A 72,089-nucleotide genomic window follows, 5' to 3' on the forward strand; every position below is an offset into this window, starting at 1 on the left:
ACAGAGGGCTCAATCCACTGCACGATATATTGAATCTCTAAGTTGTTAAAAAAAAAAATGGACCATTTGTCACGTACTAACAAGATCTAGCAGTTCTTTAATTTTTCACATGTGCCCAGTTATGTCTACAAGCTAACAGATGACAAATTATCATTGTGATTCTAAATTTTTAAAATTACACATGAGACAAATAGTATATTGGAGAAGTTAGTTAATTTATACTGTCAGTAGAGTCACTAATTTGAAGAAAAAAGTCAATCTGAACCCAGTAATTATGTTTTATACCTTAAGCCACAAACTCCAATTTACAGATAATCCTGAAAATATTTTAAAATTCTCTTTAAAATCTAAAATTTTGAATAAAGTAAAATAAAGAAACAAACATAAAATAGTTCCAATTATTTCAGAGTAGTTGAAACTTGGAAACAGATTTAACAAAACACTCACTAAAAACTAAGAACTGCTTCAGAAAGTGACGAGAATGGTGGAAGAAATATGTTTAAAGGAAAGGAGAGAGTTTAATGGGAATTAATGTTTATGTGTTTTTTACAGTGATAGTTTTACAAATTTAAATGTATACCTTATTTTTTATTATATTATATACACTAAAATTAATAAACAATTTGAGGGATCCACAGGGAATAATAAAATGAATTTTGTTTTTCAATTATATTCGTTGGATATTTATATTCAATTATATTCCTATGTAGAGATGTTAAATGCAGAGCCACAACACAATTTTCTAAATTTTTTTGTTGATTTTATGAATAAGACAAGTTATCTTCACTAAACACAAATATCAAAATCTTAATAATTCAAAGCAAAGCAAATGTTTTCAAATGCAAAGTTTTAAGTGATAAATCAAAAAAGGATCAAATTATACTTTTAATAAGATATTAACAAAACATTATTAAATTTTTTGCCAAAAGTGAAACTTTTCTTTGATCTTTGTCTGTAAATCTTACCATATATTTTAAATAGCTACTGAATATTTCATTATAATTAAATGTCATTCTAGAGAGCATGTTTTACTGATTAGCATAAAACACACTGTAGATTGAGAAAACTCCACATTCTTTTAAATGACCTTATAGCTTATAACCTTTTGATATTTTTGGTTACTAGCCTACTATACAGTTTTATAAACTTTAATTAAAAAGTTGAGCAATGCGTAGTCTTCCTTTGATGATGAAGATACATGATATACTATACTACTTTGATCACCTTTTATCTAAAATTCAAAATTATAACATGATTTTTGTAAGGAAATTTCTCTCTCCTTTATGCATTCTTTTAACTGCAGCCAACAGTACAACACACAGAAACACACACAAACCACACATTTGCCAAGTATGTCCTGCTATTTTATTTGTCTTCACATTGTTAGCATTTGTGTGTGTGTGTGTGTGTGTGTTTTACCAGGAGTCACTAGAGTAATTATATGGAGAATGTGTAATTTGCTTGCATTCACTTTTCTTCATCTATTCTATTATTGGAACAGTTCATAGATATGACTGTGTAGTAATTAATGTGGAATGACACAATAGATTTACTAATCTTCAGGATAATATTGTCAACTCACCTATAAGCAATGCGTTTATTATCATCCCCATGTTAAAGATTACTTTTATATTTCTGTTTTTCCCTTGATTTGAAGTAGAGCGTCAGCAATGTCTATTGCAGGGAAAAGTCTAACATAAAGCAGCTTATTTGGGAATACTAGTTATTGATCTTGAGCTACTTGAACTGCCTCTGAAATGTTATATCTCTTTTACTGTGTTGCTTTTGGTGACTGCGGGAAACTGAGACCCGGGACTCTGAGTAGCAGCCAGGACTGCACCGCTGCACCAGAGGACATGTACAAGGTTCTAGCATTTCAAATCTAAATGGTGCACAGATATCTGACCGTTCCGCGCTGTGCCGGGAGCGCACGCTGTACATGTGCCGGGAGTGCGGGAAAGGTGGGCAGCTTGGTGTGCAGTGGTCCCGGAATGAGACCCTGCGCCGGACTCTGGTGAGTACTGGGAACCCCACGGCTGCTGGGGTTGGCCAGAGAACAGCTGGCCCGCCACCACGGGGAAATCAATAACACAGAGTCTGGTGGCAGACATTTTAGTCTGGTGGCAGAAACTGCAGCTTGGTGACATCACCAGGTCCCCCTATAGGGAGGGCTGGTGGAAGACATCTTGAAATCTGGCAGAGCCTGATTACGTGCTGGCTTCAGCTCCACACAGAGAACTTAGTGGGAGACATCTTGGTTTGGGGCAGATCTGCTATTCTGGTGTTCCTGTCACAGAGAGGTTTGGAAGAGAACGGCTGGGATTTGGGCAGAACCCTGTGCCATAGTAACATTACTCAGCTGCTTCTGGTACAAAGAGAACTGGCAGGAGCTACTGGGGCTAAACCAAGCCTCTGCTTGGAGCCCAATAAGCGGATACAAAATAGTCACAACTCAGTGACAACCAGAAAGTACAGCCTAATTTATGAATTAACTGGCACAGAGGCTAGAGACTAGCCTGTACCGCCCCTGCATCCCAGCCTACCCCAGATAACAGTAAATTGGGGAGGACAGCAAAAACTCAAGCCAGCACGCTTCTGAAAGGCCCTAAGCAATTTGGAGAGGGCCAGAGAACTGCAGGACAGTCTGAAAGAAACCAGAAACATGACAAGAGATAAAAATAAAAAAAAAATCTCCAGCTGCCCAACAGGAGAAAATAAGCCCAGGAGAACTAAACACTGAAGAGAACAAGCACAGTAACCATCCATTACTCGACACAGCATCAGCCGAAATTAAAAAGTACCTACATGATCTCATAGAGGAATTTAAAGCTGTACTCCTGATCCAAGTGAGGCAAGATATAAAGAGATTAATTAAAGAAATGACAAGCCCTGCCCAAGAGAGCACAGATGGAAGAACTGAGGAAATCAGAAAAGAAAGAGAAGCATCTGAAGAAGAATTTAAACATAACTTAGAATACATGAAACAGATCCAAAGAGAATATCAGGAAACTAAAAACTCCATTGAACACTGGCAAAATGCCTTGACAGAAACTAAAGACAACCTTCTGAAACTTGAAGAGAGATTTAGGGCATATGAACGTGAAAGAAAAAGCCTCTTAAAAATAACAAGGAACCAGAAAGAAGCAATTCAAAAACTGGAGGATGACAAAAAGATACATAACCTAAGAATAAAGAATGTGAGTGAGGAAGCAGGAGCATCCAAAAATGAAATACAAAAAATATTCACAGATATATTAAAGCAAAATTTCCCATGTATAGCAAAAAGAAATGATATCCAGATAAAAGAAGCATACAGAACACCAGCTACCTACAACCAAAACAGATCTACGCTTAGACATATAATAATCAAGATCCCAGAAATCCACCAAAAGAACAGAATATTAAAAGCAGCCAGAGAAAAGATGCAGGTTACCGATAACGGGAAAACTATCAAAATAACAGCAGACTTATCAACACAAACTCTTAAGTCAAGAAGGCAGTGGGGAGAAATATTCCAAGTCCTGAAAGAAAAAAATATGCAACCAAAGTTCATATACCCATCAAAACTCTCTCTAAAAATTAATGAAGAAATAAGATACTTTCAAGACAAGGAGGAACTGTGGGAGTTCGTGGCCACCAATCCAACCTTACAGAGAGCGCTGAAGGACATTACAGAGAAAGAGAAGAAGAGATACCAGGATTCCAGCAACAGTGGCAGAGAGTCCTCAGTGAACGGGGCAGACAATGGAATGAGGGAATAAGGTGGACAAATTATAGCAGAAAAGTGGAGTAGCAGACATGAGGCAGAGACGGTAAGCTATAGTCTTTAGTATAGACAGCTCTGAAACTATATTTAAAAAAAAGCAGAGGTCAGTGCTAATGGTGTATAACAATTTAAAAGACACAGTAGTCCTAGTGCCATATTTAGATTGAATTTAATTTGTTCTGGTCTGTCCACTCATGTCAGATTTGAGAACACAGACCTCTAGAACCAAAAATAGCAGGTTATACCATGGTAACTATCCTTACTTTCCTATTAACTTAAACTGAAATCCTGTATTACTTACATTGTCTTACTATGACTGATCTTAATTGTATCTGAATCATAAGACTATTGGTTGGCCTTGGCTGATTCTATTTGAAATTGGTATGCTTGTTAGTATCAACCCTAAAAGTAGAGGCAACTACTCTGAGCATGACAAGACGTAAAGGATATCCATACTGGTATGAATTAGTAACAGCTCTCAAATCCTACAATGCTGTAAAGTTAAGTTATTTTTTTTTTTTTGTCTTTTTTTTTTTCGTTTTTATCGGTACCAGGGATCGAACTCACGACTGCCTGCTTGCAAGGCAGGCGCTTATGCCGCTGAGCTAAATCCCCAGCCCCTGTAAAGTTAAGTTTTTATAAAAATAGGTGATAGTATGTTTAACCTATAATAAGCCAGTGTTGTGGACAAATCTATTGAAAATAACAAGAGAAAACATAGTGGCTACGGAAGATCATTTATATTGTAGTCTTATATGTCTTATCCATTGCATGTTTTTCTAGGAAATTGTTTTGCTGTCTTGCTATGACTTGATTTTCCCTATAATACAGAGAAGATAGATATATAGGTAGAAATTCACACATGGGTTTTTTTTTTAAATTATTTACGGGAACAGATTATATAATGCAAGATGTAAGGAACAGATACTCTGAGGAAGAGACGCTGAGAAACCCGAGGCTTATTTTGTAGCATTATAATATAAATTCTAGCAATCTATTGTTCGCTGATTAGAATGACATTGGACTGGTTTCTTGAGTTCAACTTCAGCATATGTAGAGATGGGGACGGCTATCATAAAGAGAATGAGAGATGTGATGGTAGTTACTATTGTCTTCCCTAATTTGGAACTTGAGGACCTAAAAAGACTTCATCATCCTGTAATGATTTGATTAGTTCTATAATATGCAATAAGTATATAAAGTGGGTGAAGATGGGGACAACTATTTGTAAGAAGCTAGAGACAGTTAGATAATGAAGATCTCCAGTGGACTTGCTTTGAAATCTGTATTTCTTTAAATTGTTTTTTTTTAAATGTTCTGTTCTGTTTTGATATGTTTAATCTTACCCTATTTGAGTTGTAAAACAAATGTGTAGGACTGATAATCATATTACTGAGCTTTTGTTCGATCATAGAGCAGAATGGTTTGTAGGGTCACTTTTTGAATGTCATTCTAAATACTTTAATTCTATAACCTGAACAGCTATTTCGAAGATGACAATCTGTAACTTATCAACCGGCAATTTCTTACCTTTTGTTTGTCTGTAATTTTGTATTATTTCTACCCTTTTTTTTTATCTCCATGTATTTTTTTGTTTCCTTTTCTTTAAATAAAAAAAAGAAAGAAAACTGACCCAAGAATACATGATCATATTTAATAACCCAATAACAAGCAATGAAATTGACACCATAATAAATAATCTATGAACCAAAATGTCGAAGACCTACTGGCTTCATGGTTGAGATACTAAAAAATCTTTAATCACATTGTGTCACTAGTACTCTTCAAAATCTTCAATGATATGGAAAGACATTAATTGTTCCCAAATTCACTTATGGAAATTAATATCACACTGATCTCAAAGCTGCACAAAGACCAAATGAAAAAAGAAAACCATAGGTCAGCGTCCTTAATGAACATAGATGCAGTAAAACTCAGTAAGGTATTAACAAGTAGGATGCAGCACATTATCAAAAAGATTATAGATCGTGATCAAGCAGTTTTCATCCCAGAGATGCATGGATAGTTCAACATACATAACTTAGTAAATGTTAGTACATCACATAAAGAGAAGCAAAGTAAAAAACCATATGATCATATAAGTAGATGTAGAAGAGGCTTTCAGTAATATACAAAATGGCTTCACGATGAAAAAAAAAAGCTTGAAGAAAATAGGTACACGGCAACCATTCCTAAACATGATAAAAGCTATTTATGACACACTAACAGCCAGGATCTTGTTAAATGGGGAAAACCAAAACTATTCCTCCAAAAATCAAGAAGAAGACTGTTATGTTTATTACCACCACTTCTACTGAACATAGTACTTGACACTTTTTCAGGCATGAGAAACAAAGTGTATACATACAGGGAAAGAAAACCTCAAATTAGCATTATTTTCAGATGACATGATACTCTGCATACAAGTATTTATGATACTCTACATACAAAACCCAAAGAGCTCTTAGAACTAATAATTAACTTCAGCAATGTAGCAGGATGTTGATCAACATACAAAAATCATTAACATTTGTATGTACCAACAAAGAATTTGGTGAGAAGGAAGTTATGAAAGAATTCCATTCACTTTAGCTTCAAGGAAAATGATATACATAAGAATTAATGTAACCATGGATGAAAGACATCTACAAATAAAAATTCAGTACCCTGAAAAAGGAGACAGAATAGGACACCAGGATGCAAAGATGTCCCCTGCTGTTGGATAGGCAGCACCAGTATTGTTAAAATAGTCATACTTTCTAAATTGTCATACAAATTCAGTGCCAACAGCATACTTTACAGACCGACATAAAAGAGTCTGAAATTCATATGGAACCATGTTGGGAATATAGTTCACTGACACAACTCCTGCCTGGCAAATTTGATTCCTGGTATGATAAATAAATAAATAAGGAACCAGATGATATCAAGAAAATTCTGGGAAACAAGAGCAAGCAAGAGGCCTTGTGATGCCTGATTTAGGGCAATACCACAAAGCAGCAGTGGAAAATGTCACACAGTAATGGAACAAGAACAGCTTCATAGATCAATAGACCAGAAAACAGGATGCAGAAACATCCCCATGAAGACATGGATGTTTAAAAAGAATTTTCTAAACAGCTTCAGTGGCATATGAAATAAAAGCAAGAATCAAGAAGTGGGAATAAGTCACACTAAAAAGCTTCTGTGCAGCAAAAGAATCAATAAAGTGGGGGAGAGACAACTTACAGAATAGCATAAAACTTTTTGCCAGCTATTACCAGAACCAGGCCTGTAAAATGAATTTTAAAAAATTAAGCCACCTAAAATTAAAACTCCAGTCAAGAAATGGGCAAGACAAATCAACAAATGTCACAGAGAAACAAAGACAAATCCTCAACAAATATATGAAAAAATGTTCAACATCTCTATCCATTAGAGGTATGCATTTTAAAACAATGTTGATTCCATCTTATCTGGAAAGAATGACAGTCATTAAGAAATCTACAATAGCAAACTCTGGTGAGGCTGTGGGGAAAATAAAACTTTCTTCGTGGTTGGTAGGAATGTAAACTAGGACAGCCATTATGGAAATCAGTGTAGAGACATACCAATAAACTGAAACTAGAAATTCCATATGACCCAGCTGTATCACTGGTGGTGTCAACATATAAATATACCAGTATTTATTGGTATATATTGGTCTTTGGGTCATATATACCAATACTTATAGCAGGACAATTGGAAATGTGGTATCCATATATACTGGAATACTCTGCTTGGCTATAATTATTAACATTTGTAGAAAAACATTGGTATACCTGGAAAACATAATATTAAATAAAATACATGAGACACACAAGCTTAAATATCATATTGTACCTTACGGGGAAATGAGAATTATAACACATGCAGGGCTGAGCATGGCCTGCGCATGACTGCCCCAAGAACAAAGAGCAGTGGGGCAAGTCACGTAAGAAGATGCTTCAGCCCAAAATAACACCAAGCATCCAGAGAACTCAAGCCATGGGTTGCTAGTCAAAGAGGCGCCACGTGGCACTGTGTTGTTGAATGTATAAATAAATGCCCTGCAGTGAAGGATAAGTTCCTTTTCTCCCATCAGGAGAGAGAGGTCTCCCCTGACCCCAACTTTCAGCTCTGCTTTATTTCTCTCATCCTTGCCTGGTCCTTCACCCTGAGAACCTTAGGAGACATGTGGGGCATGCCAGGAGCTGTCATTGTTTGAGTAAGGGGACAACGTATAAAAAAAGAAAATAATAAACGATGGATAGAAGAGGACAAGAGGATGAATCTGTTACAGTAGGGAAGTGGTCCAAAGGAACAGGGGTGAGGGGTAAAAAGGAGCAGAAGAGGAAATAAAGAAGCTATTCCGTATATAGGAGCCTATAACCTCAATGAATATAACATTATATTCTATAACATGATCTAAGATTACTAATCTCAACAAGAATGAAAACTGAGACAGGGGAATTACCAGAGAAGGAGGGAAAGGGATGAGGGGATTGAAATGAAACAGAAACAAGCTCTAGTATGCACATTTACCCACTTCCCAAGATGAGCATAAGCTGCATATACTGCATGCATATGTTGATAATATTTTTAAAAATTTAAATACATAAAAGCTTTTAAAAAAGAAATGAAACTTTAGATAAACTTCATATTACCAATTTATTGGATATAATTGACATATTTAGACTACTTCAACCAACAGCAGTAGAATATGAAAATATCTGTATCTACATATTTGTATCTACAAATCTGAATCTATATCTACATGTTTTAAGCTCCTATGGAATTTTACACACCCACCTGCATTTTTGGTGATACGACATAAGTTAATAACCTTTGAAGGGTACACTCACACACACTGGGCTATCACAACACAATGGAATTAACACCCATAAAATGAATAGTTTAAAGAAGAATTGTTAAATATTTCAAGTATTTTGTTCTTAATGAAAATGAAATCTCATAGCTTTGCTGCAAATAGTACTCTTGAATGTGTTATTTTCTTTCTGAACTTGTAATATGTCAGTTCATTCTTTCCTAAGGTATACAGCCTTTGATACAAAGTGTAATTTAGTCTAAATGGAGATCCTTTAAATGTGACTTGATGTTTTTCTCTTCAGGTTTCAGAATTCTTTATCCTTTTGATACTTTGACTATAATATGCAGAGTGAAGGCTCTTCTCTGGTGAGGTCTGTGTGGGCCTGCTCTGCCTGAGTGTGCACGTCATCCGTAAGATTGACGTTATTCAGCTATTACTGAAAGTGTCTTGTGTACTTTTCTTTTTCTTCAAGGGCTCATAAAATGTGAATATCTGTTTATTATTTATCCAAAATGTCTCGAAGCTGTCTTTATCCTCTCTTACTATCTTTTTCCCTCTCCTCTTCTCTCCTTCCCTCCTTTCCCTTCTCCCATTCCTTCCATCTTTCTTTCTGTGTTTATTGGTATATTTGATATGCACAATGGTTACACTCATCTTGGGAGCTGGGACATGTAAGTAGCACATTTTTGTTATCTACACTTCTGCTTGCCCTTCTCTCCTGTAGCTCACCTCCATCTCCACTTTTTCCTTTTCGTATTTAAAAATCCTGTGTTCCTATTGCATATTGCTTATCTTTAATTTTGCTCTTTGAAATTTTATGTTTTGAATTTCTTATATGAAAGAAACCATGTGGTATAAATTTTTCTTTTTTCCTTCTGACTAGGATATTTTTAAAAACTGCCTTTGAGTTCAGAGTTAATTCTTGTCTGCTCTACTCTGTGGAAAGGTTTCGACTGCATTTTTTATTTTAATAATTTCCACCTTGATTCCAAACACTTGTTTGACTCTATCAAGATCTCTGTCTTGTGCTGAATTTCTCATTCATATCATACATAATTTTTCTAATTTCATTCAAATTTGTATGTTTTCAATGCTGTATATTTCAGTTTCTTTACAATTGTTCATTTTAAACATTTTTTGGTACTCGAAATTGAACTCAGGACCTTGTCAGTTTTTGACATTCTATGTTAGGAATTTTGTTGATATTCTTTTCTTTGATCTCTTTTTCTAAGTAGAGTTTTCTAAATAATTGTATTCTTTTTGGTATCATTGTACCTTGTTACTTTTTTTATACTTATTGTGCTCCAGTGTGGATATTTGTATATCTATTGGAACAGTTATCTTTACTTGTTTTATGATGGGGCTTAGTAAATCGTAAATTGTTTTTTTTTTTTTTTTTGAAGATATGTCTTGAGATGGAGAATTTGCATATAATGTTGACTTTGTATACAGTTGACCACCAATGTGTGGTCTCCTTGTACCTTTGGCTTTTGGTTTAGTTCAGGTTATAGTACAGTAGAAACTCCCTATCTCTGGGGACCAGGCAAGAAATATTGATGAGCAAAGTGGTATGATGCTCTTCCTGTGTCAACTTAACAAGGTAGGTAGGTAACGGCAATGGGAAAATAGACATTCTCTCAGGCACTGGCTTGTGTTGTGCATCTGGCATTCCTTACAGTGAGAAGGATTCAGAAGCACCCTATCTTAGTCCAGGTGGTGGCACACAAATGCAGTGGGGAGATGGATTAGTGGACAGGCTCAGAGCCCCGTTGGAGTGTTCTCAGTCCTGGTGGTGGCACAAGCCTCATGGAGGGAGGAGATATGGAAGCAGGCAAATGTCCTTCTACACTCTTCGCAGTCAGGGCCAGGGATTATTCACAGCTGTCCATTGTTGTAAGAAAATTTGTGGTACTGAGCAGCCACCTACTGTCACTCTGGGAGGCAGACGATGACTTACAAAGCTGCTCATAGCTTAGGGCGCAGAAAACAAGAACCGTGGGCTTTTAGTTCTCCACAGTGACTCCTTTTGTTACCTCTGTGATGAAACATTCGTCTTCTGTAAAGCAGCGATTGGCACTTTTGGATACTGGGATCACGGTTGCCATGCCGGGTCAAGATGGTTTTGTGAAAGTCAGGCCTGTTTGCTAGTGTGGGGGAATGCAGTGAGGTCTCAGGAATGATGGAATAGGTATGATTCCAAGCAGCAGTGTGATGTACGTTTGGAGAAAAGCTCAGGTTTCAATATGGCACCCACCATCAGTGGCCTAGGCTCTGAAAATCTGTTGAGATATAGTATGAGTTCCTTATTCACAGCACAGGTGCTATGCAATTCCAAGTTGCTCCCTTAAATTGATTGCAAACTTGTCCAATCTGTGAAATTTTTCTTTATGATGATCTAAGTTTGTTCTCATGGAGTTTGCAATGACTCGAATGTTTATACTTTACTTTGCAAAAGAGAGTCCTCATCCAGTTTGGGAGCCAATATCAAAGTTCCCAGAACATCTGTTGCTTCTGTGTTACTTAAATCTCCAAGGCTATAACTTGTTGAGTTCAAGCATTTGCCTATGAGCACACATCTCAAAATGTAACCATTTTCCTGGTGCTTTGCTTCCTTTTCATGGAGGAGGACATGAATTCTTGATGCCTTATTCAACCATCCCGAAACCCTAAAGCTCCTCACTTCTTTTCTATAGCCACACGTCTTCTACATAATATTTAGAGACTGAAGAAGTCAGTTTCTCCACAGCATCTGTCTACATATATGGTGCGTATTCATCCTACACACCTTCCCATCAAATGGTTCATATTGTAATTACTGGTTATCTTTCTTTCTGAAATACTAAGTTTTAAGTTTTAACAAGTTTTGTGTTTTTAATTATGTGATCCTCAAATTAACACTGTCTGGCATAAAAATGGTATTTATAAAAATATTATTCTGTAAAGAAAAAAGAAAGGAGGAAAAAAGAGGAGGAAGTGAGAAGAGGGTGGAACGAGATAACAGAGAAAAGGATATTTAAGTATAATTAATCAATTTCTGACTTTGTGATTTGTAAAGTTACACGACAGTGCTCTTAAAGTAGTAAACTTTAGAATAGTCTCAAGTGAAGATGGTTAGATCTCAGTGTAAGTACTACAAGGAAGCCTGATGTTGAGATAAACTTTCAATTTCAGAATGCAGCCCAGAATTGACAAGAAATACAAATTCTGTCTTTCATATTGGTTTTTGTTTTGTTTTGTTTTGTTTTGTTTTGTTTTTTTAGCCTGGCTAAAAGACATCTGTCATGTGTGAGCTGGCCAAATGATATCAACACATGCTCTTTTCAAAAAGGAATAGATAACCAGAGTGGGTCTTGTTGTATGACCAAGGCAACATTTTGTGAAATTCCTACTTTTTCTCTTTAGATTGGCCAGTCTCCATCACTCTGTGAGTCAGAGGAAGATATGTCGCTGGATTGCTACACTGCCTGGCTTCACATTGTATTCTGTCAGGTTTCTTTATCCTTCACTTTTAAACATCTCTGCTAAGAGAATAATGAAAAATAACACAAATAATGCCATATCAGATATTCTTCCATAAACTTGCTACTTTATACAACCACCTCAAATTTGGACAACAACTCCAATTTGACATAGATCTCAGGATGATAAAAACAATTGGGGGTGTTATTCAGACAAACAATTTTCAGGTTCTATTTTTTATAATCTTTGGTTGGAGAAAACTTTTTACAAAAAAGAGAATTAGTTAAATGGAAGAAGAATGTTTCATAAAGGAAACTTCTATTCTTTTTCTACAAAGATAACTGCAGTATTTGATACTTTGTGGTCACCACCTGTCAGAAGTTACCTTAAATATATTGTAAATTCTATAGAAAAAAGGAGAAAAAGATCCTTTTGGAAAGTATGAAACAAGAGAATCTGCTAGCTGAGAGTCTTTTACTTACTCTCTATGGAAAACAAAAGCATTTGTTCACAAAAAAAGAAATATCCAAAAAACGTGGCCTCAATTTCATTCTCATGTTACAGAAGTTGATATAACATTTAATCTACTTTGGTTTTATAACTTGTTGCCATATGTTTGTGTATTTTGTACAGGGTAGGTATAATTTTTGAGCAACTGTTGGATATACTCTTGTAAATTTAGGTCTTGGACTTTAAAAGTCTAATCAATTTTGAGATCATGTTTACTCAGATTTCCAATCTTTCATAACCTAAGATAAGATAATCTCCTCCTAGAATGAAACCATTTAAAAGCAAATGGAATTCAAATTGAATGCTTTGATTAAAGCTGGAAAACCTATGATTATTTCAATAAATCAAGAAAAGTAACACTTAGAATTCTACATTTATTTTTGTGAAATCTGAATAAAGCTGCATCTCATGCATTTATTTCAGAAAGTGTTAGTATCAATAAAATGTAATTATCTGAATATACATATATAGTATTCTGTAATTTCCAGTAAATTTAAATTATAAACTGAGAAACAGTATTTATTTTTGTGGATGTGTTCAGAGAAATTTCAAAATAATTAATTGAGCCAGGCATGGTGGCACATGCCTGTAATCCCAGCAATGGAGAGGCAGAAACAAAAGAATTACAATGAGTCCAAGGCTAGCATGGGGTATGTAATAAATTCAAAACTAACCTGAACTATATACAAAGTATGACCTTATCTCAAAAGGATTGAAAATATAATGAAATTTGGAAAAATCACAGCTCTTCACCTTAAAGTACAGAGATTGGTATTATGGTCAGATGTCATCAGTGAAGGAAGACACTTAGCTTGCTTGATAAATGTGTAAGTATATTTTTTCCAATCTTTGTGAGACAGGCCACAGGGCCCAATATTTGTGAGAAGGATCATATAGTACACTTAAAGAATGCAAATATCCACATATGTTAAGAGTTCAGAAATCCATAATACTCTACCTAAGACAATACTACTAACATGTTTACACTTTTGCTGTAGAGATATATGGAGATCAGGTGATGCACAACATTGTGGCCCACATTGTGTTAAGCTGGACAGAGCCTCCCTCAGACCTATGCTGAAGTTGTTTCTCTGAATTCTGACTCTTTAGTATATGACTATCATTCTAGGCAATAAACTAGTCTTATCGTGAGGAGTGGATTGTGTTGGACATTTTAAAAGGGAGAAAAGTATCTACAATTTTTATCTACTGGTACTGATATAAATTCTGCAGCTACACTAGACTTACTAATTCATTTTTCCTCATGGGTACCACCCTCTGAGAAGTTTTGGTCATAGAATGATACATATGCTGATCAATGTGAATACAAACCTGCCTCTGCATTGTGGGCTTCCCATGCAGACATGTCAGAATCCATCAATAAGTTTTCCTATCCTGAATGGATTAAGCTAGATAACACCCATTAGTGTGTGGGAACTGTGGAAACTAGACAACCCTAGCTTGAGAGAATGGATTAATTGAAAAGGAAAACAAAGACAGTTAGAAAGTGGTAAATATATCAAAGGGGTGTTCATGCCTGATATTTCAAAGTGTTAACACTAAGATGAAGAAATAAACCTAATTTCCAAAAAGATATAAAATGTTCAATACCAGAATGATTTCCTCCAAATTTTCCCTTTAGAAAGATACAAAATTTTATTAAGAAAAAGCTGAAATTTTTTGGTAGTCTTATAGAGTTTCTTGTGTACAGTTCATCGATCGATGCTTCCTTTCCATCTATGGATAGAATCTCAGACTTGTAGATGTTATATAAATCATATTATGAAGTAGGAATTATGGAATATGTTCCACTTATTCAGTAGTAAACATAGCTCAGAAAGCTACTTTATTCCTAAGAGCCAAATTGAGGAACAGGGAAGCTCAGAGCGATCAGCCCAATGGATGTTCACAACACAGATAATACCTCAATTGTCTTTGAAAATATAACTTGACTTGCTCAACAATCCACTTTCATTCAGCTGAAATACTGAAAATTGAAAGTTGCAACTTTTTATAAATCTATAAGAATTATTGCATACAGTATATATATTTTTTCAAAGGTTTGCTGTGAACAGTTGATACATTTTTGTACTTTAATATATTTATCATACAAATGGAACACTAAATAAAAATATAAATGAAAATAAAATCAAATATATCTAACCAAATGGTACCAGTTATTTTTGAGCAAGTGACAGCAAATGAGAGCAAAGTCTATAGACATTGTATATAACAAATATTGAGCATACACGCTTCAAATAAGCAAAAAGGTATATTTCTAGAAAATAAATTTACAATACTATTTTTACATTTAGATTACCATTACTACTTTAATTTTTCAATATTAGCTAATAAATTATTGTATCTCTAGGCAAAATATTGGGTAATTATTTACTTTTCATATTTGAAGAAATAGAAATTGAATGAGGTTAGAAGCATGCATGGTTCTTGATAATACTGTCAAATGCAACACTTAAATTCAGCTCTTTAAACTTAATCTCTTTTTGTTGTTCCAATAAAATACAGTACCTCCCCTTTTTGTTCTATTAGTGTGAGTAGTAAATAACTGGAACATTTGCACAATGTAGCATGATTCCTTATTAGATAAATTCAGACAAAGGATACTAAAAATAACTTTAATAAACAATACAAATTAATTGTATTTGTCCTGTGAGATGTAAATATTTGCTATTTGTATAACACTCCGTGTGAGTTGTTTTTTTTTAAATTAAAGGTATTGATGGTTTGAGTTATTATGACAGGTTACAAATTATGTAGGTACAGACATATGATTCCAGAGATACGGTTTAGTTAGATATGCACTATTGATGTAACAAAAGCAATCATCATTGTATCTTAATCATTTGTCTTCCCCTTCCGCTCCTCACCTCCTGTCTCCCCTCATTCCCTGAACCCCTTGTATGGAGTTTGTGTTAGCTAACTACTTTATGTCAAAAATCATGATGCATGAACTTCTCTGGTTGAAAGGTCTTGCTCATTGTTTCTGGACCTAGTTTATAGTAGGCTTGGCACTTGTCAGCCATCACGGCACTTGTCGGCCATCTGTTAGAGAAGGTGAAGATGGTGAGAATCTGAGATTTTTGTATTACTTTCACTTTGAGCTCTTTGGTTTGTATTCTATGTTGCCTTAATAGTTACTTAAAATTTTCTCATCTTTATTCAGATTGGATTAATGTTATATATAATGCATTAAAACCATCATACAGTGAGCAAGGAATATGGAAGATCACAACTTGTAATATATAAAAGCTGTAAAATGCACAGATGTAGTTTTTATTATGTAACTATATCTGAAACAATTCTGGCAGTGTAATTTGATTAAAAAGTGCGTGTGCTTCATCAGCTCATATTTAAAGTAATTTCCATCAGTAGCTCTTTAAAGTATTTCTCTTTAGATATTTATTTTGTCTGAAATGAATTTCTTACTTGGGAAAAAACTTGGATTTACAAATTAAGGGCAGTTATTTTAGATTATATTTCTAAGATATTTATTTATAGCTCACACTTTATGTGTAGATTTTCATACCTCTTCTTATTTAAGGCAAGAGTAGTCTTAATGTGTTTTTAATTGTCATATTAAGTGTATTTTAAGTAATTCCAGCAATTAGTCTTATACTCTTGTGATATAATCATCATAACACAGATTGATATAAATATCCTAATTATGACTTCATAAGTAAAGAAATGAATTGCATTGTTCTGCTTTGTCAAATCTTATGGCAAATAGCATTTAAATAGTAATATCATGTAGAAAATGATCTTGAAATTTTGTAATTGATCTTGTAACTTCATATGAGATGAAATTCATGTGATGTTGAATGTCTTATCCAAGGTGCCCTGAGCCAGTTAGTACACAGGGCTCTCAGAGATTACAGGCTAGTACAGGAAAGAAAAAAATCTCACATCTGTTCTCTTCTCCAAAGAATTGCCATTAACCAAATCTTCAGCAGTTTCACCTTCAGGAGCTACAGGCTAATCTCATTTTGTGCACAGACTTTGGTCTATTATATGATTAAAGGTAATTTGGTGGAATGTAGCATTGACTTTTGTGATTTACAGTTTTCACATTAGATCGCATTAAAACTAATTGACAGATGATAAGACCTTACCATTTATTGCTTCTCTCTTGAACTTTATTTATTCATCTTCCATTGTGCTGAGAGCTTTTGTTTCATATAATAATTCACTTGAAATTGTACCTGAGCATTTACTTCCAAGAAACCTTACTTCCTAAAACAGTGCATCTTAGGAGTCATCCTAGAAATGAGCAGCTGATTTCCAATTGGAAAGGAGAATCTCAACACTAAATACAAGCCAAGAATTGACAGCTATTTTGCAATGTAATTGCTAGGGCTTCATTCATAGAGGAAAGGAATGTGCTATATTAAATGATGAGTATTTTGACAATGTAATGCTGCACACATTTAAGATAAATGGGAGAGACAGCAGTTATAAGAACATTAGAATAGAACAGGATAGCTGTTTCTAAATGCCGATGATCAATTTACATGAGAATAATAGATCTTTTAATCAACCATGTACAACAACTTATGAAACTCAGAACAAGCCTGTAACATTTTTAAAGAGCCTCATCTCCTGCTTTGAGAGTGTAAACATAGTTTAATATTGGACATAAGGCATAAATAGTACAAATTCTTAAGTCAAAACAAAAGATGGAGCCTACGATAATAGAGATGTAAACAAAGTATGGAAGAGGAAGAGACAAAGTTTCAATAAAATTATTAGTGCATGTTTGCAGCATGTAACTATTACATATGTATTATCATACAAACACATTTTTCTTTTCAAAAATTATTTTTGTGAACTTTTTGTAAATATGAGAAAGTGAACATCCCAAATACATTGAATACAACAATTTTTGTTTACAAATCATTATTTTGCTTATCAATTTGCAATACATAAGTATATATTACATGTGACTAAACTTTAAATATTCTTTCTTAGAACAATATCAAATCTCAATAATAGTTCAGTATAAAGAGCAGTTAAATATCATATGGTTTCTCTTATATGAGAAAAGGCCTGGTCAGGATATCTCTACAGACTAACCCCCATGATGAATGTAATCATAATATATTGCAAACATATTCTAATGAAAATATTTTAAAACCTAAAGAGCACTTACATTCTGCAAATGGATATATAAGGGTGCTGAGTAGGACAGAATGCTATTGCAATCAAACATTAAAATCCAAACATCCTCACCCAAATTCCTATGATGTGGGTAGTGACTAAAGACGGAGTGATCACTTGCAGCAGAGCCAAGGCCAGCCTGAAGAACACAGAGCGCCTGAGGCAAGTCACTTCACTAAGCAGCTCTGCTCTCAAGAACACTGGGTGCCTGAGACATGGCACATGGAGAAACTATGAGGCAGAGGTTCACATGAGACTCCAGCTCCCAAGTGGATAAATAAACGTGCTGCAGCTGTTGGCACTCCCGCTCCTTACACCCTTCTTTTTTCTGACTGGCAGAGAGGGCTTCCTGTGGCCTCAGGTTCCTGTATTCTGACTTTGGTTCTCTTTTCTCCATTCTCTGGTTAGATGTGTGTCCCCATCAATCAAAATAGACGAGAATGAAGTAAAAGCAGTAGGATGAATTAATCAGTCCATACTTTATAATGAAAGCACTGTGCACTTTAAAAGAATTTTGTAAATGAATAATAAAGATCTGTATTAGTATATTTTGATAATTTCTACTTTTTTAGCTAAACAAATGGTAATAAATTTTCACCATACTGCTGAGAAATTTTCCTGACCGTGTGAATAACATTGTGCTGAACAAGTTGCTACCCTAGCTTGTGGTTTAACCTGTGTTCAAAAGCTCTCTACTTTTTCACAATCTTTTAGCACCCCATGTTTAAAGCTCAATTTCGGGAAAGTTTATGCTTGCTTTCAACATTTTCAGAGACTTCTGTCTTTTGTTGTGATTTGTATTCCAGCTCTCATCTCCTTTATATGGATTGTTCTTCCTTTTCCTTATTTTTGTGTTGTGTCATCAACATGGAATGAGAGTGTATCAGGAAGCTGTGGGACAGAATATTCATGTTCATAGCAAGTGTGCAGCCCTGCTCCTCCCTGAAACAGGCCTGCACCTGAGACATAAGCAGCAAGCCCCAGATGGGACTCGGCTTTGATCTTACTAGGGCTCCCTCCTCCCTACTGACCCAGCTGCGCACAGAACAGGCCCAGTTAATGACTGCACTTGGTGTTCCTGTAAGGAAAGGGGAAAAAAGAGGACAAAGGGTCAAATGGTTAGAAATTTAATCTCATTTGATGCACACTAGAAAGTTCTTGTATTACACAATTTGGGAGTTTTCAATTTTATTTCTTGCTTGCTTGCTTTTTTTTTCTTTTCTTTTTTTATAGTAGTAGTTTAACATTGATGCCAATTACCTTAAGCTAAATATCATGTAATTTTACAATATACTAGTGACTGTGGGAGGCTCTGTTGTATAAGAAATCATGTATTTCATAAAGATATCTAGCTTAATTGAGTTAAGTATTTTACTATTCCTAGGGGAAAAATAAAGACAAAATCAAACTCAGAAGCCATCTTTACTGTTACCTATATCATCCTTTGTTCTCTTAGAACCATCGTGGAATTTATGAATAAGAAAAGTGAGCACACACTGGCAATAATTTATCCTACATAGCAAATTTTCTCTTAGCACAACAGTTAATTCAGGGTGTGATATATGGATAAAAATGAATAAGTTAATAAATAAAATTGGAGAGTGAAATGTTACTCTGACTCTGCTTTAAAACTTACATTTTCAATAATGACTGTACTTTGAAGAGAAAGACTGAAATATGAAGAAGAAAGACAGTCATAGTTTTTAAATGTCATTTTCATGATTGGGTGACTATTTCTCTCACTGACTGAAGAAGCTTCTTGATAAAGCTATTATGTACTTATTTTTTAAAAAGCTGAGTGAAATACTATATTCACTCATATTCAGAAACAAGAGTTTCAAAAATTGATCATATTTTCTTCTTTAATCAAAGTTTGGAAAATAATGTCTAATATTCTCAATTCCTCTGTTTGAAGATTTTATTAAAATATAGACTATATCAAACTTTTTGAAGGACCCAAAACATTTTTATGTATATACATATATATATATATATATATATATATACACAAATATAGATCTATTTACCTAACTTTATGCACATTTTTTGGAAACTGAGTTATTGTAGCATAGAACATAATGTGTTAATGTATGCAATTAAACATTTTGATTGATTTTAATATGAAATAATAAAATGTTTAAATAAGGCATAATTTTGCTAGAAACAAGTCATTTTTTATTTTGAAATTTTGCTGTATTAAAACCATCAAAATAACTTAAACAATGACAGAATATTTTTATTTGTTTAACAATAAAGTCTATGGTTAAAGGACTTGTATAAATCATTAAGACAGGTAGTTTAATTTCATTTATGCAGGAAGTTATGAGCTATATTAGGATGTATCAAAAACAAGTACTTCCTAAAGGTGTAAGAAAAAGATGCCTTGAGAGCATCTCAAAAATCAATAAGAACCTAACCATCAAAGTTGAAAAGGGTGAACAAGCATAATACATTTATTTTAGAAGATAATGCATGATAGAATTGCTTGGGATAGCTCAAGAGAGGTTTACCACATTTTGGGGGTGTCTGAGTGGGTAGTGGAGAGGAAGCATGGCTGTGGGGACTGTGTGAGGTCTCTGGCCCCTTCCTCTATGAGTCTTTTCTCCTGCTCTGATTTCTGGTCATTATGGACTCAGGAACTTCATTGTGCAATATTCTTCTGCCATCATGCTTGTGTCTTTGAGTAAATTGGGCACAGATTGTAAACATGAATTAAATCAAAATTCTCCTTTCAGTCTTGGATATATAATATTGTGTACTAGAAGAAGAGAGCTGATAAATACAGAAAAATTGGAGCAAAAGAGGCAATCTTTTTGTGATTCTACCTAGTGAAGTTGTCTGAAAACTTTTGGAACTGGCTTATGGAAGGAAATTGGAAAGCATTGGAAACACAGATTGTAGATGTACTAAAATGCTATAAGCAAAACTTCAGGGGTGAGTCTAGTGGGAGCTCAGATCATACTGATGATGGGAATGCAGAGATGAAAAGCCAGGCTATTTAAGTTCCAAGTGTGAATGAACTATACTGGGAAATGGACTAGAGACCATGAGCTGATGTTCTGGATAAGATGCTGTTTCCAATTTGTCCAACCAATAAGACTTTTTTTAAAAACTGCGATAAAGGATAATACACTAATTATTCTAGCAAAGGAAATTGTAAAGCTGTCTAACTTCAGAGTACCCTTTAGTCTTTGTTGGCTGATTTACCAAATTTTCAAGAGAATCAGGGGCAAGAAAAACAAAACAAAACAAAATCTTATTAAGAGATTATCATCTTTAAAAAGAAAACAAGGGGCTGGGGGTTTAACTCAGCAGCATAAGCACCAGCCTTGCAAGCAGGCGGTCCTGAGTTCGATCCCTGGTACCGATAAAAAAATGAAAAGACAAAAAAAAAAAAAAAAAAAAAGAAAGAAAACAAGTACTTTCTAAAGGCATAAAAAAAGAAGACTTGAGAGCATCCCAAAAACCAGTAAAGCCCTAACCATCAAAGTAGAAAAGGTTGAACAAGAATAATACATTTATTTTAGAAGATAACGTATGGTAGAATTGCTTGGGAAAGTACACTATTAATAATGTTTCCCAAGATTTATTTTGATGTTGTCAGTTATCCAGATTCTGAGAGTTCATTGCAGTCAAGGTTTAAAGGTGTCCAGTTACTGCTCAATTTGAGAGCAGATCTTGGCATCATCCACCTGATGCTGTTTTTTTTTTTTTTTTACCAATATGCACAAATGAAGAGTTGTGGAATTAGGAAGATGTCTACCTAGATTTTAGAATAGGGCTGAGGAGGCCAAGCAAGGATCTCCTATGAGAGCAATCTGTAAAGCTGTGGGAATAAAGCAGAGAACAAGGCAGAAAGTCAGGGATGCCAGAAATATGAACCATCTAGTAAGGAAAACTAGAGGTCTGGAGTGGACACTGCTCAAGACAGAGACCAAGTGAACTGCAACTAACAAAGCCCTAGTATTAGGGCTACGTAGGCACTCTGGAACTCAAATTTCATCCTTGTTTGCCTTCAGTGCCAGCTATGATGCTATAGAACTGAATAGTTGCCCTGTTGGATATTGCTTATTGTCTTGGTTGTTTTATCATTGCTGGGATAAAATGCCCAATGCCCAAAATTTAAGGAAAGAAAAGTTTGCTGAACTCACAGTGTGTGGAAGTTTCAGTACATAATCAGCTGGCTCCAAGACAAAGTGATGTGACACAGGCAACACTTCAAGGCAGGAGAAGACAGAAAAGGCAACAATAGCAAAAGATGGATACAAGCCTCTTTTCTTCCTTATATTGTATGCAGGCTGTGCCCTGAGTTGAGTGTAGCACTCACATCATCTCTGCACCCTTCTCATGTGCAGGCTCACATGAGGACCTTGGGCCCATCCTGAATCACTTAGTTAAACTGCTAAACTTCTCAAATTGACACAATGAGCAATACCCTAGAGTCCTGAGAACATGCCCTCTGTACACTAGAGTAGAACAGCTAGTTATTTAGTTAAGCTTCTAGACTTCTCCAGTTGACACAGTATATTAACCATTCCAATCATGCTTTAACTTGATTTGATTCTAGTCACCTTTTCACTACATATGGAAGAAGAATGTTACCCCTGCACCAGTCTCCTTTAGGATTGCATTACTCCTTTTTGATTTTCACAGAAATATAAAACTAGCATTGACTAGATTTGGACTTGGACTTTTGAAAAATTCTGGAATTGTTGAGATTTGGGGGGAAAGTTGTTGCATTCCAGCTGTACACAGAATATTTGTTATTATGTAAGACAAAATTACGAACTTTCTATTGTTTTCATTTGGAAAATAAATGTGATTTAAGGAGATGTGTTTTGATGTGATTTTGACAAGGACTAGGATATGATAGCTATGGTAGAGTGTCAACCTCATTAACTTTGAGATCTGATAAGTTTTAGTTATGTACACTTCTTGTTGTGTCTGGGTGAGACGTTAACTTGGATCTATGTCCATTCCCTCATTCTTCCTCTCTGTCACTGTTCTCTTGCTCTGCATCCTGGCCACAAATATTGTCTGACTGCCTTTGCTGCATCATGCCATTCTACCATGATTAAAAAGCAGAAATGCCGCTTTGGAGTTGGCTAACCATGGACTGAGTCTCCTTAAAATATGAGCTGAATTAAACCTTCTGTTTTCCTTTAATTTGTGGGTGTCCACTATTGTTTCTAACAACTTGAATGCTCACTAATATATCCTCCTTTTGACAATTGGACAAACCAGATATAGAAGTTGGTTTGATGGGTCAAACAGATCAACAAATCAGTTCTCTGTTCTCATAGTTTAACTTTATTTCAGTTTTTAAATATATCTCTGGTGAACTGTAAATCAGGAAAAATATGGTAAAAGTAGGACACACTACAGAAAAAATATTAACATTGTATATTAACTAATATCTGACCAGATATTATACAGCTGAGCCATTAATTAGTCATACACTGGTCATGAATCCAAAGAAGATGTTTACAATGATTCACACCCTTAACATGATAAATTTTACTATTATCTAATAAATGAAACTTTTTTTAAATGAAACAATTAGAAAATAATGCCAACATTATTCTTTAATAATATGGAAACTAGCCTAAGTGAAACAGTTTTCTTTAGAAATAAGAATATAGTTAAATAAAGACAAAAACAATTAAAACATACTTTTAAAAATTCATCCATATTGGTCAGTTAGTAGGAATAATGTATTTGTCATTGTCCAGAAATTTGACTAGAGCATGAATGTTTTTTTGTGGCAGAGAAAATGGAAAAACAAACATTTTTGTAGTGTTTGAATTAGAAATTAGCATCTTTAGTGATTTACTGGTAATCAAAGCAATGTTGAGTCTGCAACATTAACAGATACCAGACAAAGGAGCTCTCTTGGTCACTTTCTTCTCACTTGAGAAAAATATCCAATGCAAAAACTTAAATGGACAGAAGTTATTTTGGCCCAGTTCCTACAGGCTTCACTCCATAGTTTCAATATTCCACAACATAAAGTGTGGTAGAGGAAGGCTGCCAAAAACAATATCCTTCCAAGTCGTGCCCTAACTCACCTCTAATTAACACCCATCTCCTAACAGAACTCATTAATGAATGAATCCACTGAGTATAGAACCTCCATGTTGCAACACCTTCCAAAAGTCACACCTCTGATACAATTGAACAAATAGTTGAGATCGGTTTGCCAATGGCTATGAAACATGATGCATAAAATGAATTTATCTGAGAGATTCAGAGAGAATCTGGATAATATTGTTTGAATCACTAAATCTATTTATTTCTGAAATTAATTGTTTCTTTTACTATTTTAGCTGTGCGAGAGAATAAATTTCAAATTTTGCCTAAATAGGGTGAAAATTCTTTTATCAGAATGGAAAGTAACATTGGTTCATAATTTACACAAGCAGAATAAACTAGAATACAAAGACATTGTATAAGAAAACAAAACTTTAATCACCCACAAGATATTGCAGGAAAATTTTTGAGGCTCCATATTTTTAGAAAACATTATAAAAACCTTACTTACAGTTAATGATTTGAGGGTTCCTTGTGTTATATTAATTGTTATTATTCAAAAACATCATATTATTTTGTGCTGATACATGTTTCCTTGTAATAGAATCAGAATTATTACTTCAATTACATGAATTTTTGACCAAAATTTCTCATATTTTATTATGTAGACCTTATATTTAGTGTCATTTTTGTGAATGTTTCCTGTTAAATTATATCTGGATGTCTTTCTCAAACCTGAAGTGCTTGCAGGTAGGGCTTGATGTTTAGCACAGTTATGGATATGAATGATCGACTTACTAAAGAGGAAAGACCCCCTCTGGGTCTGGGTGGCACCAACCTACAGGCTTGCAGCCTGGATGAACTACAAAGGGAAAGAAGAAGGAAGTCCTGCTGCTTGCTGCCTACTCTGCCAAGGACTGTTTCTCCTCTGCTATGACCATCTTTCACAGCACCCTGCATGGAGGTCAGCTGAGTATGTACTGAAACCTCAACACACTATAAGTTCAAATGAACCTTTCTTTGTTTAACTTGTAGGTATGAAATATTTCATATCAGCAACTAAGAAACATCCTGATTTCCACTTCTACATTTATTATAATATCATTTAAATGTACTTAGAATTATTCCTTTCTCAATCACAATAGCCTTTTTATTTTTCTTATCTGTCTTGTTATAGTATAGTTTTAATAACAATCAAACTTCAAGATTAAGACAAAAGAAATGTTCCCCATTACAAAAGAAACATGGACTGCATGTACAATTTATAGGACACCAAAGATTTTTCTATGGATTCGTAAAATTTAGATTTCAATAAGAAATTATTGTGTTAATACAACATGAAGGTAGCATTACTCATATGTGACACAATTATGAGGCAAAAGATATTCTCAAAGAATGTTTTTTATTAACAATTTTTTAACTTTGTTAATAATTTCCTTTCATCTTTCTTTCTTTCTTACTTTCCCGTTCTTTCTTTATTCTTTTTTCTTTCTTTCTTTCTCTCTCTCTCTTTCTCTTTCTCTCTCTCTTTCTTTCTTTCTTTCTCTCTCTCTCTCCCTCTCTCTTTCTTTCTTTCCTTCTTTCTTTTTTCCTTTCCAGAGATCAGACTCATGACCTTGCACTTCCCAGGCAGGTGCTTCCTCCACTGCCCTAAGTCCCCAGCCCATAATAATGACTCCATAAAAATGACTCTAAACAAGTTAAAAGTAAATAATATTTTTATTATTTTAAATTGTAATATATATTAATATTTTAAATTGTAATATATATAAATACTTTCACTTATTAATAGATACTTTTATTATAAAAAGAAGAAAGAAGAAGAAGAAGAAGAAGAAGAAGAAGAAGAAGAAGAAGAAAACAAGAAGAAGAAAAGAATGCTTACAAGAAATCATTTAAGAAACTTTACCTAAAAATTACACTTGTACTTTAATGTTCTAGAAATGAGAAATGAAGAGGCAATAAAAATGACCTACTTATTGAAAATAATTGAGAATCATAAAAAATATCCATAGCCATCCCTGAAAAATGCTTAGAAAGCCTAAATATCTGAAGCAAATATAAAGGGTAGAAACTTCTAACTAAGTTAATCAAATATCTCTATCAGTGTACTTCCATTTAGAGGACCTGAAAGACTTAGACAAATATGAGAGTGTACAGACTTTTAAATATACTAATCAAATATTTCTGCTATTTTATTTCCATTCTGTGATGTCATATAATTCCACTTGTTTTTACCTTTTGACAGTTACTAAGCTTATAGAAGAAATTTCACACATTATCCTTGTTACTGAATCTGTACAATGTAGTTTCATAAGAGAATTAATGGCTTAAGGGGTAATGGGTGGAAATAGAATGTTATTATTTTGTAAATGTTATGGTAAGTGAATATAATCCTGGATGTTGCCTTAAGTGCAGATTTAATATATTTTGAAAATTTTATTTATGAAAGACATGGGAAGCCATTACTCAAAATAATATATGTTAATGTATTTAATAAACTCAAAACCACTACCTAAGTATCTTCTAAGTAGGGAAATGATTTCAAGAATTAGAAAACAAGTTAAGCTAGTTATAATTGATTCAAAAACTGAAAAATATACATGATATTTGCCCATGAGAGTTATAACACTAGAGAGGAAATGATAACTGTCTCTAAACAAAATTGCTAAACGTTATATTTCCAAAGCAAAATAAAAATGTTTATGAGAGATTCAGTGAATATTCTTAGAGTACAAAATTTTGAGCTTGCCCTTAGAACATTCCTGTGGTAACAAAAGATGAGACAATACACTCAAAAAGACAGAAAAAATACAAACATTGAACATGTGAGGCATTTAAAAATAAGATGATGATTTCTATTAGAAATGGAAATATAGGTTTTGAAATTGAGTAATCATACAAAGAGCAGAAATTCCCTTTAAGTAAAGATTCATAGGGCTTGAATACCTTGCAGGAGGCAAACACGAAATTTTGCTTTATTTAGCATATCACACATACTGTATTAATACACATATGTAATATGTAGTAAGTGTTCAAATTTATTTTCCAAAACCTCAGTTAACACTTTTTCCTAACTGAGTAAGCACTTTTTTCAATTTATACTATCAAAAATGCTATATGATAACCTGAAAACTGAGCTGAAAATGTAAGTGGAAATTAAACACTGAAAAAACTTCAGGACACTATAATATACATTCTTGCATTATTTTTAATTCTGTAAAAGTTACAAAACACAAGAAATGTTTAAGCAGGAGATTTGCATAATAATTATAATCACAAGAAGTTATAGGAAAAAATATTAGGAAATGTAATGTATGAGCCAAGTAAGTTAATTCCATTTGTTATAAAGAGTGATAGGTTAGCAAATATGGTGAGTTTGTTTATAGTCATAGTTCTCAGGCCTACATGGAAATTGTTCAATAACCACATTTCATCCCAGAATCATTATATCAAAATTCTGAGAAAAGAAACAAACAGAAGATTAAAACTACTAACTTATGAAGTAATCTAACAAAATTGTCTACAAGTATTCTTTACTAACAGTGATTAGATTGTCTTTACTTTTAAGTGCAGCAGATAATGTTAATGTATTAATTGTCCAATGATCACACTTCATCCCAGAGAAGTTGTACAAAAATTCTGAGAAAAGAAACAAGCAAATGTTTAAAACTACTCTCGTGAACCAATCTAACAAATGAAATTATCTACAAGTATTCTTTACTAACACTGATTAGCACATCTTTTTTATTTTTAATGTTAATGTGCTAAACTTCAAACATAATTAGTAACCCCTTGTTTTATTAATGTCACTTCAAAATTTTCCTTAATCTATTATAATTTTTGTGTTCTTGTTCTCCTCACATTGCAGGCAGAGTGAATTCCTATGTATTCATTTGGAATATGCTTTCAAAGTGATAAGTCTAAATCTTTATTCTTCAAAAACACACAGACTAACAAGTATTTAGAGTGAGACACAAATCAGACAGTAAGTATGATATAAACATCATTTCTTGAATTTACTAAGTGCATTTCATATCAGTTAAAATGACTTAGATATCTATATTACATAACACAATGAAAATTTAATAATTATTCTCATTATGAATACAAAATTTTGTATAGATTCTAAAAATAAATTCTTTGTTTCTATATATGAAGTTGAATTAATTTTATGCAAGCTTATTATCAAATATTTTGATACTTATAAATTATACAATTTTTAAAATTTAAAAAGACTTCAAGAGACCATCATGATATACTTTCTTGCATTATATTTAATTCTATACAAGTTAATGTGACACTAGAAATGTTTAATCATGTATCACTTTGAACAAGCTTTTATTTTTTTAATAAAGAAATGGGGTAATACAGTGCTAACTCATATGGTTTTGTGAGGGAGAAGTGAGAGAATCCAATAAAGTTTTTGGCTCAGTGCTTGTCACATAATAATTGCTAAAAGTTGGGCACTATTATAACTATTTCTAACTGTTTAGAAATTAAAATTTCAGTTTTTCTTTAACTATTATAAGTAACAGAATTATCACATCTTTGTTCAAATGGTTTCTTTTTCTTGTCGTGTCAAATCCTTCCAAGAAAAAAAAGCGTTACTAGGTCAAAAGGTGTGATCCTCCTTTTGTTTTTGTGCCCTGTTGTCACATCACCCTTTAGCAAGGTGGTTCCCATTGAACAGGCTGCTGCCTGCTGTTTTGGAGATGCCCAAACTCCTGGACCCTAAGGTTGCCCTGAGGCCTCTCTAGGTGACTGGAGATGAGCAGAGCAGGGGACAGCCAGGTGGGGCCTGGTGGTGGCCAGCCTGGGCCTTTCCAAAACAGGACTTTATTAAAGTCACGTCTTCCAGGAGGCCTTTCCTGGCCGTCATTTCTGAAGGTCCAGCCTCACCTCTGACACTGCATTTCCTCTTGGTAGTCTCTTTTCATCTTCTCCTCAGGCCTGATCTAACAAGGTGGATTTGTCTTGCATATTGTCTGTGGTCTCCACAATATGATAAACACTCAAAGACAAAGATTTTATCCAGCACTGAATAGTGCCTGTCACACACTAGCACTCACTGAGCACATTTTCTAGCTGTTGAATAAATGAAAACGTTGTAAACATAAATGAGGTCAAAGTCTTAAAAGCATCCACCAGCTATGATCTCTGAGGGATTCACTCTTTTCTGGACAGCCGGGACCTGCCGCAATGTAGCCCTTGTTTCTATGAGGCCCTTTCCATTGCTAGGGACAAAATACTCCTAACTAAGTGCCATAAACCACTCACTTTATCACATTCAGAAATTGTGCAGTCAAATTTAGATTAGGACATGGTAAGGGGCTTGTGAAGATTGAAGGCTGGGGTGACTCAAATGGCTGGTGACCAGAAGCATACAGAAGTTTTTATCCAACCTCCTCCCCCAGTACCACCCTTCATACTGAGCTACATCCCTAATTTTTTCTTTTTAATTTTCAGACAGCATGTTACTAAGTTATGCAGGCTAGGCTTGAACTTAAAATTCTCCTGCCAGAGCCTCCCAGAATGCTGATGTTTCAGGCATGCACTGACATGCTCAGCTTGTATTTTTATTATTATCTGTGTCTTGGCTATTTTATTCTTCTAGGAATAAATGCTATAAAATGTGATACTGGTCATGTCTTCCCTATTTCACATTTGGTCATCTCACATTGGTAGTTTAGAAAGTCCATGATAAGAGGTTCTGTGTTTGTGTCTTTGTAGTGCTAGTGATGGAGCCCAGAGGCTCACATATGTGAGGCAAGTGCTGTACTGCTGAGCTACACTCCCAAGCCTGGTAGAAGTTTTATATCCTAGAAATGAAATGCCACATATCAGGGCCTGACTTGCAGTTTCACTAGCTGACTGCAGTCTTAAGAAAATGAGGAAGATTAATGTTAAAAATGTGCTTACTTTAAAAGTGTGTCATGTCTGCACCTGTCATGTCAGCTGCACACAAAATGAAAATGTTCTTTTCCTACCCCCAAACCATCATTATTCCATTCAGCAAAAAAGTCACTCATATCATTGAGGAACAAGTAACATACAGACATAAGTCCAGATATTTGAACTTTTCTCTTACTACTTAATCTAGAGAAAAGTATCATCCAGCACTTGTGTTGGAACTATACGAGTTTGTCAGGTGGGGGCATAGGTCAATTATGGATTCAAAAATATAAAAAGCATCCTGTGAATTGATTGGAAAGAGCACTATGTTTTTATACTTTATAAGTTGTGTGTTACATGCCTTTTACAACAGCACAATTTGTAATACACATGTGTACATGTAATACATATATATATATATATATATATATATATACATAAACAAATATGTTGGTTATTAAACATTTACTAACACACTGTTGTTAAAATCTCACACTCCATGGGTCTTGTGCTTTCAACTCAGATGTGTCGTTAACATTCAAGCTCATAGTCTCGCTGCACTTGTGTAACCTTTTGGGGCAATTCACCACTGCTCCACACTCCACACAGAGCGACTCCATGTTGGGAGGTGCTATTCCTCCTGCATGGTCTACTCATTTTGGGAGAGTGAAGGGCTGCTCTGTGTCTGTTCTCCCCCATCAGTGCAGTTGTACTGAGTGAATAAGCTCTCTAAAAACAAAAACAATACATCCTGAATGGCTATAGCTTCCTCACATCTAAAAAATGCAGACTATCCACTTGGGGCAGATAGTACATGGTCTGATTGGGGTAGGACAGGAAGTGATTCCAAGCGGCCAAAAGGAAAGTTTGAAATGCTCTGTGTACATGCTCATTATCACCCCTTGTGTGATTACAAAACTGTCTGCCATGTTATCACCATTTGCTATCCTGCCCCACTTTTATGATTTCCAGAAAATAAAAACAAATCAGAAAGTAACTGACCGCCTCAACAAACTGTCCTTGTTTACATGTCATTACAGAGTAGCTATGGAGCAAGAAACTACCAAGGTATAATCTTCTGCAAGATCCTGGTCATCACCATGATTATGATGAGCTGGGGTGATCCTAGTTAGGTCATTCTAGTTATATATTATTTTGGGAGAAATATAATATGTGATAATACTGAATACTACACTTTGTATTAAATTCATTAGCTAAAATCCAACAACTCATCACACGTGTGTTCCTTAAAACTAGAACCTATGGAGCCACTATCATCACACCCAGATGTTATACACTGAAACAAATATTTTTATCTCTAAAGGAAAATTAATGTGGAATTTTCCAGAAAGACTCAGTACTACCTAATGAAATAGAAATGATGATATGAAAGAAAAACATCCTAAAATTTCATAGCTCTCTAGGTTCAAATCCCCAGTACTTGGTTTCAGAAAAAAAGGCCTTTTTTACATGGAAAAGACCTCCCAACACTGTGAAAGGTATCAGTGTACACACGTGGCTTTAAAAGTGAAGATGTCACCAATGATTGAGAGTGCCAGGAGTTTGCCCAGATTTGATATATATATATATATATATATATATATATATATATAGCATGCTGAATGAGACAGATGGTGTATGACTATAATCCCAGCACTCTGGGCATCTGAGTTAAGGAGATCACAAGATAGACCAATTTTGTGACTTAGGAAGACACTTAGTGTGTATCTAAAAAGAATATCTGAGGATATATCTGTAGTTCACTGTGCAGGTGCAAAGTAAAAATAAGAAAAATGCAAATGTAAAAAACTAATAGATGATAAATCGATTCACAGATACTTAGATAAAATAATAAAATAACTAGCCACTGATTTACTTAGCATGATGAAAAAGTTGAGCCATAGGCTTTCTTATAGTTATTGGACCTCAAGTTATTGGACATAACTTCCTGGCAACATGACCAAGCAGAACTTGGAACCCTTGTAGAAGACATCACAATCCAGTACCGCCCACCTCCCCAGCTCATTTGCCTGGAGACACTCAGCGGAGAGGATGCTGAGTTGTTTCTCCACATCCAGAAGCCACAGCCCCAGGACCCCAGGCAGACAAAGTCTATGTCAAAAATTGAGAAAACGCCTCACACCATCCAGATGCCGCAGGCCAAAGTGCGAAAGGCGCGCAACTTTCACAGACAGCCCAGAGACGGTCTCCCCAAGACCAACCAACTGTGAACAGCCAACATCAAGGTACCCACCCCAAAAGTCTGTTGACTCAGGTACAAATGACACTCAAACCCCAAAGATTCATGGGCAAGTTTCAACAGGCCCCGAGATACTCAGCAGCTCTGGACAGGTCTCAGCAGAGCTGGCAGCAGTAAAGTCAGACAGACCCAGGTGTGAAAGGCACCCGACTTTCACAGTCAGCCCAGAGACGGTCTCCCCAAGACCAACCGACTGTGAACAGCCACCATCAAGGTACCCACCCCAAAAGTCTGTTGACTCAGGTACAAATGACACTCAAACCCCAAAGATTCATGGGCAAGTTTCAACAGGCCCCGAGATACTCAGCAGCTCTGGGCAGGTCTCAGCAGAGCTGGCAGCAGTAAAGTCAGACAGACCAAGGTGTGAAAGGCACCCAACTTTCACAGTCAGCCCAGAGACGGTCTCCCCAAGACCAACCGACTGTGAACAGCCACCATCAAGGTACCCACACCAAAAGTCTGTTGACTCAGGTAAAAATGACACTGAAACCAAAAGGATTCATGGGCAAGTTTCAACAGGCCCCAGGACACTCAGCAGCTCTGGGCAGGTCTCAGCAGAGCTGGCAGCAGTAAAGACAAACAGACCAAGGTGTCCAGAAGTAGAGACTAATGTCACAGTGTCCAATAACCACCAAACACTAAGAAACCTACAATACGACCAGCTGGGCCGAGCTATTATGGAGAGTTACTTGGCAGGGAGAGATGCCCAACTCCACACTGAACAGACAATAAAGGCAGTAAGGCCTCCCTCACCCATTAAGCCCTGTATGCCAGTTTTCCTGCATGACCAACCCTTCTCTGACCCATTCTTCCCAAGTACCTCCATGGCCTACACCACCTCCCAACAGGCCCAAGTTGTAGGTGGGGATAAGAAGACGACAAGCCTTGAGATTTTGTTTTCTTCTGAGGGCAATGAACTTCTAGACACCTGCTCATTTGGTAATAAACACCTCACGATTCATACATCATCTCCTGCACCAAAGTATACTGAGGTGTCTTGTGTATCTGAATGTACTGAAGTGCCTTGCTTACCACAAGATGGAAAGGTGATTTGCATACCAGAAGATCCTCAAGTGCCTTGGGTGCCAAAAACAACTCTGCCTCGTATGTGTTTAGATCAGAGTTCTTGGGACTGTCTGCAAAAGGATACGGAGGCTCTCCCACCATCATTTCCAGAGGCTCCTCAGGTGTTTGGGGTACAAGAACAGCCTAAGACACCTTCTCCAGAAGATAAATCCATCTGCTGTAGAGCTTCAGGACACTTGAGAAAGGTTCACCGCGCTAACGGCCACACATTTGGATCTAAAAGGTTCAGTAAGCGTGCTAATTGTGCTGTCTGCTCAGACCCCACGGGAGGATTTGGACGCAAGGCATACAAATGTATGCACTGTAAAATTTTAGTTCATAAGAAGTGCCATACACTCGTCAGAGTTCCATGCAAGCACCATACTGGTGAGGAAAATGGCAGGCCTTTGTGCTCTTCTGCTCTTAAAGACTTTGACTTTCTCCGTGTCCTCGGGAGAGGAAGCTATGGTAAAGTTTTACTAGCTCGGCATAAAACAACAGATCACCTCTATGCCATGAAAGTGGTGAGAAAGGATGATGAAAACCTTAGTCGTCTCCAGGTAGAGAAGCAAATATTGGAGAAGAGCTTGAACCACCCTTACCTGGTTGGCCTGCATTCCTGCATCGAGACACCAACCAGATTTTTCTTTATCCTGGATTACATCAGTGGAGGAGACCTAACATACCATCTGCAACAGTTCGGAATCTTTCCCGAAGCACATGTGAGATTCTACTCCGGGGAGATCTCCTTAGCTATCAAGTTTCTTCATGAACATGAGATATTACACAGGGATCTGAAGTTGGAGAACTTGTTACTAGATGCGGACGGACACATTAAAGTTACCGATTTCAACCTATGTAAGGCAGGACTGAAGGCAGGCGAGAAGACCAACAGTTTCTGTGGCACACTCAGTTATCTGGCTCCAGAAATCATCAGAGGCGAAAGCTATGGTTTCAGTGTGGACTGGTGGAATCTTGGAACAGTCATGTTCGAAATGATGGTGGGAGAGCCTCCGTATCCTTTTGCAGACAGTCCCAAGAACTCTGATCTAAACACATACAAGGTCTTGCAATCTATGTTAGAAAGAGAAGTCCACATTCCACATCACCTGTCTGTCGAAGCCAGAAGCATCCTCAAGGGTCTTCTGAAGAAGGAGCCAGAGGTAAGATTGGGCTGTCACCCTCAGAGAGGATTCATCGATATTAAAGAGCATCCATTCTTTAACAATCTGGACTGGAACATGATGGAAAAAAAGCAAGTGCCTCCTCCCTTTAAGCCAAGTATTGGTACAGAATTCAGGATAGAAAACTTTGACCCTGAATTTACCAACAAACCTGTCCAGCTCACACCTGATGACAGTTACTTTGTGAACAGCATAGATGAATTTGGGCTTTGAGTACATCAATCCCCTTTTCACATAAGAAGAATGAGTCTGAATGTCACCTTCCAGTTAAGCATCTGTTTGTATATCTAATGCATGACAAAACTTGTTACCAGCTTGCATTCAACTGACACTTTTATAATTGCCTGGAAGATCATTTTAATTTCCTTTTTCTATATGAAGATGCCCTGCTTGATTTTGGTTTTTGGTTAACAGAGTTACTTTTTATGATAAGGCTTAACGATGAGGCAATTTCTTTTTACCAAATTTGTAAACACATTCCGTTTGTTGCTTGGAGACATATTCCTGATTTTTTTATTTACTACACTGGAAAATAATATCTCATTATGCTTGTTTTGCTCCCAAACTATATGACCTATATATTTAGGCCCCTGATTTTGTAATATTCAGGGAAATCCAAAAACAATAGTAACAACTTTGAACAACTCTGCAGAAACCACATACATTGTAGTTCTGTCTCCTAGGTCAAGCTTTAACCATCTTAAAGTATTACACCATAAATATACTTTCTAATATTTAGTGGACATCAAAACAATAATGCAAAGAAAGTATTTCTCCAAATAAGGCTAAAATCCCAAAGGAGTTCTAATGTGGACTCAGTAGGAAACATTTTAAACAAATGCCCTGTGTGAGTATTTTACATTCTGAATGCCCAGTGGCAAAGAGCAGCTCTTAAAAGCAGGATCAGAAACATATTTCTGACATGTCAGAGTTCTCTGCAATTTCATGTTGTGTACACTGATTTTTGTTTTTAAGCAAGATCCGAGTACTACCAGAAACACAGATTCCTTGCAAAGGAACATGTCAATCCTTAGAAATATTTTCTTTTGATGTTTTCCTTACTTTCAAATTTAGCTATTTGATGGAATGATAAAATATGACTCCAAGCTTGGGAAAAGTTACATTTCTAATGAAATGGGGCATCCAAATAAAGAGAGAAAGATAACTTAGTAAATGCCTACACATTTTAAGTCATCCTAAATTTAAAACTGGATAGCTTGCCTAGAATTAAACATTATCAAGCTTGTGCCATTGTAACTTATTTAGACTATGACGGTTACTTTTCAAGTCCTTTGCACAGAGATGGCACTGAAACAGAGCAATGCTGTATCTGGCAACTCTTGAAATGACAAATTGCTAACTACAAATTGTAGTAAAAATAATTTGAAGAACTCTGCCCCTGAAATGAACTGTACTACTATTTTTATTAAAATTCGTAGTTAGCAATTCATTATTTACACAGCTGCCAGATACAGCACTCATCTGTTTCAGTGCCATTTCTGTGCAAAGGACTTGAAAAGTAACCACCATTGTCTAAGTAAGTTACAATGGCACAATCTTACTGAACTTTAATTCTAGCTAAGCTATCTAGTTCTAAATTTAGGATCACAACATGTGTAGGCATTTACTAACATATCTTTCTATCTTCATTTGGATGCCCCATTTCATTAGAAATATAACTTTTCCCGAGCTTGGAGTCATATTTTATCTTTCCATCAAATAGCTAAATTTGAAAAGTAAGGAAAACATCAAAAGAAAGTGTTTCTAAGGATTGACATGTTCATTTGCAAGGAATCTGTGTTTCTGGTAATACTCGGATCTTGCTTAAAAACAAAAATCAGTGTACACAACATGAATTTGCAGAGAACTCTGACATGTCAGAAATATGTTTCTGGTCCTGCTTTTAAGAGCTGCTCTTTGCCACTGTGCATTCAGAAAGTAAAATACTCACACAGGGCATTTGTTTAAAATGTTTCCTACTGAGTCCACATTAGAATTGCTTTGGGCCTTTGGCCTTATTTTGAGAAACATTTTCTTCCCATTATTCTTTGGTCCTCCACTTAAATAATAGAAATGTTATTAATGCTATAAGCAGCAATTTACAACCTTATGAATGCTTCTGAACAAATTTTAAACAGATAACTCTTATAGATCATCTTCTCTGTTGCCCCAGTAAAGCCTTATCATTTGCACCAATGATTTCTGCACAAAAGCAGAATTTTTCTTCAATGAAGTCAATCTTTATTCAGGGTGTTATGTGGATTTTAAAATTTTTACCTAGTAAGATTTACTCTGTGTATTTTATGGGGAATTTCATTTCAAAAATTTTAACTATTCAATTTTTTTTTGCAATCTTTTAGTGTAATGGCATTTATTATAAAAAGTCTTCTCAAAATATTTACCAGGAAAATAAGGCAGTTTACAATCAGAATAGTTGACCTTTTGATATTCTAAGACATAATTTACTTTGCATAAGCCTGCGATCAGTTCTCTTTATTCATATTCAGCCTGAATTCAATTTCAAGTACCTGGTTCAGTAATGCTACAGTTACTTTATACATTTGTTTTGTCATGCAGCATGCAGCCTTGGTGGTCATGATACAACCTGTATTTGTGTACCACTTTTTTTCTCATGTTAAAAACCTTTAGTTACAACATGTAATTCAAATCACAGCCATGAAAAGATTTTGCAGCCATATTGTAAAACCGCCATGGTGATCATACTGCATTTTCACTAGTTTCAATCTGGAGTAAACCTAAAGTGAAATCTGCCAGCTCCAAACCAAGACTCATGGTGACTTTCAATTGCTTTCTGCTTCACTCCTCACTCACTGAAGATCTGCTGTATTGGACTGCTTTAAGTAATGAACAACGTGTGGATGCAGTAACAACTGGACATGGTTGTATATAATATGAATCTTAAAAATTCAATACATCGTGTGTTGTAATAGACATACTTAATTCACTCATGTGAAGTAAACATTCTCTGAATTTTGGGGCCTGCAATCTTTTGTTGCTTCTGTGTGAACCATCATGGTTCCTAACTGCCATCATGTTTTGGCCACAACTGTCTCCTAAGTCTTCAATTAATACTTGATTTAATGGAAACTCTGTGAAGCCCAGCCTCCAAGGGATTTCACCCACCTTGGGTGAAAAAGTCATGGGATAAAGTCACTGACAGCTGTGTTTCCTATGCCCTGTGAGCAGGCTACGTGGATGAGATGTGCACATTTTAAGAGAGCTCTACAGCTGGACCTGAGAGGCTGGGGCCAATATTTCCATAGAAATGGAATTTCAATACATTCAGTCCATAATGTGGGTTTTGGAGAACTATAATAGTGTTCTAGAAAAAGGTGACAAGACTGTATTTGAACAAATACGGATTTTTGTATATGAAAAAAATAAGATCACCCTGAAAAATAAGTCCTGGTGCATCTTTTGGAGCAAAATTTAAGGTAAGAGCTGGTCTTATTTTCAGGGAATAATATTTTTGAACTCTAGTTCACCCAACAGGGTCATCATGGGCAGCTGAGTTACTGCACCTGAATGAATAATATTTTCATGGTATGAGATGACCCAAGATAGCTTGGGCAGGGCATATGAATGAGTACCCTCTACAGTGGTCAAGCAAATGGAAGACATGCAGGCCCTTTAGCATCTGCTTTCTGCCACCTTCTCTCTTCCAATAGTCATGACTGATGTCTGAGTGTTCACTGTGGGAGCAGCACTTTGGGTGCAGTAACTCAGCTGTCTATGGTGACCCTATTGGTGAGCTAGAGTGCGATTCTTTTGTCCCTCAAAGGCCACCAGCTTGGTGCTACTAGGAGGTGGTGGAGCCCTCAGGAGTTGGAATCTAGTGAAAGGTCTCCAGTCACTGGGCCGAATCCCCTGAAGGGGACAGCAGGATCTCATGCCCTTCTTCTACTTTTCCCAGCCATGAGGTGAGCAGCTTTGTTCTGCTATGTGTCACCCCACACCCTGGCCCATGATACGCTGCCAGCAGCCTATGCCAGTGGGCCAACCGGTCACAGAGTAGAACTTCCAGAATTGAACCACAATAAACCTTTTGTCTTTATAAGTTGATTACTTCAAGTATTTGTTACAGTAGTAGAAAACTGAATACCAGAGTGGAGCTGTGCTATACACTATATTTCAGAGGGGAATTAACTAGAGGAACAGAGATACCAGGAGACTGACATAAATCAAATGCCTTCACGTAGAAACACAACAGGTGCTCAATGCCGAGGCTATACCGTGACTTCCGACTTCAGTGTTCCTTTGCCCAGCCCTGGGTGTTTTATGTTTTGCTTATTATATGAAGGATTTTTAAATGATTTTCATGTATAAGTGGTCCATATTTATTGTGTTATATATTTCTCAGATTACTTCTATGAAGCACGGGCTCCCCAGCTTCCAAGCCTGCGAGTCACACCAACAGCACTCCTGAATCTCCACAGCAGATAGGAACTCTCAGTTGCCATAATTACATGATTCAATGTCTAATGATAAGTTTCTTCCTATATGCCAACAGGAAATATATATACACATACATGTATATGATTTATACACATTCAGAGGCATTCATAGAAACCTGTTCACACAGAGACAAAGCAGATATATATCTACTATACAGAAATTTATTAGAGAAATCCCTGATTAACATGGCTAGGATGGAGAACAGGGCACCCTCATTAGAAAAAAAAGAGAACTGACCATGAGTGCATGGTGATATCAAAGAAAAACAAGCTTCCCTGTGGTAAGCTCCTAGAATTTTGAAGTTATTACAGAAGTTAGTGCATTCTGATCAAACTGTCAAAGCAACTACAGAAATATACCTGTCGGGAAATACCACTCAGGAAAAATGCATATAAATTTTGTTAATATAAATTTATAATTATAAGATTTAATAATAATAATTACTTGATTCATAGTAAATGAAAGAAATTTGTTTCTCTTACTCTTAAAATTTCATGTGTTCATTGTAAAATTTCAAGTGTGAATTCAAGTGTGATAATGTGAATTTAAAGAAAGTTGAATATCCAAAATAAAAAGAGAAGTAATTTTGTTGTTAAATAAAAATGAACTACAGTTGATATGAGATTATTTTATGTTAAAAGGGCTTGTCTAGTTTACATGTGTTTCATGGAAGATCTTTTAAATTTTATAAAAACTTTGTTCAGGATTCGTATAAAGCAAATGCTATTATAAAATTGTTTTAACTTGGGGGAGTGTGGGGAGGAGAAGATAAATGTGTGTGTAGCTGCAGTAGAAAATGTGACCCCCACCACCCCCAAGCCAGTAACTTCAGTCTCTTAGTCACCCTGGTAATAGTTCCTGTTGCAGTTCCGATTGCTTCTATCCACTAGAAACAGCTGGCTACTGTGGGGCATACTGTAAGAACCAAAGACAGCCAAGTACTCTGTGTTTGGACTTCCCCTTTGCAATCCCATAATATCCTCTCTCCTTGAGCCTTCAGGGCCTGATACTCTCGGAATGATCCTGAACAGTGCTCGGCCATGTAGAATAAATCTGCCTCCAAATCCTAGGTGTCCTTTTGGTGTTTCTGCTTAATGTTGCACAACTCATCTCAGAAACAATTTGCAAATATATCTTTCAAATTATTAATATTAGTTTTTTAAATATTTTCCTGAAACATCATCTTAGATTATATAATCTAAATTAGTATTCATTTTATAAAAAGAAAGTAAAAATATGTTCAAATTCATATTGGCGGAGATTTAAGTTTTCTTTACAAGAAATTATTTTTTCTAAATTTCTAATGTTTAGCAAATTAATGTTAATTTTAGATATTATACTGAATATTATACATGATATAAGAAATATATAGATTATTATATATAATAGATTATTATGCAATCATCATAATATATAAATGTAGATTATTATATATAATCATAAGCTGAAAACTTGATTTTGCTAATCTGAGAACTTTACAGATAAATATTCCTGGAAATTTCTCTCATTTAAAGGGATTATTTTGAAATTTGATATATTTATATGAGCAATAGAACTGCACTGAAAACTTTGATGCACTAATTTTATCATATTATTGTCTGACCATACTCATATAAAATAATTATTATGGTGCAATAAAAAGTCATTTAGTCAGTAATATTACAACATTCCCTTATGAATATATTTTATGTATATTTGTGCTACATAAAATCATATAAATTTATTTTCCAGATCTATGTCATCCATCTCTTATCATTTTAAAAGTTCAGATCTATGCTCTCTCCATTCATCTTCTTTATACAACCTCAGAAGTGAGTCTACCTTCACCAAAAAAGGGAAAGGAAATTGAGTAAACAGTACTATACGTCATATTATCAGAGGTGTAGACATATAATTAAAGTATTGGAAATTACCTTGTAAAATAGTTCTAGCATTTTTTAAGTTTAGAATCTTTAAAATTGTGTTTTGGAAATATTACTTCACTTTTTTCTGTGTTCTACAAATATATATCATAAGATAGGCCCAATGTTTCCCATATTTATCTCAGGTGCTTTCATTTTTATTTCCATTGAACTGGAATATTTGTTTTAAAACACTACATTTCTTTTAGCTGCATTGTACACCCACTAAATAAGTGCATGTGATAGGACAGTGGTAAACACCAGGGTTTGGACTTCCATGCATTTCTCCAGGATGATATTCAATACATTTCAGTTGAAGGGAAAACTTCTGGAAAGTTCAGACCTACATGCCAGAAAGTAATAGTGTAAGAATTCTCACCAGTGAATCTTTGGCAGATAATGCAACCCAACATAACAAGGACAGAGACCTGCTAGAAATTTATGCCTTAAAAGAGCTCCAAAGTCAGTGAAGAAAAACATTTGTTTGCTTTTTACTTCACTGATACATGTTTCAAATTTGTATCCATATATGATGTATTTTAATTCTTCTCTACCCAATCCTCTGTTCTCACTTCAAGAGAGAACAGGCCCAGCTGCAGGCGTGCATGCCAGTGCAGGCGGCACCAGCAAGAACAGACTGGGAAACGGTGCGCACTCCTGCAGGCAGGACCTGTGGCGGGAGCAGTCTGAAGCAAGAGGGAGAATATGAAGCAGCCGCTGTAATCAGGTGAGCATTATGTCCTGCCACACAGACAGGAAGAACAGAAGTGGGTGGGAGCATTTTATATCAAAGAGCTCTAGGAGAAAGCAGGAAACAAAAGATCTGCCCCAGTTCCTAAACCCAGAAGCCAAGGTCATGCTCACAGGCTGCCGCACAAGCCCCACTTGACTGGAGTACGCATTGCTGGATTCTGACTTGGAAACTGCCAGAGAACTATGGACACGAGGGCAGTTTTCCTACTTTTATTTTCCTCTGTCTGGCTGTTTGTTGTCTGGTTGGTTTTGTCTGTTTTGTTTATGGCTATGTTACTTTGCCTTTATTTTGTCTTTTTCTTTTCTTTCCGCTTTCTTTTTTTTTTTTTTTTTCACCAGTTAGTTTTCTTTTTTTTTTTTTCTTTTTTCTATTCATCTTATTTCTCTTTTCCTCAACTATCTCCTGATTTGGTAGCTTCACACGAATGAATATTGTTTCTTGTCTTTCTGGTTTACTTCAATACCCCTTCACTTGCAGTTTCATTTTCTTGTCTCCTGTGTCCTCCAGTTTCCCAAAATTTCAATTATTATTCTTAAACCCCAGCCTTGCTTCTACTATATTTGAACTTTTTCATCTCTCTGTCTTGTCCTTTATCTCTGTAAATTCTTCTCTCTTCCCACACAGGGTAAAATCACTCCAATTAGGGGGAAATCACTCCATTTAGGAGGAAATCATTGCATACAAGTTCCTGATACATATTGCATTTTGTTATATAACTGTAAACTTTGCTCCCTGTTAAAGGTATCAGGTTGACAGTTACAGTTTGTCAGTAGATAGCCTGTACTTGATGCTACTATTATTGACAACTGTACTACGTTAGGCAGGATTTCATATATGTTATGTTTTTGTCCCTTGTATGATATTAAGGTGATTGTATGAGATCACAGTCACATTCATTGTTCAGGACCAAAGGATTGGGTGCCAAGCCAAATAGATAACAATTTTTCATCCTTAATCAATTGGGAAAATAGGTTTTTGGAAAAGACAAAAGACATTTCCTAGGGAGTCCTAAATATTACTGATAAAGATGCCTACCATAAGAAATCAGCAAGCAAAACACAGAAAACAAAATAAAGTAAAAGGAGAAGATGAAAATATGCAGAAGCAAAATGCAACCCCAGACCCCCAGCCCACCCATGACAAGCCCAGAGCACAGTGAGATAAAGGAAATCAAAAGCGAAGCATTGAAATTTTCCAAAATGATAGCAAAAGAAGTGAAAAAACAAATGGAAGAGATTATAGAAAAAAATCAAGTACACAGATAAATGGTGATCAAAATGAAAGACATTAAAGCAGAGACAGATTTTAAAAAAGGACAGGATTTTGGAAACTGTGAATGCCCAATGTAGGAAGAAACAGAATCCTTGAAACATAATCAAATAGCAATTCAGATTAAAATCACCGCTGAAAGTATATACAACAGATCAAAAATCTCTAAGGATGGAATATCAGATCTAGAGTACAGGATCAGGGCTAGGGACTATAAAAAGAAAGATTCCTTAAAAATTTTAAGAGATCATAAAAAATCCAATATTTGCTAGAGGAAGCAAAGAAGACCATCATAAGTTTGAATGGAATCAATGAAAAAGCTGGAGATGGCACAAAGGCCATAAAAGTTTTCTTCACAGAATTAATGGAAGAAAACTTCCCAAACAGGATAAAGAATTAACTCCATGTACATAAAATGGAGTTTATAGAACTCCACACATCCAGGACGAAAGGTATGTCTATAAACCTATCTTCCTCAGGATAGTATGTTTAAGCATCCATGTGTTTTGAGTAGATGACTACAGTGTCAAAGTAGGCATAGTAACTAGGACAAGTGAGATATTTTCACTGAAAAATCATGTCTAAATTTAGCTAATCTGGAGTTTTAATATCTTAACGCTGGACATATGTAAAAACACTAATAAGATTATCTATTGAGCTAAAAAAGACATATTTTCTTGTTCGCTATGAAGGCTTTCAAAAAACTTGCTATATTAGAATACAATTAGGGTTCAAATTTTAACATAGAGACATATGCTTATGTTTATACATATGAATACAGAAAGATATACACATATGTGTATATACACCCATATACATGTATATATAAAACTACTCACCTAAAACAGTAATCCAAGTAAGACCTTAGTACTAGTTTTAAAACCAAACTATTAAACACAGGAAAGAAATACAAGAGAATTATCAGTTCAGTGCCTGTACTTGTTATACTTATGAGTGTTGGGTACCTGAGAGTGAATTTATTTGCTGAAATCGTCCTTGATGCCTGCACATAATGGCAGATTATCATTTTTTTCTAGGTGACATGAACAACAATCTTTACACCTCTTCTGCTCTAAACTTTCTTTAGTATAATTGTAATATGAATAACTCATATTTATGGATTATGTTGAACAGGAAAGCTTTTAACCAGGCAATTATAAAGCTAAAAATATAAAATTTCCTTATTCATCAGTATTTCCTATATAATGCAACAGAAGCAACGTCAGGACCCAGGACTCCTTGGATTAAGTCTAATAGGATAGAAACCAGCATAGTTGTCAATGTTGAGTTAACACAGTTACTATATTATGCATTAAAATTGATTATAAATAAAATGAATAATTGCAAAAAATAGATGAGAGTCTAACAAATGAAACAGAAGACACATTGTTGGGAAAAAACAGATGTGCAATCAGAATGAAATGGTAATAAAAGAGAAACAGTCATCATACAATGTAAAATAGAGTATAGGAAGAAAGGCAGTAGCTTTTATGCATTTTTGGTAGGATATCCCAGTGAGAGGATACACTGGTACGTGTGTTACAAATAAAACAGAAATTTGCAAAAGTTTAATGCTGAGTTTTTTTTGTTTTTTTTTTTTGTTTTTTTTTTTTTTTTTTTTATCGGTACCAGGGATCGAACTCACGACCGCCTGCTTGCAAGGCAGGTGCTTATGCCGCTGAGCTAAATCCCCAGCCCCAATGCTGAGTTTTAAGATGAAATGATAAAGTAGGAAGAGTTATGTAGCACCTACATTTACTTTAGACACACATTTTAGGTTACTGTATTTGTAAAATTCTATAAAATATTTGTACATGTGTTTAGACCCTCATATTTATACAGATAGTAAAAATATAAAAATGAAACAATTATTAGAAGTTCAAAGTTTAAGAAATGTCTCTGTCTCAGTTGGAAAGAATATACTCTGGCAGTATTAAATATTTCTATATTCATTTAAACATTTTGCAATGCACACATGTATTGAAACATCACAAAGCACTGCATTACAATGCACAACTTTTATTTTTTTGTTCATCAGTTAAAATTAATTTACAATTTTACACTTTTTAAATAGTCATGTAAGTTATAGTAAAGTTTTTGCGAATTTAGTCACAGATGTAGGTACATACATTTCAGTATGGTTAGTAATTTTATTTGCACCTATTAAATAATTCATACTTTCCAATTAAATAAAACCATTCCAAAATTTACATATTAATAAAAGTATATTGAGTAACAAAAGTACAATTTCCTGCAGTCACTTAAATTTTCTCTTGTTATCAAATAAGCTGACATGAACAATACTATATTGTGACTTTCAAAATGACCTTCATTGATTATTTTCATATAACACAGCCAAAAGTTTATGAAAAATTTTCTCTAGGGAAGTTAACTTCTCAATTCATATTGCCAATGAATGTGCTTTGGCAGAAAATTTGCCAAAAATGAAATTTACTTTTCGGGAAATTATGATATCACTTAATAGAATCTTGGAGTATATAGCACTCAGACAACTGTCAAATTGGTCCTAGGCCTTGAGAGATCTGAATGTTCATTAGCAGAAGGGTTATATATTAACTGAAACTTACCTCTATTCATTTCAAGATGCTGAATTAAGTTTAGAGAGAATGATGAAACATTCTTATTAAAGGTGGCACAATGTTCAAGGTAATATGAATGCTACAAGCCTATAGCTACCTAAATCATTTTGCCAGATAACTGGATTTAAAAATGGTTTACAATTTTGTGAGATACCAATTTTTCTTTTGGAGTTCAGACCCTTTTTAAGAATTAGATCCCTCAATTCAAGTATATCTTAAAATTTAGGAAACTCTTAGAAAAGAAAGTTAGTTAAATTCATTCTAATATCTTTCCAAGTGAAAGGAAACAGCTAAACAGTAATTTAAAATATGTTGCAAAATATTTCAGCATAAGAATCAGGACATTAATAATCCTACTAAATTTGAGAAATAAAAAGGTTTTGCTTTTTATTATAATGTTAACTTTGGCAAGGTTTGGGAGGCCCAATTTTTCTGTATTCACATATATAACATACCAAATTGCTAAGCAGTCTATTTGAGATGAAAAAAAGGTAACATTCACAATCTCAAGCAGAGAAATTTAATTACTACATTTTTACTGCTTTCTTAATATTTTACTTGTATTTGGAACATCATTTACCTCAATTGGCAAATACGTAATTGTTACTTTTGGTTTGTTTTTCCCTTGCTTTTAGAAAGAATATATTTTTCAAAAGTAGCCATAGTCTTTGTTTTTATAATCAATCCATATTATATCAAAAATAATACATTTCAATAAATACCGGTGGCATAAGTGATTTAATGAATGAATAAAACAAGACACAGCTAGCTCCTATAATTAATGTTATTTTGTTATGCAAATATATTACAAGAAATGAGACACAATATGACAAATAGTTGAAAGGTGAAGAAAATAGACTTTAAATTCTGGGAGAGTGGGGTTATGAGTGTGAAAAATTCTTAGTAATTTCATGGCATTGGAATCCATAGAAAGCTTATGCACAGAGCTTTAAAATAAAATTAAAACAGAACCACCAATTGATATTGGAACTTGAACTTTGAAAATAATATCAACCGTTTTGTTAGATCTAAAATTTCCCAGAAAGTCTCATGTGTTCAAACTTTGTGTTTTGAAAGGTGCCTGGATCATCAGGGCACTACACTCATCAAGGGATTCACCAACTGTGAATTTAGCAGTTGAGTGTGATCTTTAGAGTCTGGCTAGAGGCAGGTACCTGGGCCTTGACCTGGAGGCATCTATGACTGTCTGGTCCTTATTCACTGTGTGAATTCTGACCACTATGACATGAGCTGATTTCTTCCTGTCAGGCCTTTCCATCATGCCATTTCTCTCTTGCAGACAGTGAAATATTAGCCTAAATAAATCTTTTGTCCTTAAAGTTCTGGATATTGAATATTCTGTCCCTGCAAGAAAGAATGTCACCGAAATAGATTTTAATACACAAAGTGGGATAATTTCTGTGAATGTATCGGACTTACTGGCTTCCACTTGTTTGGACGACATTCTTGGGAGTAGTTTGAAAATCTGACCAGAAAAATCTAGAATACTGTTTGCCAAGGTAGGTGGGAAATTCTGATCAGAGCTAGAAGAACAGAATACTGATAGGAATGCATACAGTAAAGCTAGTCTCCAGAAGTTCCAGTTAGGAATACAAACTCCATTGGCTGTTGGACTCCTGGTCATGGGTGTCATACTCTGGCAAAAAATCAAATGAAATCTTTATCTAAATCACGAGACTATGCAGAAGGTTAAGATTAAGTATGATGGATTTATGTGGCTGAGGAAAGTTCAAGGCGGCCCAATAGTTCATCTATAGTTAGGGATGCTTGCTGTTTCTAGCAAGATCTGTTATGAAAACGAGAAAAATAAATGACAGTTAAATTATTTTAAAAATTTGCAGTTTCATCAGAAATATAGCATGGGACAGTTGGCAGAAAGGAGAGTACAGTTGTTTAAAAGATTAGCATGAAAAAAGAGCCAAATTCTTTGAATCAGGAAAATAGGAAAATTATCTGAGGAACATTTCATAAATTAAGCATACTTGACCCATCAGAAGACTAAAAGTCCTAAAATGAAAGACTTTGGTTTGGAACTAGAGCCCTGAGGAGCCAAGTTCATTCAGTTCTATCCAGGAAAGCATTTCCTGTAGTTCAAGCATCAGAAGTCTTTGTAACCCTGATCCAAGAGAAACTGGAAACTGGCAGATCTGACCACAGACCTCCACATCTTCCACATGGTGCTGGTTTTATGGGAAAGAAGAATGTAAGAGCTGTGTGTCTTCTACCCAGATTTCAGAAGATGTGGTAGGTCCAGCAGTGTGGCCCTGAAAGTACATCATTAAGCTGTAAAGGGGAAGCCAAAAGTGTAATGGAGGCTTGAGAAAGCTGAAGATGCCAAGTCTGAGGAACACCTAGTCAGAAAAGCTGCAGGTAGTTAGCAGAACCACCCCAATAAAGGCCACGAGGGCTTCAATAGGCAAATTCACGTGGACCGGGTTTCACAAAAACTCTGGTTCTCATATGTGCTCACAACTTTCCCTGAGTGCTGGACACAGTGCTATAGAATTTAATGCTCACTATGCTGGGCTCCATTCTCACTTTGATCCAGTCTACATAACTCTCTGTATCTTATTTCAGTCTTTTGGAATAGAAGGTTTATGATGTGCCATTATATGTTGGTAGTACTTTAAATATTTTTAACAGTGGCTCATGGCTAAGAGTATGCCTTCAGTCTCAAAGGAAATTTTAGACTAGGACTTTTCCAAAAAGTAGTTCTTGGACTTTTAAAACCTTGGTGAGTCTTGGTGATTGGGTAAATATATTTTATACAAAGAGATGATAAATCTTTTCAGGACCAGAACAGAATTGTAAGATTTACTTAAAACGTCCCCCCTAAATCTCAGGTGGGGTAGTGAAGGTGAGTAGACCGTGGAGTGAGTATGTTCATCACTGAATTCATCCTCTAATGAGTTTAGCAACTGCATGTGCTGTTAGAAGTGTAACCTGGCTAGGAGCAGGATTATGTGGGCATGAACTGAAAAGTACCATAATTCTCTGGCTTTTCTTTGCATACTCTCCCTTTTGGTTACCATGACATGAGAAGCCTTTTCTTCCCCGGTCCTTCCCCAGCAGGCCTTTGTCTCGGAGCCAGTCAGCATGAACCAAAAGAGTAAGTATTCTGCTCTTCAAATTGCAAATGTCAGGTGTTTCACCCCTGTGAACAGAAAAGACACTAAAACACCAAAAATGTTTTCAAGGAGGAAAATCAAGATAACACTTTGCTTAATAATAATAAATAGCAAGAACTGCAATACTAGTTGTATAACTAATAATACTAGTTCTTGGAGTGTGTCAGTCTCTTCTTAACATGCATTTCAGTTTATTGATAATGTCACCTAGTTCTTCTATATGGAAAACTGTTTCATCTGATTCTTTGCTTTTGAGTCAGCGTAACTATCTCAGAACTCACATTTTGTTGTTTACAAACTATATTCAAATTTCTCTCTTTGAGAAACAGTGAAATTAGAGTCAATAGGACTGAAAGCTATAATTGATGAAATATGATATTGCACTCTAAAATTCAATTGCAGAAACCCTAAACCCAGAGCACCTCTGAGGGGTGCTCACTCTTTTTGTGTTGCAACATTGTTCAAGAATACAGAGCACACATGTAGGAAGCCAGAAATGGGAGTTAATTTGGCAAAACCTGCAGTCCTTGACTGCAGAAAAGGGTTTTTACAGATTTAAAAATGAAACCAAACTGCTCCCTAAGTCTCAAAGAAAAAAATAAAAGAAAGCAGAGGCAGGTTTCCCTGAGAAGTCCACCTTGACCCCTCCTCAGCTGCCACAGTCCCTGCCAGCACCTACAGGGTCACTCCCCCTCCCAACTCACCTCCTTCCAGCCTCTGCACCAGGTCCAGTCATCCGCTGACCACACTCAGCCACAGAGGTCCTCTCTCCAGAGCCTTCTGTTTCCTACACTGACCAGATAGCATCATTTAATGCTTACCCACAACAGCTGTCAGCAATTCCTTCTGAGTTCTACATTTTGACCTAGAAATGAGGACTCTCAGCCCTGATGAATGAGTTACCTGACATTTCCCAAAGGCCACTTTTCCGTAGAAATAGCCCAATCAAGAACACCTCAGACATCAAAAAGGGACACAAAAGCTAATCACCAGCCATCACCCAAAAACCTGATTAAAGCATATGATGTCCATAAGAAAATTCAGCCTGATAGACAGTCATACCCTCTGGCTTCAGGCTATTGACACCAGAAAAATGTTCGTTCCATATGTAAGGCATAAAGAAACCTGACTATCCAGGCCCCCTCAGCCTGAACCTCTTTTCTCCATGTTGGGGCTGGATAAAGAGGACAAACTGAGCTCTATCAAATTGGGCCCCCTAGAACCTGCAGTCACTGTAGAAGTTGGGGCAAACCTGTGCCTCCTGATAGACAATGGAACAGAACCCTCTTACCCTCCGAAGTTCCCTCTGTCAAAAGTTACCATTTGGGGCAGCTGGGACTCTTATCTCTCACTCTTTATTTCAGGCACTAACTTACAGCCTGGAAGGACACCTCACCAACATCAGTTCCTGTCTGAGAAGAGGCTTGCTCTTCAAATTAGAAGGGACCATCACTTTTACACCAAGTCAGTCAGCCTCCCCGTCACTTGATCCCTGAGAGGAACACAATGCGTGCATGAGAAAAATAACTGCTGTGCCATCAATAGTATAGCCATCACTTTGCACTCTGTGCTTCCCAACCCATACACTTTTCTTGCACTGCTCTAGCTCACTTGGTCTCAGTTGTGCTAAGGAATTAAGGACTCTCCCATTACCTGGGGGGGGGGGACCCGAGGACATAGTTGGGCAAGCCACCAACACCTTTTCTCTGAGACAGCCTATTTCTCTGTTTCTTTCAGCTCTGTTATGGTCTCCTGAGCAAACACTGTAGACTGTCAAACTGCTAAAATAGGCCTCTCCTGTGTGTAAGGCCAGGTCGGAATCGCTGAGCTAACAATTGCTACAGCAGTTGGCCTCCATATGCAGTGCCTCAGACTTCTACCACCTGCTGTCTGCTGGTATAGCTCTCAGGACCTAAAGAATATCTCCTGCCTTTGATTTGCTCCTGTCAGGCAGTTCATGTTTGTTTTAAGATGGAAAGACCCACCCAGGCATCAAAAAATTATGTGTCCTCTTTTTGAGAAACCCTCACAGATGACCTTGTTGATTTCCCGTCACAACATATTGCAGCACTTCTGACTGATGACATCCAAGCTGCCTGCTGGAAAGACTGAAAAGCTCTGCACAATGTCTTGCACAAACTGACTACAAGAAAAAATCCACAAATTTCTTAGAGCTTCTGCATCCTATAAAATGTGGGCCCTTCAGTTCACATAAACAATGATGCTTACTCAGCGCTGCCTAGTCCCTTTTTTATCTTCATGCTCTAATTGCTGCTGTCCTTGCAATTAAGAAACCTGACAAGCTCATCTTAGTCCAAGCCCTCATTGTCCAGGTGCCTCATGCTGTACTGGACATCCTGAGTAAGTGTCGACCACCCAGTCCTCACATGTGTCTACCCACCACGCTTGGCCCACCAGATGGTGCCTAAAATCTGACTCCCTCTGATGGATGCTGAGTAGACCCTGCTTATGAATGCAAGTGACTCGTTCAGGACAAGTTAGAGATGCTGTTGTCACCTTGGATGAAGTTATTTTGGCCAAAACTACTACTGCTTCCTGCTGCTGTTTGGAAACCTGCTACCAAAATATTACATGAAACTCCATTAGAATGTACAATCTTATGTCTTATTGTATCATCTAAAATAAATTTCACAAAGTGAATGAAACATGATGAAGAAATGTTCAGATAAAACAAAATAAAATAGAGTTTAAGCTGTTTCCTTCCAGTTACACGCAGCTGGGCCTCTGCTTTGTACACAAGACACACCAGACCACTTTGCTTTTCCTCTTCTCACAGGCATTTTCACATCTTGAAAACATGGTTCTGTTTGCATGCCCGCCTCCCAATCCTTCTTACCGTTCTGGACCACAGAAATCTAATGGAAATAATCTCATCCCTCATTTCAGTGTTTTATTTTTGCACACTGTGTACTGAATTGTCTGACTGCAAATCCATTCTTTGCTGTGGCCTGTGTCACACCCTCTTATTCTTGCTGATAAGTATTCAATTAATGCATAGGAATGAATAATACTGAACTGTTCTTATTGATATTTTTAGTTATCAAAATCATTTAAATACATGAAAATACATATAAAAATGTTCATTCTTTGAAAACTAGTTTTATAACACCTTTGTTGTGCTTTTCATGTGCTTTTAGCTTTATGAGCAAATTCATAAGCAATAATGTTTGTGTTACAGTGTCTGCAGTGGTGGGAAACCTGACAGCAAATCGTGAAAGACTCCTTCCGTCACACACTTGCATTTCACAATGAGCAACTGCAACGGCTACTATTCGGAACTGTAATTACAGGATTATTAGCCAGATGTAAAGTAAACTTTAATTAAAAGAAGCTTGGACTATGTATTCCTCTAATGATTCTCCCACCTATAATACACAGGGGCTACAACTGTGTCAGTTCTTGCCAACATATCACAGGGACATAATTACATTGGGTTGTAGCTGTTATAGTGCATGTGAATGGATCTGTTTGGAGTCTAATTTGCAGTTCCTTTATGCTTAATAATATTGAGCATATTTTTATGTCTGTATTTCCTTTATGACTGATAATACTGAGCATATTTTATGCACATTTTCTGTAAATGGTCCTAATTATGCTGATTTATATTAGTTTTTTTCTGTAGTTTTGAAGGAGTATGTTATATTTGAAGAAAAAAATCTTCAATGGTTATAAAACTTGCAAATATATTTAGTCTATTATTTTCATAGTTTATTAGGTATGTATTTTAAATGACAAATACATTTTATATGGATGATTTGAATTTATATTTAAAATGATTATTGCTTATTAGATACCACAAAACTAAAATCATGGTTTTTTATTATAAAATATTTGTATTACTTTTACATTTATTTATATTTTAAATTATTTGTAATGTGCAGAATTAGAAAGGTATCCTTTCATTTTTCTGCAAAAAAAACATTTCTTAATTTCAGTTATTTAAAAGATTACCTTAAGTGACTTAAATTGGGAAGATGGCATCAATTAAATACATACATAAAAATGCAAAGAAACATTTTGGTATAGAACTAATTTTGCATTACTTTAAAATTTTCTGTTGATATATTAGCTTTATACCAGTACCAATATTCTATTGATCATATTACCTTTACAGAAAAATTAGGTAAGTTTTTAAAAATGTCTTTCAATTTTGTCTTATCTTGCCGTCTCTTAGACACTGACATTAAAATCCATATTTAGAAACTATCTGTGTAGTATATCCAAAATTTCCTTTTATTTAGAATGAAACTATGATTTAATTCATGTCTAGATGAAATAATCAAGGTTCTGTATATGGTAGTTTTGAATACAGAAAATACCCGTATTAAACATTAGATATACATTGTATTGTATACTAGTGCCTTTATCCGTAGAAATACATTGCAAGGTCCCTTATGTATGTTTGAAACTATGGAAAATCCTAGAACCTTTATACAGTGCTTTATTCTGTGTGCATATCTGTAGTAAGTTTAAGTTTAAACTATAAGCACATTGAGAAATTAACAATTTCTCATTTACGGATTTTAGCAATCTCAATGCAACGTTATTTTGCTTTCTCTAAGGAAACTTATTCAGTCAAAAACTTTCACCTTTTTCCTTAAAGAAAACACTACGTCTTCTTTCAGGCTCATCCAAATTGCCAACATAACTAATACTGTGCTTTGCACTTTTGCTGAGTTAACAAAAAAGTCACTTGACCACAAGAATGCAATGCCATGATAATCTGAAAACCAAAATTTCTACTGTTACTGTTTTAGCATGTACAATGTGGAAATGATTGAGAAAGCAACAATTAATGTTTGAAGCAGAATAGAGAGGAATGGAATTAGATTTCATTGTAGTACTGTGAAGGGTGTAAAATTTAACCCTTACAAATGATTTATTTTTATATAATTCCACAGATTACAGACACAAAGCCTGTAGCTAACTGAAAGTGTGGAAAGCAAAAACAAAAACAAGAGGTGCTACAGTTTTGATCTGCAGTGCTTAAGGGGTGAAGGCTTGGTCTCAAGTTTGAGACCATACTGACAAGCGAAATGAATCAAACTGACATGTACAAATACCGCAGTTTTCTTAGAGTAAGAAATGGTAAGAATACATCAAAGTGTATGGTAATCATGATTCCCCATTATATTGCTTTGAAGCCTTATAAGGTTTTCATTCATTATTGGAATGGTTTTATTCTCATTGTTTGATTTTATTTTCTGTGATGCTATGAACAGGTATTTTGATGAAAACAAGACATTATCGTAGCTAGTGCTGATTTAATATCATCCCACCATGCTTTTGTTCTTCTGTCTCCATTGGTTTTATCATGTTGTATCTTATTGGATTTTATTATGTGTGATAGTATAAACAAATTTTTTATGGACAAGTAGATAATATAGTAATCATTGTTCATTTTCTATTAGTTGGTTCTGAATACCCTGTAATACTTTCATTCTTTTTAATGATTTTATACTATTTTGTTAGGTTTGATATTATAGTGTATAAAGGTATATTCAAATATTTCAAGAAAAGAGACACTATGGTAGCTAGTGTTATGTCGGGTTGTCTTGTGGTGAAACACTATGTTGCTTAAATTGTTCTGTTCTGACCTGTTTTGTTATATTCTCTTTTATCTTAATCTTCTTAAAATTAAAAAAAAAAGTGGGTTGAAGGCTTGGTAGAAGAGAGTGAAACCTCTGATAGGTGGAACTTGCTTGGAGGTACTTAGGTCATTAAAACCAAATCTCTGCAGAGGATCATGAAATTCAGTGTATTCCCTTCCCTCTATTGTTTCCTAGCCATGAAGTTACAAGTTTTGCTTCACTGAGCGTACTGTGTCACTGCAAGTCAACACCCCCAGAGACTGGAATCTCTCAAATTGAACCAGCACAAAACTTTTCTTTTGTAATTATGCTTTTTTTTTTAATAATGGAAGGGTAAGTCACCCAAGGAGAACTACAGCACATTCTAAAGGACTTGTAGTACTTTAATTCTTTTATTAAACTCACTTCAAACTGCATTTCTGCTATATTAAGTGATACTTAGATTAACTATAATTTTCCAATTTATTTTCTAAACATTTGCAGAACTATACTTGAAAATTGCGGAATTCACTTAATTTCATTACTGTAGTCAATATTCAGAAGTTTCTGCATAAAAATCAAATAAGTAGGAAATTGATGTGTAATTACTAAAATCTTTGTGTTCTTTTTGCCTTATTGTATAACCAAAGTAATACTGATAATGAGTGTAATCACAAACAGCAAACACAAAAATAATCATTTAATCATTCTTCATTAAAATTCTTCTATTACTATTGAATTAGTTTTTAACTGTAGAAACCTTCAAAAATTTGACTGCAAGTTTAGAGTATAAGTTGAGAATGGAGAAAAGTGGTACTATCAAATAAAAAGTGGCACCAGATTTGACATAGTGGTTATCTTAAAGTTAACTTTGAAGATTATATAAACTGTGTGCAACTCTTGCCAGGAAATGCATTTTTGTTACATACCAGGGTGCAAATGTCTGAAAATTCTTTCTGTGAGCTTATAACACAAACTTTTAGCAAATGCATCTTTTCCTTTCTTCTCAACAAGATTTTCATGCAGGAAAAGATGGAGTTTGTTTTTTGGTTTATATTTAGCTTACAATTATTCTTGATGATATATCCTTTATTATGGCTCATTAATGGTTATGTATTTGCTGTTTTACTGTCTTGAAACACCAAGTCCATTTATTGTAAGATAAATAATTGCAAACTACATTCAGATATGAAATGTAACTAAGTTAATGCATATGTGTAATATATAAAGGATATTGTAGCATATAATTTATTTATTAGAATTGATTTTATAATTAGGTAATTTTCACATTTTACTAGAGAATGCACTTCTTTTATAACTACATTTTAAGTGATTTTACTGCACAAAAGATAATTTTTACAGTGACTGAAATTCAATAAAATTTCATTTGTTCACTTGTTTTTTATGAAAAATAATATATAACATCTTTCAATTATTTAGATAATTATAAACTGTGGAAACCCTGTAATATAACCTTAAGTTATCAACAAATAGCTGTATAAAATATTCTTATACTGTGTTACTTCCAGCCTAAAGGAACGTGACATTCTGTAGAGAAGATTAAAGACTAATCCTAGGAGATACAATTCAGGTAATAATGACATATCTTACAATGAACTCACACTACAGGAGAATTATAAATGCCAAAATTGTATGTTCACACAGAGACATATCTACATGCATGCCCACACAAAAATATTTAATGTCATTGTAGAAACCAAAGAGCAGGCAAAATTTGGAGATGGTTTAACCCTTTAAAAAGTGAAATGCATACTTGTATGCTTTACTCCTGAGGTTGTTGAATTTCAAGAGAAAGATATACATATATATATATATTTTTTTTTTTTTTAAGCTAGAGATACTATAAAATGTTGCTCAAGTCTATCTGCCCAGCTGGAAGTTGATGCGTGAGATCGTTGTGAGGGGAATTCTGAAATAGGAATTCCTGTAAGCTTTTGATGACACCAAGCACTCAGTGCTCAGATTTAAAAAATCAGAAATAATAAAATGATGCTTCATTTGAAGATTCCTTTTAATAGTCAAGACAATAAACATTATAAAAGTGTCAGATGAAAGACAGTAAAGTTATCAGAGTATCGGGCTGCCAACTGGTCTAATATGAATGATCATCAGCAGTTTATCAGTGACAGGGAAACAGACACCACAGAGTTCTGTCAGGTAATTGTAAGTATCTTCAGTGCATTAACCTGGTGAGAGGAAAAAGAATATCCACTGTTCAGTCAAATATAAACTCCACCCACATGTGATCACATGATGTGATCAAACTTTAAAATTTGCTTTTTATGAAAATAATTTATAGAATTTGGAAAAGATTTTATAAATTTGAGCATATTAAATATTCTAATCCAAACTTAATATAAAGAGTAAGACCTTTCCTGTGAATATACTAGCTCTTATTTTTCTAAGATTCATGAATATGTACATATATGTGTCCTCAAAATGCTCTATAAGACAAAAGTATTCAGATTACTCCTATTGTCAGAAAAATTAAAATGAAGCATTTTCTTTAATTAAATTTATAAAATGTTAAATAATATAACACATATCAGGTACAAATGCATTAAAAAGAATTATACATTGTTAAAGTCTTTTAACCTTAAATAGCTACATGTATGAATTTTAAAGAGGCTTTGTATTGTTTATGCCTAAATTATTTTCTTGCTACACCACCAACTAAATAGAAAACTAGTGCTAACAACTAATTAACATTTTATATTCATAGAAAAGTGTGCATGACAATATATTTGTATCTTTTTTTTTTTCTTGAGACAAGATCTTGCTATGCAGTTCAGGCTGCCCTTGAACTCCCAGAGATACACCCACAAAAAATACTGAGACTCAAATTGTTTTCCAGTCTCTTTCCTTGCTTATTTCTACAGTATCAAACCTCTTATTTCTATAGTATCAAAGCAAATGATCATAGTAAGTGGACTGTAAACTGAAATATTGAATCCAAATAAGCCCTCCTTTTGTTAAGTTGGTTTTCTTAAGAATTTTGTCACAGTGACAATATGCTAACACAATGATACATCACAAAATTACCCCAAAGAAACAAATTATGTAATGATTTCAGTTGATGCAGAAAGGCATTTGACAAAATTGAACATTCATTAATGATTAAATCTCTAAATATACTAGTTATTGAAGTAGCTTGCATGATTGGAATAAAGATCATATATTAAAGGCTTACAGTCAATATAATCAATAGGGACAATCTAAGAACTTTTCTTAAAGATCTTTTATAAGGAAAGAAAGACAAGTTCACTGAAAATCTTTACCAAGACAATTACTTTTTCTTGAGGGCAAGGATTGTTTGAGACAGGGTCTTGCTATTTAGTGCAGTCTGGCCTTGAACTCATGGTGATCCCCCTGCCTCAGCCCCCCACATGCTGGGATTCCAGACATTTATCACCATGCCTGGCTGCCAAGACAGTTAGACAGTAAAAAGTGACAAAAATAACCTATATTAAAATCAAAGATGATCAATTGTTGTTACAGATAAAATGGTTATATATGTAGTGAACACTGAAGACTCAATAAAAAACAGTTATTTTTGATAAATTCCTGAAAACTCCAGAATCATGAAATATCAACCATAGAGACTGAGGAGTAGCTACATTTTGTATTATGTTCCTAGCATGGCGATGCCTAAGAATTGTGGATTCAGTGTCCAGCATCACTGAACAAATATAGAACCAATAATAATAATAATAATCAGTAGTGGTTCTACATGCAAATAATTAACCAGTAAAAAGAGATAAGAGGCCAGGCACGGCCACACAGCCTTACTCCCAGAACTCTGCAAGACTGGACAGAAGATGTACAAATTGGAGCCCCACGAGGCTCACTTAGTGCTTAGAAACTTCCTTCTCAAGAAAAGGTATTTTAAAAGACCTGGGGATGGAGTTTAGTGGTTAGCTCTGGTTTCAATACTCAGAATGACAGAAAGTTTAAAAGAAGTGATTGAGAAAAAAATCATAATGATATTTGGCAACAAAAAGAATAAAATGCCTGGGAATGAATTAAAAAAATAAAAGAATCACTAAAATTATAAAACAATAGTGGAGGAAAATAAAGGCAAAAAATAAAGTACTCCTAATATTCACTGGTTTAAAGATTTGTAATTGTGAATAAGTCCAGAGTATGGAAAATAACCTGCAGATTTAATGGAAGTCCTAGGTGCATTCTTCACATAAATAGAAAAATATATTAAACTTGATATAAAAATCACTAAAAACCTAAAGTGGTAAAAGCAACCTTTGAAAAAAGAACAAATCTGTAAGTGTCAAAAGTTCTGATATTAATTATAGTTTAAAAATACAGTAGTCAAAATGCACAAGATAGAAAATAAAATTCACTGTAAATATAGAACATTAGAACAATAGAGAAGTCAGAAATACATATATATTCACATATGCATACATATAGATACTGAAAATGTGTGATAATTAAAAAATATTTGTATGTTTTTATTCTTATTTTGATCAGAAAAATTAAGCTTCATATTTTCTTATTTTAAATTTGCATTTGCCTTTACATAGGCAATAATTGGGACATTAACTTTTTAGTTATGTTTTGGTTAAAGTATGTTAACGACAATAGATCTTTCTAAAACATAAATAGTTTCACAAAATCTTGATACAATTCTTGTTTATATAAATGTAATCTCATCAAAAGCAAGATTGTTTATCCATATATTTTTTAGAATTTTGAGGGAATCTTGCATTGAATATGAGGCACTTAAACAATCTGAGCGAGAGAAAGGGATCTCCCAAAGGGATGAAAGGGAAGGGTGCAATCTGGTTCATGTAGTCTACATTGCGGATCTCAAAAAAGCACAGGTGGTTTTATGGCATTAACTATTATTTTAGCAACACAAAAAATTATGTTTTGTAAAATGAGCCGGACACTAAAGAATCCTCACCTTATTTTTGTAATTTTTTTAAGTCCAAGAGCTAGAAAAAGTGTTCTGGGCTAACAGAAATAAGCATGGTTGTCTGTTACGATTTGAAGGAGGAGAAACAGCTATCTAACATGAGGGAAATAATTTATATGTCATTTTGTATGATGAATATGCAGATTGTATAATAGTAATATCTCATAGTCACGCATGATCTTCAAATTTGTAGTACATATGCATGATACATTCATTTTAAACCATTTTCATTTTTAAATGTTGATTCTCATTTTTAAAATGTTTCTATTATTAGGTTTATATCTGAGTTTGCATGTTTTAAAAGAAACAACCATATGCTTTTTTAAGGAAACAAAGAATACAAAGATTAGCATTGTCTTTTTTTTCTACACTTGATTTGACAGTCTACATTTATCAAGTATGCAGTAAATATTTGTAGTATTTAATATAAAGATAGACACTTCCTCTTCAAAATATGCACTAAAATATAAGTTCTCCTGAAAAATATGTGAACATTTTCATGAATTTATTCATTCACTAATTTTCAGTTTATTTTCTTTAAATATTTTTTGCATATCTATTAATTAAAAATCTGTTAGGTTCCAGTTACATGGTAATATACAAAAAATTATCTAGGTTGCCCTCACACATGAGTTTGTTTTTTTTTTAATGATTTACGGGAACAGATTATATAATGCAAGATGTAATGAACAGATACTCTGAAGAACAGATGCTAAGAAACCCGAGGCTAATTTTGTAGCATTATGATATTAATTCTAGCAATACTATTGTTCGCTGATTAGAATGACATTGGTCTGGTCTCTTGAGTTCAATTTCAGCATATGTACAGGTGGGGACAACTACCACAAAGAGAATGAGAGATGCGATGGTAGTTATTATTGTCTTCCCTAATGTTAGATCTTGAAGACCTAAAAAGCCTTCATCATCCTATAATGATTTGATTAGTTCTATAATATGCAATAAGTATATAAAGTGGGTGAAGATGGGGACAACTATTTGTAAGAAACTAGAGACAGTTAGATAGACAGTGAAGATCTCCAGTGGACTTGGTTTGAAATCTGTATTTCTTCAAATTGTTTTTTTTTTAACTGTTTTGTTCTGTTTTGAGATGTTTAATCTTACCCTCTTTGAGATGTAAAACAAATGTGTAGGACTGATAACCATATTACTGAGTTTTTGTTCGATCATTGAGCAGAACTTTTTTTAGTGTCACTTTTTGAATGTCATTCTAAATACTTTAATTCCATAACCTGAACAGCTATTTCTAAGATGACAATATGTAACTTATCAACCAGCAATTTCTTACCGTTTGTTTTTCTGTAATTTTGTATTATTTCTACCCTTTTTTATCTCCATGTATTTTTTGTTTCCTTTTCTTTAAATAAAATTAAAAAAAATACTCCTACAACAATCTGAATACAATGATTCCAATGGTCATTTTACTGGTTACTTTGTTTTGACATTTGTACTTTAACCAGTGTGCAAATATTCAAAATATCAAAATCAAAATTTATGTGTTTTACTTATGCTACAATTTCTTTAATTTTTTCTTCCCATTCTATTAACAAATTTAAAATTTGTTTGAATAGGTACATTATATAGATAAACCTAAACTTCCTTGCTATAAGCAAGGAAGATTTTATGAACTGTTTAATTGAAATAGCCTAAATTACTTACATTAATACAGGTTACAATTTATAGTGTATGTAGATATATCTCAAACTGTGCTTAAATGTGAAAAATTACAAATTACATTAAAATTACATAAATTTATACAATGTGACGTATTTATGTCTATTTGATTAACTGTGGAATATAAAATTATTTCCCAGCAATTTGTATTTCTGAAATTTTAAAAAATAGCCCGCTACTTTAGAAGCAATATACGCCTATATACAGTATATGTAACATCTGAAAATCAAATTTCACTCAGATTTGTTATTTAACTTAGAAAGATGAGCCAACAATATTAAACAGCTGATGAAATATACCATGTATTTGAATTCCATTCATGCAGGATCATGGACTGGAGATTTAGCTTAGCAGCATAAGCATGTGCCTGGCAAGCCGGACATCATGAGTTTGATCCCTGGTACAAAAAAAAAAAGAGAATCTTATGGCCAAAGCAAGTTTATATTAATAATTTTTACTAAACGCCTGCACCTCAGGCACTGCAATGAATTCTAAGTAGTGTATTTCTTGAAGATGGTACTAATAAAGATCAAAAATAATATCTCATTTAATCCTCCTACTAAACTTAGAAAAAGTGATAGGCAATCTATATATTTTATAGATGATAGAATGCTATTTTCTGAAATTACTTCATATTTGTAGTAACTTAGAAAAAGTCATAGGGAACCTATATATTTTATAGACGATAGAATATTAGTTTTCTAAACTGAGACAATAGAACACAAATATAAATATATCTTAACTGCAAGAAATATTCTTGTGATCTGATTTATGCTTTTAAATTATTAATAGTAACTCACAGTAGTATTGCAAAAATTTGGACTTCAGAAAATAGTTGAAATTCTATTTCCACAGGTGTATATAAATCTCTAACACAAAGTAGAAAAACAAAAACCAAATAAAACCAAGCAAAAAGTCCATTTAAAGTGAGTTTAAAACAAGCAACTGACCCAACAGACATACATTAATTATACTCAGAGTACTGTTTAAATTAAATGTTCCTTGTGATTTAATTCCTGTTTGGGGAATATCAAATGCATTAATGAAGATTAGTTCATGCAGATTACAGAGAATCACTTTCCCCCATGAAAATAATCAGTGAATTCCAAGTAGACTTCAGCTTTGTAAAAGACAGCCACACATTCTTGTTGAGCATTCAGTGTTGCACTATGAGGAGAAAGGAGAGCAGGTCATGACTGAATTTCACGCTCCTGTGACCCGCAAAATAATTCACACAGTTATCAGGGCATTCATTCAATTTCCGTATTACCTGCCATCTGTGATACACAGATATGCTAGATTAAAGATCAACCTTCTAACTTTAAGCCCAAATAAACTCACATATTTAATGGCAAAAATATTTGTCATTATGTATATTCTGAAGTATCACTCTTGATCTATGTACAGTATGTCCGAGAAAACTAATTTTTTGAAGCAAAAGTTCTTACAGATTCACAATTTAATTCACAAATTACATTTAAACTACATTAGACTATATTTTCTTATACTATATTTTATATACTTATACTTTTCTTATATTTTGTTATACTGTGTGGCCTAGCATTATAGTTATTTTGTGTGCTCAAATTAACAGAAACATTTGTGCACCCATAATGGGCCATAATGAGAAACAGTTACTGAAGAAGTTAAAATTTTGCCAGCACAAACACATTGCATAATAATCTACTTCTTTCTGACTCTGCTTTAAGACACACAGAGAAAAAAAGCAAGTGGACACTCAATCAATATATTCTTTATAATTATTCTATTCCAACAGATGAAAAACTCAGAAAAAAGGACACGGGACATGAAGTTACCAGTGAAGGAAAGAATGTAATGAAAATTTATCTAACAGACCAATTTGGAGAGAAGTTGAGAGCATATCTCAGGGAGCTTTCACACTCATGAACTGAAAAGCAAATAGCAACAAACCTCCATGATTTGCTTTGAGGAATTAACCTAATAGAAAAATTGAATTAAAGAGAGGTCTACAAAACAAACAGCTGAATGGATGTTGTTAATGCACTTTCGAAATTTAAACTCCTGTATGGTAAGTATTTAAAAATAGCACTTCTCTAAAATATTTAGCTATATCTATGCCTAACTACATATACACAATTCTAATAATACATATTCTCATAAGAAAGATTTGATCTTTAACTGTTACTGTAAACCCATGCATAAAGAGTACCTAGGTATTCAAGGGACAACATGATTTCCATTCAAACTATGCTATATAGTTTCTTTAACAAGATATTTACCTTAATTTTAATGCATCCAAATGCTAATTTTATCCATAAAACTCAGCTAATTAATGCTGTACTTGGCCCTGAAGCTCTAACCGTTGCAATCCCTCCTGACCCCCTTCATCCTGGGGATTGGACTCTACTACTTTTAGAACATGGCTCATTAATTATTTTTACCCCACATAATCCTCCATGAAGCATATTTGTCAATACCTCAAGTGCTTCTACATACACATTTTATAACTTCCCAGTCAATAGATATAACCGTAGATTCCACCGCCTGCCTGGGGGTGTTGAGGGCTGCCGGTCTCTCTGGACAGACTTCCTGGCTGCAGGATCTGATTTGTCTGTGCTTGACTGCAGGTATGTTTCTGTTCCAAGATCCAAATATGTCAACTAATTTGGGAAGAGTAGGTGAAATACTGTGAAATACTACTCTAACATGGCCAGTTAGAGTAGGAGATGTGCTGGAGATACTTGGAGGAGAGTCACTGAAAATAAAATAGTGTTCTGAGATGTGAAGGGAAACTGCACTCAGGAAAGAAAACCAGTCAGAAGAATAATCACACAGATCTTGCCAATATCTGGATTGTTGAAAAAGTGAAGCGGCACGGCCACTGGTCCTTGGTTCCACCTTCTCCCTTTACCCAGAGGCCACATCATCTAAAGAGGAGTCTGAATCACCAGTGAGGGAGACAGCACTGCAATGGCCAAAGCCTTGCACAGGTCCCTTCATTCTCACCCTCCCACCTGGAGGAGGAAATCCAGTGTAGCAGTGCACTGTGGTTGAGGCCCCAGGGAAGCCGGATAGAAGAAGATAAAGCAACATGGTAGTCTTTCCCTACCCCCATCATCCTCCCTTAAAATGGGAACAATTCTGTCCCGCATTATCTTACCTCCACCCAGCATCTAGAATGAAAGCCTCCACAATGCAGAGAGATGCTGAACTCCAGAGCTGTGGGTGATGCTGAGTCCACTAGCAGAGATTCCTGGACCACATGCCTAGACATATAGGGGAGGGAGACAGACTGAACAAAAGGAGCGAAGAGTAGGCAGTTTCCTATTGCTTCCCCAAACACAGGAGAGATTAGAAAGAGCAGGAAACTCACCCACTGCCTGTTGACCCTCCTGAACATAGGAGATAGTCTACTAGGGCCAAGAGGACTCCAACCAGTTCTGTGGGCTGGCAAGCTTGAGTGAGCGATGGTTGGGGATTTGAAATTGAAGGAATAGAGGAGTCTTCTAAGACCTAGAGCTTCTTGTGACACACTGAGCGGGAAGTTCCTGGACAAAAAAACACTGAAATGAACCCTGGGTTTGCTCAGCAGTGAAGGGAGCAGGAATGGAAGGTTACCAGTGAAAGATGACAAGAAGCCAGCGGTCAGACACAGTATTTCACCTACTCTTCCCAAATTAGTTGACATATTTGGATCTTGGAACAGAAACATACCTGCAGTCAAGCACAGACAAATCAGATCCTGCAGCCAGGAAGTCTGTCCAGAGAGACCCGCAGCCCTCACCACCCCCAGGCAGGCGGTGGAGCAGCCCACAGGCAGAGCAAATTCAGGTTCAGTGCATGGAAGCAGACTATGACTACAGTGGGAAGGGAACGGGACACTGTGACTGCACGGTAAAGCGGCCACGTGGTGGGGGACAGGGTGTTTTCTTCTATGTGTGTATGTTGTGGGTTCTCTCCAGGGTTTTCTCTTCAATGCTTAATTACAAATTTATTTTTAGTTTTTTTTTTAATTTTGCAAGCTTTTACGTCTTTTACTCTTCTCTTTCTCAGTCTTCTTCTTTCTCATTTTAATTTTCTCACCTACCTAGTTTATTCTTCATTTCTTTGCACTTTGGGCAACAGATATATAGCAAGTGCTTGTAATGTACACAGCAGAATAAGATTAGACCAGTGTTTTAACTTAAATGGCAGCGTTCACGGTTATGCTGGGGTAACCTTCAATATAATGTGCTTACAGGATCCCACTAAATCTAACCACAAATGTGTTAGTAGGTTCTGACAACTCCACAGCTTCCCTCAACCTCCAGTTATTCTGTCCTTTCACTGCAGTCCTCTCATGCGTCCAAAATATTCTTTTAAACTCACCAGCACTAACCCTTTATTCTAGCTATAAAATGCCTCCAACAGTGTCTGACTTTGTATCTTATCCATAAACATCCTCTTTTCTCCTTTCTCCTTATTTTCCCCCTGATTTCCCCTTTCTCTGTCCTTCCTTTCTTCTTCATCACACATTAACTGTCAATAAATACAGCATAGTTTGGAATTGGTGCTAATACAAGGGGAAAATTATAATTAAATGGATTAATGTTTATTATTGATGGATGGTTAGATCTGTAGATGGTATAACCTGTAGGAATCTCTACAATAACACTGTAACTGGATACAGCCCAATTCAACTGAATAGAATAAAGTAGCAAATAAAAGCCTCTAGACAAATAAAGCTAAGATCATATCAGTAGAAAACAGCTAAAGAGATCTTCATAAGAACAACAAATTTTCACTCTATTTGACTTCAACCATCAGCACATACACATACCAAAAAAATAAATAAATAAAAAGGAACATGAAAAAATAGGACAGAAAATGATTCCAAAGACTCCCAACTCTCTTTAAAAAGACTCAATGGCACTGACAGAGTGAAAGGCAAACATGAGCGGCTGACCAGCATGAAATCACTAAAACAGACACATGGAAACTCAGCAAGCTCAAATACTATGTCACCCACAAAATGGTTGAACTAAAACACAGTGTCCAATGGATTTTGACAAAAACCAAAAATTAAAAGACCTCATCAAAGCTATTTCAAACATGAGTGAATAATTTACCAAAAAAATAGACTCCATGAAAACAGAAATCCTTAATGAATTCTACTGAATACGAGCAATGGCGAACTGGAAGTATCAGACCTCAAGGACAGGATGGAAATAAAAGATGTTATACACACAGATATGTTAACAATAGTACAGCAACATTAGTAAGTGCTTACTAGATGTTGCTAAGTCTAACTCAAGGAAAACTGGAGTTAGAGACAAATTAGAGGATAGCACATACAATATAAAATATCTGTTTAAAGAATCAAAACAGAAAAAAATAAAGAAAACTAAACATATAAACTATATGAGGCTTACAGAACAACAAGTAATGATTTTTAAAAGGCCCCAATTGCACATCATAATCAAAATTTGAGAAGGCCAAACCAATGGACAGAGTCATAAACGTTGTCAGTGAAAAGCCAAAGATCACTTGTAATTGTATTAAATAAGGCTTTTTTAAACAAAAACTTTAATACATTCCCACCAGCTTGAACCGCCAATGTACAGGCATAACTGTTACATCAGATAGTTTGCACAACTGGTAGTGACAATGGATGTAATCAGTTTTATTGGTCTTTTTACTAATAAAATGAATAGTAACTTGATGGGACAGTCATGCATGTGCTGGTGGTGATTCAAACCACTCAGCAATGAGACCTATGAATTGAGACCTATGAATTATGGTCTCATCACAAACATATTAAAGACTAGTAGAGGGTGGACTGAACTCTATCCAGCACTAGAAGTAAAAGTCTTTCAACCCAAACTAAAACGTACTGCAATGACCTTTTCAAAATGAACATAGGATAAGGGTATTCCATAACTAAAACACATCATAAGAAGTTCATAAACACCAAATGAATACTCAAAAAAATCATGCATATTTTAGTTAGAGAAAATGAAGCCAACGATATCCCAAATTCTGATGAAATAAATACATCAAGCAGCATATCGGTTAAAGAAAAATGGAAAATTAAAGATGTCAACAGAAATCAGGCCATGCAGGAATACATCAATATTTTTCAGTAATAACTCAATATAAATGTTCAACAAACAAGAAAAAGACAAATTTGTAGGCTGGATTGATCACAAAGCCCAGTGGTTTGCTGGATAGAAGAGACTCATCAGTTTGAAAAACTCATATACTAAAAATAAAAAGATGGGAAAGAAGATTGCATGCACCAGAACCCCAAAAAGCAACTGGAGTATACATTTCTCAAAGAAAATGTACTTGAATTTAAACTCACCAGAAGAGGCAAGGAATGGCAATTTATATTAGTCAAGAGAACAATCCAGTGAGAACAGATAATAACTGTAAATATATATGTACTGGACATAAAAGATTACATATGCACCAGCACAATTGTGATGGGAGACCTAAATACATCACTCTCTCAAACAGAGATCAAGAAAACAAAAAAATCACCAAAGAAATATCAAAGTTGCACTATACCACTGAACAAATGAAACTAACAGATACCTTCAAAGAGTTCTACTGAACAACAGAACAGACATTCTTCTCAGCAGTCTAGGGAACTTTTTCAAAAATAGACGACATTCTAGTCCATTAAACCTACAAAATAAGTGCAAAAGATTAAAATCATGCTACACACACAATTAGATCATAGCACAATAAAACTATAAATCAATTATAAAAGAAACCACAAAACCATACAAATAGAAGGATATTAAATAATATACTCCTGAATATTCAATTACAGAAGAAATAAAGGAATAAACCAAACACTGGAGAATCTAGGAGACACAAAACAGAGTTAAAAATGAAGTTTATTGCTATAAACACCTAGATTAAAAAACCAGAGAAAGTTAAAAAAAAAACTGAATTATAAAAAACCAGAGAAAGTTAAAAAAAAAAAAACTGAATTATATATTCACAGTTCTATCAAAGAAAAACCAATCCAAACGCAAATTTACTGCATGAGTGAACTCACAAGGATCAGTATGAAACTTAATTTTAAGAAAACAATAAAAGAATCAATGAATGAGTTAACGAGCTGATTCTTTAAAAAAACAAAACAGACCAAATCTTAGCCAAACTTAAAGGAAAGAATGAAAAACTCGTATCAATGCAATTAAAAATTAAAAAGTCAAAATGACACCAAACACTAGCAAAATCTAGGTGACTAGCAACTAGAGTGAAAATTGTGACTCCAGAAAATTGGAAAGTCTTGAAGAAATGGTCAGATGCCTAATGCATATAAAGTACCAAAACTGAACCAAAAAGATATAAAAACCTGAATAATGCCAAAGAGACAATGAAATATATAATGTGATATTCTTTCCTTAATAATTTTCAAAACAAAAGAACAAAATTAATCAGTTGCGGAAAACATGAAAATTCACCATATTTTGAGGTGGGAAACAAAAATCTTCTATACATAAGAAGAGGTAGGAATATTTTTTGGCATAAATATGTAGCTTAAAAGCACAAAGAACACTGAAAATTAGATACCGTATATGCAGAGAAACATTTTTCTATAAACCTGACTCTCCATTCAGTTATAAAGAATAGCGGTGCTAGAGCACCAGGCTGCAGTTCAAACACGCGCCAGACACCACGTACAGTAAGGCCCGGATAAAAAGTGACAAAACCTCTGAATCCTGGTCGCATTCTGAGCTCATGCTAGCTCAGTCACTTGGCAGCACAGGACCAGCGAATCCTGGAAAGGTGGGCGCACCCTCCTTCTGCCCTGAGTACCCAGAAGTCTTTCTCTGCTGTACCACGATCCTCCGACACCCCACTTTGGGTAGAGGGGCCCCCTTTGGACGGAGCCTGGTGCACCCAGAGAGAACTGCCCCGAGTCTCTGCACACCCCTGAGCCTTTGGGCCTGGGAAGCGAGGTCACCCCAGCCTGCAGAGCTCACTCTGCATCTTTGGGGAGTCCACGGAGAGGCAGGAAAGCGAAGCAGAAGACAGTGCTTAAAGAATGCAGGAAGAGGAGTCCCAAAGTAAAACAAAACCCGAGCAACGCAGCAGCTCCGATGCCCAGAACGACCTCCAGCACCGACCGGACCATCAGGTTGGACGCAGGAGAGCGCAGGCTGGAGCTGGCTGCAGCGCCGCGCGGTGTCCCTGGTGGGAAGGGCAGGCGGGAAGACAGGGCCTGAGCAGCAAGGGGCTGGGGCTTCCATCTGTGCATCTCCGGCGGTGTCTACTCTTTTCACTGGAATTGTCTAGAATCCGCCCACTGTGAACTGACAGAAATTTGTGTAAATAATACACTAACAACAACAACAAAAAAAAGCAGTGCTTTCCTACGTTTATTAGCATAAGAATAGTAAGCTGCTAGTAACAAGGAAAATTGGAAAAGCAATGTAAACCAAAAAGAAAGAATGTAGGGAAAAAAGTAGAAATATTCTTTCAAGCTATCTCTATCCTCAACATGGAGTAATTTTAGAAGAATTTGATCACTATGAAATAAATCTCAACTGAGTAACATCAAACTTCAAAACCATATTAGCTGTTAATATTAAGTGAAATACCAAATAATAATGTAACAGGGGAAAATGTGTCCATTTTAAAAACATAAGCTGATTTATGTCAGTCTCCGCCATTCCATCTCTGATGTTGCCATTTCAACAAAAAACTGAAAGGCATTAATAAGGACAGAGTAAAAATGACACACTCCCAAGAAAGACAACCACAAAAATATGCAAAAAAACATGTTGGAGACACTAATGGGAAACACAAAAACATGAAAGCAACAGAAACAGCAACAGAAAAGTTATTACAAAATTCTAATGGATATGACAGGACCAAAAACAGTGAATGCGTAATGAAGAACGCACTTGGCAGGTTCATTAGTAGTCACAACTCAGCCAAAAAAAGAATCAGACACAATAAACTTAAAGTTATTTAATATTGAAATTTGAATAAATTGAAATATAAACCAAATACTTGAATAAATCATCTGAGAGCCATGAGACAGCATTACAATATCCAGCATAGATCCACCTAAAAAACCTAAAGGATAGAAAAATAAAACAGAATAAAATAAAAATCTGGAGGCACAAAAGTTCTTCAAAATTAATTTCAAGTGTAAGGTATCAAGAGTTAGCTAATAAATTCAGTGAGCATCTATTAAATAACAAAAAGGAAAAGAAGAAAGAAAAGGGAAAGAAAAAAATTTAAAAAGCAAAAATAGAAGCTAGAATAAAAAAACATATATATATATATATATATATATATATATATATATATTCCAATGTCCACAATTCTATATCTACCAAAATATGCTTTTCAAATAATAAAAATTGACATTTCTTTAGATAAACAAAAATTGGCAGATTTCTTTGCACCTGTTTTATTCTACAGTAACTATTGAAAAAAGTTCTTCAGGCAAAAATAGTATCAGAGAAGAAGCTGGATTAACTCCTTTTTTGCTCTTTTTTCTCATCTAAAATACTGTGAAAGATGCGCTGGTGTCAAAATAAAAACTGGTAGTAAAACAGCCTTTCATTAAAAATAATGATAAAATATATTCCAAAATGGGAGAATGAATGCAAAATATAAAATTGTAATGCATATGCATTACATATGAAGTGTTATGATATATAGTGTCAAAAAGATGAAAGATATACTGATCACTTTATGAAGTAGTAATAATAGCTAAATAAAAATTAGGAAGAAGTATTGAATGTTTAAAGTAGGTCATCTTATGGTATTGAATGTAAAGGTAACTACTGACTCAACCTCAACTTGTATTAGGTTATCTATGGGTTGTTGTACTGTTATCCTGTATTGTTTTGAGATGTGTTCTTTCTTACTTTTTTTTTAGGGTTTTCCACATGAAGAAATGGAAAATTCAATGAGTGCCTTTACAGTGGCAATTTGAATGATCACAATTTTTGTTTTTCCTTCTGTTGGTATAATGAATTATATTTACTGGTTTGCATAGGTTGAAGCTTCCTTACATAGTTTGAATAAATTTTAGACCACAGTGTATGACCATTAGCTGTACTCTTGGAGTCAGATTGCTGGTACTGTATTTAGATGTTTACATTAGTGCTCAGCAAGGATATTAATCTGAAGATTTACTTTTTGTTATATTCTGATATCATTTTGGTATCAGTGTAAATCTGGCATCTTAGAGTGATTTGGGAAGTGTTCCATGCCTTTCAATATTTTGTGGTACTTCGAACATTACTGATTCTTGCTTTCCTTTGGAGCTTCATAAAATTAATCTGAGTTGCCAACTAATCCTTGACTGTTAATATTTTGATAGAAAATGTCCTTTGAAGCTCCTATTCAGAGCTGGGATCTCGTTAGCAGGAGCAGGTCACTGGGGAATGACCTAGAATGGTGCATTATCACACCTCCTCTCTCTGTTTCTGGGTTTACTTGAGATGAATTGTTACCCTAGGCCAAGCCCTTCTACCTTTCTGCCTTGAAGTCAGCCAACTTAGGACGGAATAAAGTGGAAACTGTGAGCCAAATAAACATCTGTACGAATTAGACAGATTTGAACAGGACAACAATTTTAGAAGCTCACTTTATTCAGGTCATGGCTGTTGAGTAGTATGTCCCAGCAACAGCAAATGACTTATACATCTGTCTTCTTTTTCTAAAGATTATATTATAGATGAAGTATTATTATTACTCATTTTTCTATTCATTTTTTATGTATATAGGGTTCAATATTAGTCGGCTTTTGGATCCTAAAGTTTATTAATTTCTATGTTGGCTTCTACCTTTTTTGTTTTGGGGTAGAGGCTTATTTTGCTTTTTTGTTTTGTTTTTGGTACTAAGAATCGAACTCACAACCTTTGCTTGCCAAGTAAGTTCTTATGCCACTGAGCTAAATCCCCAGCCCCAGCATATAGTTTTTACAGGTAGTTTTCAGTGTTTCTTTCTGTTTTTGAGTTATAAGTTAGACTACTGATTTTTTAATCTATGTTTTACTGGAGTCTTTTTTTCTTACTCTAGCTGAATGTTCATGCTTTCAAATAGCCAGTTATGTGATTAAATGATATGTACATTATTTCCACACATTCTATTTCATGCTTTTCTACTCTTTTTATTATTTCCTTCTTTCTAAAAGTTTTGATTTGTTTTGCTCTTGATTTGCTAGTTTCTTTGCATATTTCATTAAAGGATTTGAATTATCTGTTATTTTTAAGGCAAATATTTCTTTCTAAAATTGTATAATATTGCTTTTTCGGATTCCATGGATTCTTTTATGTTGTGTTTTCATTTTCATAATTTTCAAGGATTTATAAAATTTCTCACTGATCATCCAGGCACAGGTGGTTCAATTTTCATGTATTTGTACATTCTATAAAGTTCTTGTCACATTTGCACCTGTTCAATTGTAAAAGCATGATACAATTTCAATGCTTTTGATCAACTGAGATACTATTTTGTTGGTTTAAGTCTGTGTGACCTGCCTACTAAACCAAATGTACTTCTATTAGTGATTTAAATCTGTC

General features: G+C 35.0%; 1 protein-coding gene and 2 long non-coding RNA genes across 5 annotated transcripts; 2 read left to right on the forward strand and 1 right to left on the reverse strand.

The window, feature by feature from the left end:
- The first annotated feature begins 19,895 nt into the window (after window positions 1-19,895).
- Window positions 19,896-51,339, forward strand: LOC134470477 (uncharacterized). Of its 3 annotated transcripts, XR_010039399.1 has the most exons (4): window positions 19,896-27,756; window positions 41,128-41,276; window positions 48,237-49,785; window positions 50,059-51,339. It is a non-coding gene; the product is annotated as an uncharacterized LOC134470477 (long non-coding RNA). The 3 variants fall into 3 exon arrangements; XR_010039398.1 differs by lacking the exon at window positions 50,059-51,339 and having other exon boundaries at window positions 48,237-50,022; XR_010039400.1 differs by lacking the exon at window positions 50,059-51,339 and having other exon boundaries at window positions 48,263-50,022.
- On the forward strand, window positions 31,508-39,022 carry LOC134470476 (uncharacterized). The gene has a single exon (XM_063224808.1). The coding sequence runs from the start codon at window positions 31,716-31,718 to the stop codon at window positions 34,383-34,385; it is 2,670 nt and encodes an 889-aa protein (XP_063080878.1). The 5' UTR covers window positions 31,508-31,715; the 3' UTR covers window positions 34,386-39,022.
- A 4,591-nt stretch (window positions 51,340-55,930) lies between the features above and the next one.
- On the reverse strand, window positions 55,931-67,635 carry LOC106027562 (uncharacterized). The gene is made up of 5 exons (XR_010039396.1): window positions 67,120-67,635; window positions 63,917-64,091; window positions 63,704-63,809; window positions 60,861-60,958; window positions 55,931-56,119 (listed from the first exon to the last, which is right to left on the reverse strand). It is a non-coding gene; the product is annotated as an uncharacterized LOC106027562 (long non-coding RNA).
- Window positions 67,636-72,089: the final 4,454 nt, after the last annotated feature.

The sequence above is a fragment of the Cavia porcellus genome, unplaced genomic scaffold (genome assembly GCF_034190915.1).
Source record: "Cavia porcellus strain 051 isolate PalLab524CR breed Dunkin Hartley unplaced genomic scaffold, mCavPor4.1 scaffold_15, whole genome shotgun sequence".
Taxonomy (NCBI): domain Eukaryota; kingdom Metazoa; phylum Chordata; class Mammalia; order Rodentia; family Caviidae; genus Cavia; species Cavia porcellus.

Coding starts and splice junctions, on each gene's coding strand:
- LOC134470476 (XM_063224808.1), top strand. CDS start 31,716: ATGCTGAGTTGTTTCTCCACATCCAGAAGCCACAGCCCCAGGACCCCA.